This window comes from Orcinus orca, chromosome 20, assembly GCF_937001465.1.
Source record: "Orcinus orca chromosome 20, mOrcOrc1.1, whole genome shotgun sequence".
Classification (NCBI taxonomy): Eukaryota; Metazoa; Chordata; class Mammalia; order Artiodactyla; family Delphinidae; genus Orcinus; species Orcinus orca.
The window spans coordinates 26,770,967-26,843,055 of NC_064578.1; the positions used below are offsets into that span (position 1 = coordinate 26,770,967).

The 72,089-nt window shown below is 42.8% G+C and overlaps 2 protein-coding genes across 4 annotated transcripts; one reads left to right on the plus strand and one right to left on the minus strand.

The window, feature by feature from the left end:
* Positions 1-13,325: 13,325 nt before the first annotated feature.
* Positions 13,326-25,245, plus strand: PRSS54 (serine protease 54). Its single transcript, XM_004265069.4, is given in 6 exon segments — positions 13,326-13,361; positions 13,363-13,411; positions 15,767-15,938; positions 20,356-20,614; positions 21,203-21,334; positions 24,700-25,245. Coding segments are annotated over 6 exon segments (1,194 nt in total).
* Positions 20,607-55,901, minus strand: CCDC113 (coiled-coil domain containing 113). Of its 3 annotated transcripts, XR_007474285.1 has the most exons (10): positions 55,702-55,901; positions 53,413-53,539; positions 52,269-52,430; positions 49,516-49,671; positions 48,463-48,543; positions 45,930-46,085; positions 41,378-41,485; positions 27,105-27,260; positions 22,774-23,073; positions 20,607-21,267 (listed from the first exon to the last, which is right to left on the minus strand). XR_007474285.1 is itself a non-coding variant. In XM_049703336.1 (9 exons), exons 1-9 carry the CDS (start codon positions 55,800-55,802, stop codon positions 22,933-22,935), a joined length of 1,188 nt encoding a protein of 395 aa, XP_049559293.1. In that variant the 5' UTR covers positions 55,803-55,901; the 3' UTR covers positions 21,692-22,932. The 3 variants fall into 3 exon arrangements, 2 of the variants coding, with proteins under 2 accessions (XP_049559293.1, XP_004264994.1); XM_049703336.1 differs by lacking the exon at positions 20,607-21,267 and having other exon boundaries at positions 21,692-23,073; XM_004264946.4 differs by lacking the exons at positions 20,607-21,267; positions 22,774-23,073 and adding an exon at positions 25,611-25,775.
* Positions 55,902-72,089: the final 16,188 nt, after the last annotated feature.

Genomic DNA, 72,089 nt, shown 5'->3' on the forward strand with positions numbered 1-72,089 from the left:
GCCCCCGCTCGCCACAACTAGAGAAAGCCCGCACACAGCAACGAAGACCCAACGCAGCCAATTAATTAATTAATTTAAAAAAAAAGAGAGAGCTTATTAGGTAATAGTCATTTACCAGACATGTAATAAAAATTCTTAGGCATAAAAGATACTCCAAGCACAAGACCAGTGGATCAGTCAAGTTTTCTTTGGTCAGAAGCAACAGAAACTGCCTCTGATTATTACTCAGTAAAGAAGATTGCTGGTGGGATCTGAGTTAGTTTACAGAAGATCCGGATGTCCGGGAGGAACCCTCAGTGTGGCAGCAGAGCCAGCAGGGCCTGCCTTTGGCCTGGCCCAGTGGCTCCAGCTGTTTTGGTCTTCCTGCCCTTTGGCTCAAGACTTGAGTTCCAGGGAGGGGAAGATCTGATGGGCCTGCGTGCGGTCACAGATCCACCCCGGGCCTGTGAGGATACCAGGTCTGTGCGGTGTTATAGCCCTAATTCACAAAAATGAGGGGATGGCTAAAAGAGGTTCTGTGAAGTATAAAAACAGTGATGAAAAATAGAAGTGTAAATACTGTAATTCAGAAAAGGAGTGGCTGGGACCCAAGTGTGATTCACTTCTGCTGGGATAAATGAATCTGAGAACATGATGAGTTTGAGAAAGCAGCCAAAAATCGAAGTGAAGAAAACCAAACAACAGCAACGAAGAAATCCAAACGCGAAATAGGAAGTACCACGATGACTACCTGGAAGTTACATTTTGCTCTACTAGGAGTCCATGGGTCCAGTTTCTAACGTGTGGTCTGCGGTAAAGCTCAGGCCTTTTCGGTTTTGAGCATCACTGCAGATTGGGTGGTCTGAGGAGCCTCTCATTGCAAAACAGCACAGAGGACACACCCTGTGACTGATCTTTGCTCCTACGAGCTTTAGGAGAAGATTTCAAGAGAAGTGAGCTGAGGCCTGAGCTGTTAACGCGGTTGCTTTAGAGGCAGGTGCTCTCAGCAGCACAGCTGTTAAAATACTTAACTGGCAGAGAGGGTGGGAAGCCAAGTCACAGTCCCTGGTAGTGGCGCCCTCTGGTGGCCAGAGGCAGAAACAAACTCTGGAAGAAAGTGTCTCCAGTTTAGATACAGAGGACACCCATAGATGATGAAGAAACTAACTCTCATCATTAGGAAGGCACTGGGAAGGCAAGCCACTTTGTCCAAGAGTTATCAGATAACACAGAAAACATATTTAGAGTTTCTCCACCTCTCAAGTAGCAGATCCTGGAATTGTCAGACACCAAATATAGAACAGATATATAAGAAATGATTAAAGAAATAAAGGATGCAAATGACAAAGATGAGGACCAACAAAGTACAATGAGAAAAAGAGACCTTAAAAATGGGTATGCACAGAACTAGAACAAAAAATTTCACAATTTGTATGGAAACACAAAAGACCCTGAATAGCCAAAGCAATCTTGAGAAAGAAAAACGGAGCTGGAGGAATCAGGCTCCCTGACTTCAGACTATACTACAAAGCTACAGTAATCAAGACAGTATGGTACTGGCACAAAAACAGAAATATAGATCAATGGAACAGGAAAGCCCAGAGATAAACCCACACACATATGGTCACCTTACCTTTGATAAAGGAGGCAAGAATATACAATGGAGAAAAGACAGCCTCTTCAATAAGTGGTGCTGGGGAAACTGGACAGGTACATGTAAAAGTATGAAATTAGAACACTCCCTAACACCATACACAAAAATAAACTCAAAATGGATTAAAGACCTAAATGTAAGGCCACACACTATCAAACTCTTAGAGGAAAACATAGGCAGAATGCTCTATGACATAAATCACAGCAAGATCCTTTTTAACCCACCTCCTAGAGAAATGGAAATAAAAATAAACAAATGGGACCTAATGAAACTTAAAAGCTTTTGCACAGCAAAGGAAACCATAAACAAGACCAAAAGACAACCCTCAGAATGGGAGAAAATATTTGCAAATGAAGCAACTGACAAAGGATTAATCTTCAAAATTTACAAGCAGCTCATGCAGCTCAATATCAAAAAATCAAACAACCCAATCCAAAAATGGGCAGAAGACCTAAATAGACATTTCTCCAAAGTAGATATAGATTGCCAACAAACACATGAAAGAATGCTCAACATCATTAATCATTAGAGAAATGCAAATCAAAACTACAATGAGATATCATCTCACAGCAGTCAGAATGGCCATCATCAGAAAATCTACAAACAATAAATGCTGGAGAGGGTGTGGAGAAAAGGGAACCGTCTTGCACTGTTGGTGGGAATGCAAATTGATACAGCCACTATGGAGAACAGTATGGAGGTTCCTTAAAAAACTAAAAATAGAGCTACCATATGACCCAGCAATCCCACTGCTGGGCATATGCCCTGAGAAAACCATAATTCAGAAAGAGTCATGTATCAAAATGTTCATTGCTGCTCTATTTACAATAGCCAGGACATGGAAGCAGCCTAAGTGTCCATCAACTGATGAATGGATAAAGAAGATGTGGCACATATATACAATGGAATATTACTCAGCCATAAAAGGAAATGAAACTGAGTTATTTGTAGTGAGGTGGATGGACCTAGAGTCTGTCATACAGAGTGATGTAAGTCAGAAAGAGAAAAACAAATACCGTATGCTAACACATATATGGAATCTAAGAAAAAAAAAAGGTCATGAAGGACCTAGGGGTAAGATGGGAATAAAGACACAGACCTACTAGAGAATGGACTTGAGGATAAGGGGAGGGGGAAGGGTAAGCTGTGACAAGGTGAGAGAGTGGCATGGACATACATACACTACCAAACGTAAAATAGATAGCTAGTGGGAAGCAGCCACATAGCACAGGGAGATCAGCTCGGTGCTTTGCGACCACCTAGAGGGGTGGGATAGGGAGGGTGGGAGGGAGGGAGACACAAGAGGGAAGAGATATGGGAACATATGTATATGTATAACTGATTCACTTTGTTATAAAGCAGAAACTAACACACCATTGTAAAGTAATTATACTCCAATAAAGATGTTTAAAAAAATGGGTATTCAAAAAATAAAAATGTTTCTTTGTTGAACTGCAAAAACCTCAAGAGGATGGTTGAATAGTAAATTAGACACAGGTGAAGAGGGAATTAGTAACTAGGATGTGTATCCACAGTAGTCACCCAGAATGCAGCACAGTGACCAAAAGATACAAATATAAACAAAGTGATAATAAGAGATGTGAAGCACAGAACAAGAAAGTCTAACATATGTCTGTTTGGAGTCCCAGAAGTAAAGTACAGAGAGCCTGAAGAAGAGGCAATATTTGAAAAGATAATAGCTGAGCTCATTCCAGAATCTATAAGAAAACATAAAAACACAAAGCCAGGAAGTACAACATACGTCAAAAAGCATAAATAAAAAGAAATTCATGCTTCAACTCACCTTAGTGAAAGCATAGTACACTCAAAACAAGAAGGTCTTAAAAAGGGCCAGAAAGAAAGGACAGATAATTTATAAAGAAACAACAATTAGGTTGAGGGGATCCTTCTCAAAGCAATGGAATCTAGAAAACAGGGAAAAAACACCTTCTGAGGATCGAGGGAAATAACTCTCAACCTAGAATTGTGTGCCACGAAAACTGTTTTTCAAGAAAACAGATGTTTTCCTGAAATGCGCATTAAGAGACATTTACAGACCAGCAAAACCTGGTAAATTTTTGTCATTAAGAAATCTGTACTAAAGAAACTTCTAAAAGATGTTCTTTGGGGAAGAGATACAAGATGTAGATATAAAGTCTAAGATAGAAAAAGGAATAGTGAGCAAATAATATAATAAATATTACTTAAATGCAAACAATCATTGAATAAAATCACAATCATAATCATAATAATTTAAAAAGTATAATGTATGGGTTAAAGAAAAAACTAAAATATAGAATGAGAATAGCATGTAAATCATAAGGGGGAGATTAAAATGGAAGCATTTTAAGGTGGTAGTATTATCATGGGAGAGCTAATATAAAAATTGTCAGAGGTGATGAAGGTAAATGTGCATGGTGAGATAACTTGAGTGGTACCCTCTACAAGAATAGAAATAGAGTGTAAAAATTTCAAACCAGTAGCAAGGAAATGTGGAATAGACAAAACAAAACATAAGCCAAAAAGGCAAGAAAGAAGGGGGGAAAGCACAGAAAAAGCAGAACAAAAAAATTTTTTAAAAAATGAAGATAGAAGATAGTAAAAAAAATCCAAATATATCAATAATCCCAATCAATATAAAAGGAGTATACATGCCAGTTAAAAAGATAGAGATTGGGGCTTCCCTGGTGGCGCAGTGGTTGAGAGTCCGCCTGCCGATGCAGGGGACACAGGCTCGTGCCCCGGTCCGGGAGGATCCCACATGCCACGGAGCAGCTGGGCCTGTGAGCCATGGCCGCTGGGCCTGCGCGTCCGGAGCCTGCGCTCCGCAATGGCAGAGGCCACAGCAGTGAGAGGCCCGCGTACCGCATAAAAAAAAAAAAGAGATTGCCAGATTGGATTCTTTTTTTAAAAAATTCCAACAATGTACTATTTATAAGGGATATATCTGAAGCATAAGGTTACAGAAAGTTTGAAAGTAAAAAAGTAAAAGCATGGAAAAAGAAACATCAACAGATAAAAAGCAGGCAGTTATACTCATGTCAGATAAAATAAACTTTAAGATTAAAGGTATTATTAGGGATAGAGATCATAAATATAGTCAAACGTATTATTCATGAATTCTATATTTGCAAATTTACCTACTCATTGATCTTTATTTTAACCCTAAAATAAATACTTGCAGTGCTTTGCAGTCATTTTCAGGCAGGCACAGAGTGACAAAAAATTTGAGTCACTCAACACACACTTCCCAGCTGAGGTTGAACAAGGTCATGCTCTGCCCTCCTGTTTTAGCTCATACTGTAAACAAGTATCCTTTTAGTTGTCTATTTAGTGCCGTGGTTTTTGTATTTTTGTGCTTTTTGTTGGTGATTTTGCTGTTTAAAATGGTCCCCAAGCATATGCTGGTGTCTAGTGTTCCTCTGTGCAAGAAGGCTGTGGTGTGCCTTATTGAGAAAATGCATGGATTAGATAAGCTTCATTCAGGCATGAGTTATAGTGCTGTTGGCCACAAGTTCAATGTGGCCACAAGTTCAATGTTAATGAATAAACAATATATATTAAATAAGGTGCCTTTAGACAGAAGCACACATAAAACAAGATTACGTATTGATTAGTTGATGAAAATGTTATAAGGAGAGGTTCGCAGGAACCTAGCCTTATATTTCCCCTAAGAGCAATGGTTCAATATTCATTAATTCAGTGTTTACCGCAACTTTACAGACTATAGCTACAGAGAATAATGATAGAGAACTGTAGTTCAGTTCACCAGGAAAATATGAAAATTCTAAATGTGTATATCTAATAAATAGCCTCAAAACGTATAAAGCAAAAACTGCTATAACTATAGGAAGAAATTGATAAAGTCACCATAACAGGAGGCACCTTTCTTAATTATTGATATAGGTCAAGCAGACAGAAAATCAGAGATACAAGGATTTGAAGAGAACAGTCAACAAGCTGAAGGTGAATTGATGGGTATAGATAGTTTACATTTTCCTCAAACAAACATGGAACAGTTAAAAAGTTTCTTACTATATACTGGGCCACAGAGCAAGCCTCAGAGATTTTGAAGAATTGTTATTACACAGATATTCTCCAACCAATTGGGTTAGAAGTGGATAGTAAAAGTTAAATAAAACTAGAAATTTTTAATTTTTTAATTATTATAAAAAATTTTATTTTTTTATAAAATTATATTTTTATAAATTTTATTAAAAATTTAATTTTTAATTTTTAAAAAATTTTTTAAATTTGGAAATTTAAAAACACACTTGGGTTTCCCTGGTGGTGCAGTGGTTAAGAATCTGCCTGCCAATGCAGGGGACACAGGTTCGAGCCCTGGTCCGGGAAGATCCCACATGCTGCGGAGCAACTGAGCCTGTGCGCCACAGCTACTGAGCCTGTGCTCTAGAGCCCGTGCTCTAGAGCCCGCGAGCCACAACTACTGAAGCCCGTGCACCTAGAGCCCATGCTCTAGCAACAAAAGAAGCCACCACAATGAGAAGTCCATGCACCGCAACAAGGAGTAGCCCCCGCTCACTGCAACTAGAGAAAGCCCACAAGCAGCAACGAAGACCCAACACAGCCAAAAATATATAAATAAAATACATTTTAAAAAAACCCAAAAAACCCCCACATTTCTAAGTAGTTCAAGAGTCAAAAAGAATCATAATGGAAATATAAAAATACTTAGAGATGAATGATAAGGAAAGCACAAGGTATCAAAACTTTAAACTTAAGAAATGCTAAGAAAGTAGAACTTAAAGGGAAACATGAAGTCTTAAGTGCTTATTTTAGAGAAGAGGGCAAAAAATTCATGAGCTGAATGTCCAGCCTGAAATTTTAGAAAAAGAAAACAAAATAAACCTAAAGAAGGTAGAAGAAAACAAATAATAAGTCTAAGGGTAGAGAATAATAAGCTAGAAAACAAAGATACAAAGTAATAAACCAGTGCTAGTACTAAAAAAAGATGTTAGCAATAAGCTAAAAAACAAAGATACCAAAAAAAACCTAAAAAAAATCCAAAAACAAAAGACAAAGAGATCAACAAAGACAAAAATTTAGTCTGAAAACACAGGTAAACTGGAACTCTGGAGAGACTGATAAAGAATAGACAGAGGCATGAATAAACAATATTAGGAATGAAAAAAGAATGTTAACTTTTACAATAGAGATTTTAAAAGACAGTGAGTACTGTAGTCCTTATGCCAATAATTTGAAAACTAACAAGATGGAAAAGTTCCTAGAAAAACATAACTTACCAAAGCACGTCAAGATGTATAGTCCTAGGAGCACTAAAAAAATTAATCAGCTTTAAAAATTTCCCTGCAAACACCAGACCGAGGCAGTTTTCAAACGAGTTCTGCAAAATTTCAGAGAACAGACCATTTCTATCTCCCAACTAATTCCACAGGGCCTTAAAACTGATACAACAACAAGAAAGGAAAATTATAAGCCAATCTAACTCTCAAACACAGATGCCAAAAGTCCTATATAAAACATTGGCAAATAGTAGTGTATAAAAAGATAACGTTAATCCTTGAAATTCAAGAGTGGTTTAATTTGAGAAATTCTGTATGCTTTATTAATCACACTAACCAATTCAAGAAGAAAAACCATATGATTATCTTAACTGGCACCAAAAAATTATTTGACAAAATTCGATCCCAGATTTTGATTAAAACAAAACAAAACCTAGAAATAAAAGGGGAGTTCCTTAACCTAATTAAGTAAATCTATTTAACGATCTATTATCATATATTATACTAAATGAGGAAACCTTCTCATTTAGTATAGAAACCTTCTCATTTAGTGTTAGAAACCTTCCCTTTGACCAAGACAAGGATGCCCGCTATTACTGATTTTATTCAATTTTGTACTGGAGGTCTTAGGCTGTAAGACAAGAAATGAAAGGCATAACAACTGTAAAGGGAGAAACAAAACTGTCATTATTTGCAGGTGATATAATTCTTTACATGGAAAATCCGAAAGAATCTAAAGGTAAATTATTAGAAATAGTGATGGTTTAGAGGGAAATGGTTAAAAAGAATAATAAAAGAAGACATCATTTAATTGCAACCAAAAAGTGTAAGATACCTAGGAAATTCTATCAAAAGATGTGCAAGACCTTTTTGCAGAAAATCATAAAATTGTACCTAAAAATCTTAAAGGAGATCTAATTAGATTGAGTGATACATTGTGCTCATGGATAAGAAGACTCAATATTGTAAAGATGTTATATTAGCCACAGATTGATCTATTGATGGAATGCAATTCTAATCCAAATCTTAGAAAGTGTTTTTTGTTTTCGTTTTTGCTTTTTTGTGTGTGTGGAAGTTGCCAAGTTGATTCTAAAAAGTACATTTGAACATTTACAGTTAGGGCTCTTTGTCTTGTTTAAGAAACCCTTCCGTAGGTCAACATCAGAGATCTGTTCTACTATAACATCTTCTCAAATCTTACAAGTTTTGTCCTTCACACGTAAGTCCTCGGTCTGTCTGGAATTTTTTTGTGCATGGTATAGATTCACTTTTTCTCACATGGATACTCAGTTGTGCCAGCATTAGAGTCAAGAAAAAAAAAAAAGCCAAGAATAGTCAGGGCATTCCTAAAGGAAAAGAATTAGGTGAGAGCACTTGCCTTACTAGATATAGGGCTTGTACAAAGCTATATGTATAGCTTTGTACAAAAATATATAATATATATTTTTTGGCCACGCCACGAGGCTTGCAGGATCTTAGTTCCCTGACCAGTGATCAAACCCAGGTCCTCGGCAGTGAGAGCTCAGAGTCCCAACCACTGAACCGCCAGGGAATTCCCTATAATATTTCAATACTATAATAAAATTGTGTGGAATTGACACAGGGATATAGACAAAACGACCAGTGTAACAAAAGAGAGAGCTCAGAAACAGATCCAGTCACAAATGAAACGCTGATATATGTCTGAGGTCACATTGGAGACCTGTGGAGAAATAATGCTGGCACAACTGAGTATCCACGTGAGAAAAAGTGAATCTATACCATGCACAAAAAAATTCCGGACAGACTGAGGACTTATGTGTGAAGAACAAAACTCGAAAGATTTGAGAAGATGATATGGTAGGATAGATCTCTGATGTTGACCTACGGAAGGGTTTCTTAAACAAGACAAAAGAGCCCTAGCTGTAAATGTTCATACATTTGACTTTATTAAAACTAAAATTGAGACCTCTGCTTTTTCAAAACACCATAAAGAAATCAAAAGTGAAAACAAAGGCCACAACTGGTAGAAGATATTCACCATACCTACAGTGAACAATATTCAGAATGTATTAAGAATTCTTACATAGCAATAAGAACCCAACAGAAAAAAAAGGGCAGAAGACACAAGCATTAACTTGTAGAGGTAATAAACATGTGGGAAAGTATCCTCAACATTATAATTAGGGAAGTGCAAATTAGGAATGAGATATCATTCATACCTATTGGATTGGCCAAAAATTAAGGCTGACGGTGGCAACTGTTGGAAAGGACATGGATCAGCAGGGACCCATATACGCTGCTTGTATGAGTATAAATTGGTACAACCACCCTGGAAAACAGTCTAGCATTGTCTTCTAAAAACAGGTATATCCTAACATATCCTTTGACCTAGCAACCCTACGTCCAGTATACACAGCCTAGAGAAACTCTTGCCCATGTACTCAATATATAGTTTAAGCATATATACACATGGATAAACTTATTATAAAACAAAGAGCAAGAGAATGAGAGAGAGGGCAAATACAAGATAATGGTAATGTCCTAGCTCTTGTGTTGTGTGGTAAGTTTGACTTAAAGAAATATATCTGTTAAATGTTCCTTTTAAATTAAATGACTTAAAATTGAAGGTTTTCATTAGGGAAATTTACACTGACACAGCTACATGTGGTACAAATGTTCATTATCAGCTTGTTTCAAAAATTGTTGATTGGGTAATTTGATTTTCAGGGGCCAGTGGCTAATGAAATGCGTTTCATTTTGATAAGAATTGAAAAAGTCTTGCATACAAGTTCTTTATTTAGGGGTTAAGGACATGGTAAACCTGATATTCTATTTTAAACCTTTCTAGGAAGATTTGAAACATTCTATGGATGATCTCTTTCATGAAAAACTTGCAAATCCAATACAGATATCTGAAAATAAAATTTCCAAATCATGGCATGACACCATTAAAATATTTTTGTCATTTTCAAACAAGCACAATGACCTCTTTGGTATATAAGTAATAGATTTTTTTTTTCTGGAATGAGGGCATTATAATGCTTCTTGAATTTAAAATTCTTGCTTTTTTTTTTTTTCCTAAGCAGAAAAGATATCTAAATGGCAATAGCCTGATTCAAAGTTATGCTCTTCATAGCAGACATCATACCATGATTGGGAAGCCTTCAGTGAGCGACATTAATGAAAAATAACTCAAAAAGAAGGCAGCATGAGCTAGTGACACAATTCCTGTTCAAGAGACTTTGTAGGATGTTGTCTCAGTATAGTAGAAAAGTCACCCCAAGCAGGTGAGCAATGACTATGACATATTTGGGTGAGTAGATATTTTGCTTAACGATTCAACAAACCAGGGATGAGTAGGAAGCAATGCTTGGAAAATAGGTGGTACATAAATGAAGAAATGCTTGATATTTTTGGTCCTGTTAATTTCACAAGAGATTTCTGAAGTGTGGTAAAGCTCTTATTGGCATGTTGAAAAAACATTTTCCAAAGCTGCAATGGGACATGAAGAAATATTTTCCAGAGGGAAAAGAAACCAAACGGACTAGAAATCCGACCATCACTATCTCTCAGAATCAAACTTTCAACTTTCCAGAAGACGATTTCAACTCCCCAGGTTTTGAGCATGGTGGGCAGGCCCCTGAGCATCAGAGAACAGTCATCAGTGAAAAAACTCTCTCCGTGATTTTAGAGTCCACGTTCAATCTGAATACACTGAACTGAATATCTGATGGAGCCCCCAGAACATGCTGCGATTTCAGACGTCCTCTGAGAGTTAGGATTTTCTAACTTAATGTAAATAAAGAGTAAAAATAGAAAGTGACAGGTTGAAAAACTACATATGTTTCATGCTGTCACTGTCCTGGATATGGAGCCCTTGGTGTAAGATGGAAAATGAATTTCCTCTCAAAGATATAAAATAAAAATTTTATTATTATTAACCTTAAAGAATTAATTATTTAAAACATTGTGATGAATTTTTTTTTAATTTACCTAAAGTTGGCAGTCTGTAATAAGTGGCCCAGAGAGGATGAAGATTTGAGGCCCACTGTCTATAAGGTCTGCTGGGCCCCTGCAGGATTCTGAGCCTTTCTTATCGTGGGTTATGCTAGATCCTTCCTGTGAGGAGACAGAGTGTTTCTGGTGGTTTGCGCATGACCTCTTTTCATGAAGAAATTTAAAGAGGAATCTGGAGAGAGTCAGGGTCTTGGGCACTAACCTCAGCATCTCCATTCTTAAAGAGCAGACTTTGACTTTGCCCCAATCACTGTTGCTACTTCCGTCCCCTATAAAGGTAGCATGTGGTCCAGGCTGAGAAATGCAGACTTGGAGATCGTTGACCCTGGAGTTGGAAGGATCTGGGTTGGAATCCTGCCCACGTTTTCCAGGTGTTCGGCTTTAGGGAAGTGACTTTCCCACCCTGAGGCACTCTGTTTCCATCTGGAAACTTGGGTAATTCCCTCATCCTGGCACAGTGATTGTGAATCCTGAATGAGAAAATGTGAAAGCTCTCTGAGACCTGCAATGTGGAGCATACTGAAGTATCAACAGCTCCCATCTCTCCCACTGCCAAAAATCTTACCGATTCCATTCTCCCAGCAGAAGCCAAGCCCTGCTCGGTGCTGGAGGTGATAGAGGCTGGCGAGGCACACATGGGATGGGTGTCAGGGAAACCGTGAGGGGAAGGAGATAGTGGCTCCTCTCTAGTCAGGCTTTGCTCTCTATCCAGCCATCCTTTCCCCATCAGCCATTCATCTGTCTGTCCAATGAGTGCCATTTACGCACCTGCGCCAGCAGCCTGCGAGCCCTCTGGTTCCGTGGAGTTACATCTCACCACAACGTTCTTGACATTTTCCTAAAGTCCTGGCATTTGTGCTGAAGCCAGAGCTGTTCGTAGCGGCCAGAGTGCAGATCCATCTGGCCTGGTGGTCTGGCAGGGCCCTTCTGGTAGCTCCACGTGGACCCACAAGCTGTGGGAGCTAAAGAAAACTGGGCTGAGCCTCCAGGAAACCACAGAGAGAGTGTAAGAAATGTTGTCAGGGATTGGAAAAACCAAACCCACCCAAGTCGTGGGCTTCCTCCATCCAGTCAGACAGACTCATGTAGACACAGGGCAGGTTCTGAGGAGGCAGATAGACCACGGCCACGACTGGACCGGACTCTGTGATCCAGCGAAAGGGATGCCATCTCAGCCAGACTTGGGGAGAGGCAGGCTTCCAGAATAGCCCTGCCAAGTTTAGGAAACAGGCAGGCTTTTCATCCCGGCTCCTCCTGCGTCCCCATGTCCAGACGTTTGCTTGGTGACACCATGGTAACTATGATGCCACAATGGAACATTCTTCCCAATGTGGTAGCAGGAATCCCTCTGTTGAGCTCTGCGGTGTAAGGTCAGGGTGAGTTCATTTCTCCTTTAGCAGGAGCAGTTCACGGAAGAACTCTGAGAACCATTCTGACGACAAGAAACACTTGGTATGAGCAGAACATGGTGACTGAGGACGGCATGCACGGGTTCCTTGGGCTTTTGTGCATTGTCTGAGGTGAGGGTAGGCCTGGTGGTGGGGCTGATGGAGGAGCACGCCTGGGCTTTGAATTCCAGCTCCACCACTTGGCAGCTGTGTGACCTTGGGTGGGATTCTCAATGTCTCTGAGTATCAGTTTCTGAATCTGTAAAATGGGAATGATGATAGTGTCCACCTCACAGGGTGATTGTGTGAATGAACTGAGTGACATGCTGGGGCAGTTACTATGTAAAAGGATGAGCTGTCACCAATTAGAAGAAATTCCAGTAGAGTTTAGTAGGAGGGGCAAAATCAGGGTAGGCTTTCACGGAACACCTGCTTTTCTCTTTCAGCAGCATTTTACAGCTACAGAGTTAAGGCTAGGGTTGAATTCCACACATCAAAAGATGACCCTGGGCTTCCCTGGTGGCGCAGTGGTTGAGAGTCTGCCTGCCAATGCAGGGGACACGGGTTCGTGCCCTGGTCTGGGAGGATCCCACCTGCCGCGGAGCGGCTGGGCCCGTGAGCCATGGCCGCTGAGCCTGCGCGTCCGGAGCCTGTGCTCTGCAACGGGAGAGGCCGCGGCAGTGAGAGGCCCGCGTACCGCAAAACAAAAAAAAAAAGAAAAAAGAAAGATGACCCTTTTCTGAGACCCAGCTCTGTGGGAAAGCCGGAGGCCCTGGATTGTGGATTGTGGAGAAAACTGACCGGCATGGCCACCTTCTCTTGCTGGGCTGTCTTACGCGTCGCCGGCTGAAGAGCGGGGCTGGGCAGCTGGTTCCTGCCTCTTTACGGCACGGACCCAAAAAATAGGATGTTTCCCATGTCTTGGAAGTTTTGTCAGTGGAAAGGAGTAGAGGCAGGGACTCTGACGCTGGGGGAAAATCACCACCTTGGGGAGGAGAGGAAAAGCCCATGCGTTTGGCTGTTCTGTGTTCACAGCTGCCCATGGTGTCTGCTGCGGCTCTCTCTGGGGATGGAAGTGATGAGACGGATGCTCTTGGTGCTGTTCTACGTCTCCCATGCTTCTGCCAGTGAGTGTGCTCCTCTCTTCCTTCCCAACTTTAGCTGATTGTGTGACATGGCAGGGGAATCATCCCGGACGAGAAAATGGTCCTTAATGTCCAGAGAGGGACTCAGGGGGTAGGTGATTCATGGCATTTTGCTCTGGGCAGCTTGCATTGGTGGTGGGAACCAGGGACAGAGGGGGGCGTGTGGCGTGGATGTAGGAAACTGTGGCTTCAGCAGCCTGATGTCAGGCCTAGTCCTTGGTGAGAGTACGGTTAGGGAGACAAGCCTTAGGCTATGGAGAGGCCCCCTGCGCAGAGGGGGTTGGCGTGAGGCCTGCCTCCCCACTCACAGCCCTGCCCTGCTCTTCCGGAGGCACGTTCCCTGCGCTCCGTCAGGTGGCAGACATCCTTCCTGAGCCGGGGTGGGGGCCCGAGGTGCGTCTTATGCACTTGGCAACCGGGCCTTCCCTGTGTTTCTACTTCAGTATTGTTCCGATGAAGCCCTTTATCCTTAAACCTTATTGTTACCTCTAAACTGACTCCCAATTGCAGGGCCCAGGCCGGGAATAGGGAGGTGCCTGAGAGGCTGCCTGGCCTCAGTTGGCAGAAGTGGCAGCTGCAGTCCCCTCCCCGACCCCCAGGTTGTCCAGGACTAAAATTCTGGCCTGGAAAGGGGAGATGGAGTGGGGCACCTGACTAAAGCAGGCTCTGCCCCACCTTCTGCCACCCCAGCTGGCTCTCTCCTGTCTTCCTGGAGTTAGATGGGGGACAGGAGAGGCTGTGCACGCACACACACGCATACACACGCCAAGAGGACCGTCCCACCTTCCAGGCCTCCTCCGTCTCCTTGCAGCCCAAGGAGACAAAACACAGACAGGGCCTCTCTCCTCTCTTAAAAAGCCTCAGGCAAGGGACCCGGGGCAAACGTTTCATCTCTGAGGCAGATTTCCTCATTATATCCTGGCTGTTCAAGAGTTTCATAAGGACGAATGAATCAGCCAGCTAGAGCTTTGAAAAAGCAAAGTCATCACAAACCTGTAGGTTCTTCGTGCGTTAGGAAGAGTTGGTTAGTGCCTCGTTCACTACAGATTGACAATGTCCTGTGGAAAAAAAACAGAATTCTTGTCTCTGGTGATCCTGAAGCACTTGGTGGCCTTACAGACATTATCTTGCTAACAACCAGCTCTTGTCACTGTTTCAGCAAAGACTCCAAGTGTCAACTCATAGAGATGTTTGATCACATGACGCCCTAGAATGGAGGTCTGCTGTGGTCTTTTAATGACTATACTGAATGTTCAGTCAACTTCAGCATCATGGTTTGGAAACTCTCTGTCATTAATGTTCACCTCAGAGGTCACCTCCTGGGGGAAGCCCTCCCAGACTTCATGTTCTGGGCAGAATCCATGCCCCCTCCTCTGTATACTCCGGGCACTGTCCCTTGTGTCACAAGTCTCTCTGAATGCTACCACCCTCCAATGTGTCTGTCTCCCTTGTGCACTGTGACCTCCCCTGGGGCGGGGACAGGATCCCGAAATCCTTCCCTGCCAGCCCAGCCCCTAACTCAGCAGGGCTGCGTGTGCAGTTGGATGAATGGCTGAAAAAGAAGCCACCAATGACCCGACTTTTTCAGCTGGTGCTACCCACCATGTGACACACAGAACCCAGGGCCACCGATTTAGAAAAAAAGCACTGGGTACTCATGCAGTGGCTACCAGAGCAGTGGTTTACATGGGGAAAAGATGGAATTGTCCCCTGGGGTTAGCATTATCAGTCATGGGGACACAACTCTCCTCTTGTGAGAGGCGTGTGTTACCCCACCTCTCATAAAAGGAAACTGAGGCCCAGACAGAGGAGTGGCTCTCCCCAGGTCTCAACACATAGGGGCCAACTGCACTTGGGACACTGTGTCCAGGGACTTCCTGAAACACTAGTGGTTCTCAACCCCAAGTACACATTCGAATATACCCTGGGGAGCTTTTGGAAAACATTAATGCCCAGGCCTCATCTCCAGGGGTCCGGGAGGGGCCGGGCAGCAGGCGGATGAAATGTTCAGTCAGCTTGAGAATCCCTATACTCCACTCTGCATAGGCGAGGATGAGATGGGCACCCCTGGTCCACTAAGGAGGCCAGGCACGGGGACTCATCGGGACAGGGCACATGGACTAGGGAGGGAGACCCACCAAGGGCCTTTTATGGGGAAGAAGACCGACTAGGAAAATAAATGTGGGTGGTAGAGTTAGTGGTGACCAGGACAGAGAGCCAGAAAAAGTGGGGAACCAGCGGAAGTGCGAGCGGGTCCTGGGGTCTGGTGCGGTGGCGGCAGCCCCAGGCCTCCAGCTCTTTGCCCCAGCAGTGAGGCCCCTGCACAACCCCCTGCAGCTTGCGGCATCCAGAAAAGCAACACCGTGGAAACTTCCGAGGAGGGTTTGGTCGAAGACGAGGAGTTCCCATGGGTGGTGTCGCTGCAGGATGTCCAGTACACCCACCTGGCTTTCGGCAGCATCCTCAGTGAGTTCTGGATCCTCAGCATCGCATCCGCCTTTCAAAACAGGCCAGTACCCCTCCTTTGGAGTCTACACAGCCCCGAGGCGGAGTGGGGGGGCTCTGTTTCCTGCTCAGCTTGGGGAGGCCTGGAAGGTGGATGCCCAGTGACAGGGCAACAGGGCTTTTTACCAGCGCAGTGCTCACTGTGAGTTTGGGGCTCCTGAAGTCACCAGTTGCCAAGGTTGGCGCAGTCTGTGTTTCCTCTGCTGTGAGGACTGCCAGCTGCACAAGTGCAAAGTGAAACGATTGTTTCTCCATCTTCTACAGGAAGGATATTTGTTCCCATTTTATTACAATCACAAAGGCACTGACTCTTTTATTTTTAGACACTTAAAAAAAATTTTTTTTAAACATCTTTATTGGAGAGGCACTGACTCTTGATACTAGAGGTTCCTATTGCTTATCTTGTTTAACTGAATTGATAGGAGCCCTTACCTTAACACACTTACCTCAGGCCTTAACAATGTGACTGCCACAAACACATGCACGTAGAGAAAAGACTTGAAGGAAATACGCAAACACCTGAACAGTGCCCATCTCTGGATGCTCAGAATGCATGTGATTTGTTTTCTTCTTTGAACTTCTCTGTATTCTCCAAATTTTTTACAGTAAATGGGCATTCCCTTAAACCAGAAAAAGAAAAAAAGCCTATACATGCTATTAAAGGAATAACTTTTTTTGATAAAACGTCTCACTTTCTGACCCAATGATTTCACTTTTGGGTATCAACATTAAGGAAATAATTTCAACCACTGGAAAAGTTTTATGCACAAGTTGTTCCTAGGATGATTAATTACACACAAAACACTGGAAGTGTAATGTCTGATTATCATGGATAAGTAAATTATGATATAGTTACTATTTTATAGTTTAATATATTATATATGATACATAGTATATAACTTCTATATATAATTACATATAGATCCATCTATTTAATACATTATATAGATATATATTATATGTGATATATACTATATATAGTATATATTATACAGTATATAATATATAGTATACATACTATATTATATTATAATTTATAATTATAATTTATAAATATATAGTATATTATATAATTTATAGTATATATACTATATATTATATACTATTTATACATTATATATTATATATACACATATAGAGTGTGGGGAGAGAGAATATAATTACTATAACTGGCCAAATACATTATAGTGTAAACCCTTGATGAGATATTGTACAATTGCTGAATTTTTTAACATATGATTTGTATTTTTTAATTAAAAATACATGTATTTAAATGAAAATACATGTAATACTGTGATGTTCATGAGGAATCAAAGGGTGTATAATGAAAATCAGCTCCTCCCCTTCCCTGCCCTTCAGTCATCATTTCCCTCCCTTGAGCCATTTCTGTCACCAGTTTCTTGGGTGCTCTTCCTGAAACACTCCATGCACTCATGGATATCTACATACCTATAGGTCTATCTATATTGACTCATATCTATTGACAGAGAGAGAATTTTCTTTCTCCCCTGTATTAATCTGCTGGGGCTGCCACAATGAAATACTACAGACAGGGTGGCTTAGACAATAGAAATTTATTTCTTACCGTTCCAGAGGCCTGGAAGTCCAAGATCAAGGTGTCAGCAGGGTTGGTTTCTCTCAAGGACACTCCTTGGCGTGTGGACGGCCACCTTCTCCTTGTGTTCTCCTATGGCCTTTCCTCTGTGTGCACACATTCTTGCTGTCTCTTCTTCTTATAAGGACACCAGTCCTGTTGGATTAGGGCCCCACCCTATGGACTCATTTAACCTTAATTACCTCCTTAAAGGCCCTATCTCCCAACACATTCACACTGGGGGTTAGGGCTTCACCTATGAATATGGGGGGACACAATTCAGCCCATAACACCCACCAACACAATTAGTAACACACCATATACATTATTCCACTCTTAGCTTTTTTCACTCTGTCATGAAAGTTGGGTGATCCTTTCTTATCGATACATAGAAAGTTACCTCATTATATGCATCAGTTAGCTGCCCAGTATCCCATATGGATGTACCATAACTACACGGTCCTCTAATAATGGAAATTTGGGTTGTTTCCAATCTTTCACTAGTAGCAAAAAATGCTGCAGTAGATATACTCGGACACACATTATTTCACATACATGGAAGTATACTGTTGCACGAATAACCTAGAGTGGAAAAACTGGACTAAATCTTGATAGCTGTTGCCAACCAGCCCTCCAGAGAGGTTCCGTTTTCTATGTAGTGTTTTCATTACTGCTATTTTCTATCTGGTCTGCTGTTTTGGTTTTGATTTCCTCTCTGACTCTGGGTTTTATTAAAGACCATTTAAAAATATCCAGGTAATAGGGTGTTTTGTTTTGTATTTTAACATGATTTAAGTTTGAGTTAGACTGCATGGTGATCTATTAAGGAATTTGTTGATGTTATCTTTGTGGTCTACTATGTGGTCCGTATGAATATTTTCCACAGGTAAATTAAAGAGCTCATTTTCTGTCCTTGGAGTACAATTTAATATATAAAATTAGGGCAGGGAGTCTACTTGATCTATCCTAGGCTGACTGAGGTGAATTACAAATTTCTGGCTTTTCCCCCTCCTATTTCCTGGAATTTAATTCATGAACATTGTATCACTTGCTGCAGATATTTATAAATGAACTCTTCACTGCAGACTGAATTCCTTATCATCATGAAAGGCCTTTCTTTGTCTTGTTGCATGCTCTTCTGCTCTGGTGTTCAGAATGAAGCTCCTGCTTTTTGTTTTTATTTTGGACTCTTCTGTTTTTATTGCTTGCTGTTTTTCTCTTCATTATATGGCTTTGTTTTGTATGTCTCTTCTGACAAATTTGGAAAGTTTGAAGTTGCGTTCTCGTGGTCATCTTAGAATTATAATTTCATGGAAGACACACAAATCTTCTGTTTCTCTCTGGATAGTCCTCTCTAGATTCTACTGTGGCTGATGCCAGAATTCCTGTCTTTTCACTTCTTCCCTCATTCTTCATGACCACACAATTTTAATAGCTTATTTATGTACTTTAATGTTTACCTTGATTCATATATATATATTTGTACACCCCTGTTATTTCATATATTAGCTATAAATAAATAATAGTTTAGACTTCCATAAAAGATGAGAAAATTGGTGTATATACCTACCTCTGCTGGTTTACATCACTACTCCTATCTATAACTTTAAAAGTTTCTCTTTTGTTTTAATTTTAGACCCATATTATAACGAATTCCACACTTACTGACCATCACTTTGCTGGATTTCTTCCATTCAACACTAGAATTGGTTAAAATTTGTCTTCAAGTAGTTTCTTTTTTTTTTTTTTTTGGCCACGTTGCACAGCATGTGGGATCTTAGTTCCCTGACCAGGAATTGAACGTGTGCCCCCTGCAGTGGAAGTGCAGAGTCCTAACTACTGGACTGCCAGGGAAGTCCCTCCAAGTAGTTTCTTAAAGGGCTCCCAAGAACCATATTTCCTCGAGTTTTACATATTCAGAAATGTTGTGCTGCCCTGCTTCCGTTTGAAGGCTTAACAGGCATTCTCACCCCCACCGCACCTCAGCTTCTGGTATTAAATCTTGCTGTGGAGAAGTCTGAAGCCATTCTGATTTTTTCCTCTGTAGGTGGGAGATCACACATCCCAGTATTCCCCGGGAGAGGCCTGGTTTACACCTGTTATCCTATTGTTAGCATCCCCTTTCACTCCCACAAGTCCCCCAGCTTAGACAATAAATCAGAGATGACTTAAGATGACTTAATCTGTTTTGTGTGGATGCCCAAGGATTCCTTCTTTGTCACGGAAGTCCAGCAACTTTACTAGCCATGCTGGATCTCTCCCATTTGCCCCTCCAGACCCACTCTCTACTCTTTTCCATTCTGCTGGGTGCCAGGAGGCTGACCTGTGTGGGTTACACCAATGGGCGCTCTTGCCTTCTGGGCTCCAGTTGGGTTTGGCCAAAGGGAGCACTGGGAAGAGATCAGAGGGAGGAAGGAAGTGAGGTCAGGTATTCCCCTGACAGGTACTGCAGACTGGATGCCTCCTCCAGCCAAGGGACCCACTCCCCATGGCTCTGTCTGACCACTCCCTCCCACCAACACCCTGTTGTTACCTCAGCAGAAGGCTGCATATGCCACCCGGAACCCAGCATACTGCACTAGTCTCTGTGATTTCCCTACGTCCTGCGAGACCTTTGTAAAGAGTTCCTTTATTAAACTTTCCTCAGTTTACCTTATTTGAGTGTGTCATCTGTTTCCGGCTGGGAGCTGACAAGGGTATGTCTCAGTGTTGAGCATTCTGTATTGAGTTTTCCCTAGGATATGGAGTACGCTTCCACACTGTAGACACAAGTCTTATTTCTGGAAAACTTTCTTGGCTTCTCAAGATTACCTTGCTCTCTCTCCAGGAAGGACGCTGTTGCTATAGTTGGTATAGCTAAGATGGATGCAAAACTGATCGCTCACAAAGAATATCCAGTGAACACCATCATCGTCCATGAGGACTTTGATAATAAAACAATGAAAAATAACATAGCCCTCCTGAAGACAGACACGGCGATGCAGTTCAACAACCTGGTCCAGCCCATCTGCTTCCTCGGCAGAAAGTTGCATATGCTACCAGCCTTGCAGAACTGCTGGGTGGCAGGATGGAATCCCACATCTGCAGTTAATGCCTTTCTTCTCCTAGAGGAGGCTGTGTGTGTGCTAGCAGTGGGGGTGACTGGGATGAACCATTCTAGGGCTTAGCTCAATAACTCAGGTGGCCTGAGGTTCTAGAGTTGGGCTGGAACCCTCACTTAATCCGTCAAGATTGCCAGCGCTTGCCCTCTTGAGGCCATTCTTACGTCTGGTCCTTTTTCTTCTATTCCTACACCAAAATTGGAAGTACTTGGGCAGCAAGCAGCCTGAAATGAGTGCAAGGTTACCGAAGGGCCAGGGGACATTATTCCCTGAACCAGAGCTGACAGTCCTCTTGTATGAGCCATCCTTGTTTTCTTTTATTTTTGGGAAACAAACAAGGAAATGCATTCATTCTCTGTAGATGTAGATGTGAACATTTTCTCTATTTTCACATTCAAGTTCAAAGCAAAGGTAGTTTTCAGTAAAAACTGAGACACAGGTTCGGATTTCTGTGAGGAAAAGGGGGTTTATCAGAACATTTCCTACTCACTCCCATCTGGATATGTGAGTTGTAGTTGCGTTGACTCGGGGGATGTCTCCTTGTGAATAATTCTCGGGCTCTCTGTTGTCCAGACAGGAAATCACATGACGATGAGTATCCTGAGGAAAATCTCCGTGAAGGACATCGACTTGTGTCCCTTAAACAAAATCGAGAAAACAGGATGTGGCAATCACATAGAGATGGAAACTGATGCCGTCTGCTTGGTAAGAACGTGGTGGAACAGAAGCTACAGGCTGAGAGTAAGCAGTGGTCACTTCATGGGGAGCCTCAGGACTCCCCCTCGCTGGATTGTGAGCTCCGTGAGGGCAGGGACCATCATCTGGGATTCATGGACGTCTCCAGGGTGAACAGCACTTGGCAGGTAGCAAGTGCTCAATAACAATCTGCCGAATGGACTAACCAGTCACCGCTTTTCAGTGTGACATGACAAAGCATGGCTAAGTCACATGTTTTTTCATTAGCTAAAAGTTTGAAAGAGTGAGTCCAAACCACACGTGCAGATACACGCTGAGCACGCCTACAGCGCGGGCTCGCTGTATTCGGCTTCTTTGGAACCCAGCCTGATGCTATTGTTCATCAATTACTGGGTTTCTTTTTCCCTGTAAGAAGCCCTGCCCTCTAGCTGAATGTGGGCTGTCCAGGTGTGGCTGTCCTACTGCCTCAGGAAATTGTGCAGAATTCACAAACACCTGTCCAGGCCCCCTCATATCTGTATCTGGAAAAAGTGTGGCTTACCAGGGCCACAGAGTTAATAAATCTTAAAGGCAAGAACTCAGGTCTGCCAGATTTCCAGGCAGAGTTTCCCTCCTCTACTCTAAAATTGTCCAAGACACTGATCAACCACTTTTCTCGAAGTAACCTTCAGGATTCCCTGATGGGGAAATTTTTTTTCCAGAGGATCTAGGGAAAGTTTTTTAGAGAAAAAGGAAAAAATACATATGTGCGGACAATTCTTTCTCAAAGTCATTTTATTGCAAAAGCATGAGGGACTGCCTTTCATCAGGAAATAAGTTTGCCCTTCTAAAGTTGGCTCAACATTTATCAAGTGCCTACATTGTCCTGGGCTCTCTTCCAGGCGGAGGATTGTAGAAGCTTCTTAAATTAGAGAATGTGTTAAAATACAGTAGAAGACGTAGCTACTTAACAAAATCCTGCCATCAGCCACTCCATCAACCTAGTACCACACTTCATCAAATCCAGGATGCTGTCAGGTGCAGAATGCACCATTATTTTATGTAACACTGAGAAAGTAAAAACGCTGCCACTGAAACTCTGGAATCTACTGATTAAAAGACACATCCCATTTCAAAGATGCTAACTTTTAAGGGCATCTTAAATTCACTGGAATATGGTAAGCTGCTTACCCTCTAAATGATCACCTCTTTAAACCACCCACAAAGGTCAGATTGGTTTTTAACTGTAGCACACCTGTAGACAGTCCTTTGTTTTTTAAGAGAATTGTGCTTGCAAAAAAAAAAAAAAAGTTGCCTTGTCTACCTAGGATCCTTCCTAGGAAATGTGTTCTAGTGTCCAGAGGTCCTCAAAGCCACACTTCTCACATGTAGAATAAGTTACCCAGGTTCAGTGTCTGCCCTAACGGGTCCTCAGAAACCCAGCAAAAGTAGAATAGCTCTGAACTCACCCCTCCTTTGTTCCCACAACTGTTAGGGCTTTTGCTGGATGTCAAGGTTGAGGATCACGCAATGAAAGGGGGTCGCTCCCCTGGGAGATGAGGTGGGGCTGGAGCGCCTGGTGCTTTTTGTCTCCGTTGCTTGAGCTTCAGAAGTCTCGGCCTTACACGTCACGGGGAATAGAAACAGCAGCTTATTCTACACCCGAGTGGAACAGCAACTTGCAAAACCACACAATAGCCAGGGATGTTGACCGCACAGTCATTTGTCAAAACTATTTGTCCTGAATGGCATTCTTTTTCTTCCTCAAGCTGTAAAAGCACAGTTAAAGCAAATTGGGAGTGGGACTGGTGAACGGCGGGGAGACCACTCCATCCTTGGCCAGAGAGCCTCTGGGCCCCAGGAAGACACAATGAGGGGCAGATGAGAGCCAGTTCACCAGTCCTAGGAGGACCAGCCAGAGCTCAGGGATGAAATCTCCGCCCTCTGCTGTTTGGCAGCATGGGATACAAACAGTAGAATGTGAGAAACTGAAAAAATCAAAGAGTTCCACACTCAAGCACCCCCTTCCATCTAATGAGAAGCACAGAGCGAAGTCTGGAATGTCATCCTCGTGTGTGTGCAGCTGTGGGACAACCAGGGCATTATGGCAGCCTTGCAGAGCATGCCTCCCATGGCCCTGCTTGCAGAAGTGTTCTTTGCTTCTCCCATTTGCCTGCATTTCTGTTCTGGTGTGGCCTCCTCAGAAAAAGGAGGGTTTAGTGAAAGAGGCTGCATGTGTGTAGGAACCCAAGAAAGCTCCAACATCCAGGCCTGGGAATGGGCAGGGGCTGAGGTGACCACTGTTTTGCCTGTTGAATTCTCACTGTTGAGTCTGTTCAGATTGTTTCCCATTGTCAGCTGCAAGCCCCCTCCCTCCGTGCCTCAGTCCACACAGTGAGAGCAAACTGTGATCACCCAGCCTGTCTCGCCTGGCAGGTCACATAGGTCAAAGGTGGCTGGCCAGCCTTTGATGATAAACTCCCTCTTGGATCAAGATGGACCACAGGCTGGTGCTGGGGGGCAGGTATTCCTTTAAGAGGAGGCCTGGGGGCGGGGGGTAGGGTGGAGGACAGGTAAGGTAAATTATACCTAGTAGCTGTCCTGTTGCTTTTCCCACATTTCTCAGTTTTTCACATTAAAAATGATGGCCTTTTCTGCACAGCAGGGTAATAGCAGCTAATTGTTAACTGAGTGCATCCCGTATGTCAGGCACTGTGCCAGGAGCTCTGCCGGTGTCACAGGCACTAACCGTGTCCCCACTTTAGCTCAGAGAATTAGCTAACCTGTTAGGGTCACATGTCCAGCCAAGTGTGCTGGGCTTCTACCCACTCACCTGAAGGGAGATAAGGTCTGTGTGGCAGAACTCCCGGGGCCCAGAGGACTGCTCCTGAGAGGTGCACTGGCAGGCAGCTGCCAGGTTGGAAAAGCTGTGAACCCAGCCCGGCAGCGTGTGCTTCCTGCAAGTCTGACTGACCCTAGCAGGACTATGGGTAGGTGCAAGCAGCTTAAACGAAGGATGGAAACAAAATAGGGAAGAGAAGGAAAAACGGGAGCATTCCAGGCCAGAAAGGAACAAAATAACATTTGAGGAGTGAGAAACCAAAAGAGAGGGAGGATTTATTCAAAGTACTGGAAAGGGGCAAGAAAATGAAATGGGATCCAGGAAGCTACAGGCAAACTGCAGGAGCCTACAGATAATTTGTATAATGAAAGGAAAGGTCATCTTGTTGGAATTTGTGGTGGAGGTGGCCTAGATTGGAAATATTATCCTATAACTTACCCCATTTCCAGTGAGAACCAGTGTAAAACTTTTCTAGAAGATAGTAAATTGCACAGGGACATATTAAAAAAGAAAAGTTTTTCTAAGACCTGAAGCTTTCTGTCCTTTGTCACAGGGGGACCCAGGAAACCCAATGATGTGTGAGCTGAAGGAATTGAATCTGTGGGTGCTGAGAGGAATCCTGTCTCAAGGTGGTGAGAAATGCCCTGGCCTGTTCCTGTACATCAAGGTGGAAGACTACAGCAACTGGATCACATCCAAGACCAAGAAGACCAGCCCTCCCCTGTCTTCCTTCCACCACTGGAAAAACCTGATTCCTTTCCCCAGCCACTCATCATGTGATGCTGTGACACAGAAAAAACATGCTGGGCTGAGCCAGGTTGGACAGTCCCAACCACACTTCCAAGGACAAAAAAGGGCCACTATGCATTCATGGTCACAAATGGCAAATGGCACTCCAGTGAGTCTAGACTTTAGGGAAAAGGGTCTGAGGGAGTCAGACAAGTCTGAGGTGGTCATCCAACCCACGTACTATGATGACAACGGTGGGGAGGTTGGGGAGGGCAGGTCTCTATTGGGCCAGAACAGGTTACATCAGCCCCAAGAAATTATCTTATTTTCCTTTGTGCTTGTTTTCTTTGGTAATGGTATCTTAGTCTAGGAGCTAACCTTCCAAATGGAAGAGTAAGCTCAGAATGCTGAGTGCCAGGCATTCACCACGCTGCTTTGGTGTCTCTTTTTGAGAGTTGCACAGCTGGGCTGCCACGGACAGGCCCACAGTACAGACTGGGGGGGGGGTCTCCCTCCTCTGTCCCACTCTCACATGCAGGAAGGTCATTTTCATGTGTGCTTGTGAACTAAACGTGGGCTAACAAGTGTCAAACCATTAGAGTGCCCTGTGGTTCTTTCAGTGTTTATGGTTCCCGGAGTCAGGCTGTGAAAACACTCCCCGGGGACCGATGTGGCCTGGGAGGTGACCAGCAGCCTGGCTGGAGAATTGGGGACACCAGCCAGCACAGGAAACAGTGAGAGGACCCCATGACTAGAGAGGAGCTGATTACTTTAATGGATCACTTTTTGGTCGGCAGCCGTCGCCTCCCTCTGGCTATTTCCCAGGGGGCAAATTGCCTGCAACTGCTCATTGGTGATTTTCATTTTATTCCAAGCCTTGCGGTAGCCTTTTAAGGACATCTGCAAAAGGGAGAAAGGGGGAGGAGGAAGAAGGTCATTTGGGACAAACGGATTGTGCCTATTCTACCGCATCTAGCCCTGTGATGGTATGGATGACCTCGTATGTGGGGCGGTGTCTGCATGCGTACGGTGGACGCAGGCCACCTTGGGGCATCCAGAAGACTCTTCTAGAGCTTGTCTCTGTTCCATAAAGTGAGAAGTTGCAGGTTCCTTCTGTACTTCTTTGCTACTTCTTAGCCCCAGATGTGATGGGCCCAAGTATGGATCCTAATTTACTTTCCTGCTGCCAAGTGACCACTGGAAGGGCAGGTAAACGCACTGTGGAAAATGGAGCTGGGGTCTAGATGTGAGAATGCCAAGTTTCCCAAGTGACCTGACTGGGTTTTTAAGCTACCCTAAGGATGTCTTAAGTGCCCTCAGTGTGCAACCTGGTCTGTGGCAGTCTTGGTGCTTTCCTTTTTTTTGATGCCAGCATATCATTTGCACTTTTCCTTTTTCTCTTCCATGGCTTACAAGGGGCAAGGGTGCTTCTGTGCACACTGTACCATATGAAAAGGCTATGGGGTTAGTCAACATCAAAAACCCATGGCAAATATGTAAATGCATGGAATCGGGTTCTGAGTGATATTAAAATCCATTATTGGGCTTCCCTGGTGGCGCAGTGGTTGAGAATCTGCCTGCTAATGCAGGGGACACGGGTTCGAGCCCTGGTCTGGGAGGATCCCACATGCCATGGAGCAACTAAGGCCCATGAGCCACAACTACTGAGCCTGCGCGTCCGGAGCCTGTGCTCCGCAACAAGAGAGGCCGCGATAGTGAGAGGCCCGTGCACCGCGATGAAGAGTGGCCCCTGCTTGCCACAACTAGAGAAAGCCCTCGCACAGAAACCAAGACCCAACACAGCAAAAATAAATTAATTAATTAATAAACTCCTACCCCCAACATCTTTAAAAAAATCCATTATTATCTCAATTTTTAAAAACTGGCTTCTCCGTGTATAAAATAGCAATCACTAAATTATCAATGGTTGGGAGAGGGATTCAGAAGCTTCCAGAGATCAATAAGAAAACAAGCAACTAAAAACACACCATTACTAGAGTCTCTTCCTGATAACCTGAAAAGACTGTCCCTAACAAGAAAAAGGAACTTTAAGGAAGAAAAAAAAAAAGAAGCCGTCTTTATTTTGGTGTAAGAGTCGAAGCAACGGCTGAGATTTCTCACAGGTATTACGTGTCTAAAATCCTGTATTCTTACCTCAGCAAACAAAATCCTAAACAAAAATGTGAGGGCCATAAGATATCGTGGGTCTTGGGACTTCCTGTAACTCACCTCTGCAATCTCCACTTTCCTCTCCCACATCCCGATGGCCTTCTCCAGGTCACTGTTTCGGATCTTCTCCCGGACGTACATCATCACCTGTGGCACTCGGAACTCAGACAGCTGCTTCCGGAGCTGTTTGTTCAGAGCCATGGCCTTGGCCTGGTCCTGGGTTGGGAAGGACCAATTAAACGTGGGGCTCCCTGGCAGTTCTAGCCTCCTGGGACTTACTGGCCCTGGCATCTCTCCCCAGTTTCAATGTAGTTCTAAAAATAATGTTTACATTTTCAAAGGAGTGGGTGAAATCACAAGATTCTTTTTCTTTACAGATCGTGACATTTTCGTCCAGTTTAGAAACATTAAGTAAAGTCTAAAACAGTCTTTTACCCTCCCTTCCTTCCTTTCTTCCTTCCTCCCTTCCTTCCTCTATTAAGGAATATGCTTTACTTTTGATTGTTTAGGGGCTTTTTTTGCTTTGGAAAAATTATATATTTAAGTATACTTTGATTAGATCAATTTCAATTCATTTTCCTGCCTTTTTTTTTTTGGCAGAATACACATAACATAAATTTTCCCATTTTAACCGTTTTTAAGTGTACAGTTCTGTGGCATTCACAGAACAATTCACATTGTTTTGCAACCTTTATCACCAGCCATCTCCAGAATTTTTTCATCTGCCCCAACTGAACCTCTGTACCCATTAAACACTAACTCCCCAAACCCCCTCCCCATAGGCCCTGGCAACTACCATTCTATTTTCTGTCTCCATGAATGTGACTACTCTAGGTACCTCATATAAGTGGAATCATACAATATTTGTCCTTTTGTGACTGGCTAATTTCAATTAGCATAAATGTCTTCAGGGTTCATCCATGTTGTAGCATGTCAAAATTTCTTTCCTTTTTAAGGATGAATAATATTCATCCTTAAAATAATATAAATAAAACAATATATTCTATTATATGCATATACAACTCACTTTGGTTATTCACTCATCTGGCGATGGACACTTGAGTTGCTTCTACATTTTGGCTATTGTAAATAATGCTGCTACAAACATGGGTATACAAATACCTGTTGTTCAAGTTCATGCTTTCAATTATTTTGGGTATATACCTGGAAGACAACTTGCTGGATCATATGATTATTCAATTTTTTGAGGACTCTGTCTTTTTACATTTCATTTTCAAAAATCATTATACAGTAAAATTAACTAGTCTTTTTCTTCTGAGTGGCTTTTTGAATTAGCATTGTCCTTTTAACAATTGTTTTGAATAGGCAATACATTCAATTCAAATGGTATAGAAGTACACAGTGACAAGCTCCCAACCCACCCCTGTCCCCAGCCACACAGGTCCCCTTCCAAGAAGGATACACTATTTTTAGGTTTCATGCATCCTTCTAGAAATCTATATCCATACAAACATATATGTTTACCTTTCTGACCCAAAGAGTAGCCAATTCTATTCACTTTCATTCATCCAACTTTTTCTTTCCACTCAATACATATTGAAGATTCTTCTGTATCAACACATAAAGAATTTATTCATTCTTTTTAACAGCTTCATAATTTTCCATTGTATGGATGTACTATACTTTAACAGGTCCCCACCAACAGTCACTGAGCTTCTCCATCTCTTGCTATTACAACAAGCAGTGCTGTGCTTACAAATTTTCTGGGTATACATCATTTTGTAAAAATGCAAGTACAATATATCAGTAGGATAAGCTACTGAAAGTGAAATTGCTTATTCTAAGGCAGTGGTTCTCAACCAGAAGCTATTTTGCCCCCAGGAGACATCTGGCAATGTCTGGAGACATTTTTGTGTGTCACAATTAGGGGAGTGCTACTGGCATAGGGTAGGTGGAGGCCAGGGATGCTGCTAAACACCCTGCAAAGCACAGGATGGCCCCCACAACGAAGAATTATCTGACCCGAAACGTCAGTAGGGTCTAGGTTGAGAAACCCTGCCCTAAGCATATGTGTATGTACGGTAAATGGTGCTAACTTGCCTTCTCTTATAATGATGAAGCCCATTATACTTCTGCAGCAATGTTTGAGACTGCCTGTTTTCTCCATTCTCGCAACACAATCTTACTTTTTCATCTTTGTCAATCTAACAGAGGGAAAATGGTACCTCATTATAGCTTTTATTTTCTGTTCCTTATGAGCAAAGAGGAACATTTTTCATATGTTTGAGATTTTTTAGCTTTTCTGTTTAAATCTTTGGCCCAGTTTTTTCCTATTTTTTGTTAGATTTTTCTTGTTAATTTATAAGACATTTATCTTTTAAGAAAATTAGCTCCTTCTGATATTAAATACAATATTTTTCCAGTTACTTATTTTTGGGCTTCGCTTATGATGGTTTTTGCCATGCAGAAAATTTTTTATTTTTATATAGCTGACTTTATTGATTTCATGGTTTATAGCTTTCACATTTTAAAAGTCTTCCATATTCCAAGATTACAATAAAAATGTTCCCACTATATAAGTTCAGGACTTTAATGGTTTTATTGTTAACATTTAAATCTCTGATACGCCTGGATTAATTTTGCTATTACATATAGTTCCAAATTAATTTTTTCCTAAATGGCTACCCAGTCATTGCAAATCATTTATTGAATAATCTGTTGTCTCTCATTGCAATGCCACCTTTATCACAAACTAAATGTATCAATATCAAAACTATCAGAAACTTGATCATATACATATCATATATGGTCTGTATTAGAGTTCATCATATGGCTTACGTTTTTTTCTTTTATCTTCCCATCTATTCATGGACTTGTTTTAAATACTGTAACTTCATAACACGTTTCAGTATCTAGTAAGCCTAGTCTCCTCCTTATTAAGAATTTTGTGGATATTCTTATTTATTCTTCCAAAAGAATTTTTGAGTCAGTTTACTTAAGCCTTTAAAAAAATCTCCTTGTGGGACTTCCCTGTTGGTCCAGTGGGTAGGACTCCACGCTCCCAATGCAGGAGGCCTGGGTTCAATCCCTGGTCAGGGAACTAGATCCTGCGTGCATTCTGCAACTAGGTGTTTGCGTGCCGCAACTGAGAGTCCACGTGCCGCAACCAAGAAGTCTGCATGCCGCAGCTAAGAAGCCCGTGTGCCATGACTTAAAAAGATCCCGCATGCCATGACTGAGGATCTGGAATGCTGCAATTAAGACCCAGTGCAGCCAAAATAAATAAATAAAATTTTAAAAAAATCTCCTTGTTATTTTAATTGGAATACTATTATTTCACAGATCAACTTAAACAGAACTTTTTTATGATGTTGAATCTTCCTAATCTAGTATTGTATTTTGATTCCTTGCTGTGACACTGGCATCACCTGGGAATTGGGTGAACATGCAAAGCCTCAGGCCACCCATACCTATCCAATCAGAATCTGCTTTTAACAAGATCCCCAGGTGACTGGTTGTCACCTTCTGGTTTGAGAAATGCTGTTTTAACCCAATAAAATTATTTTTTTATCAACTTGTTTTCAGAATGCAACAAAAATTTGTCAGGAAGTGTTCAGTGCATATCTATTATCGGTCTAGCATGACATACAACAGTGGGGAGACCTAAAAATGTACCCAGAACCATCAGTGGACACTCTTGTGAGAATGATGATTACAGAATACCTAAGATAAAATATAATGAAGTAGCAAGAATTAAAGCATTAAAAAATAGGTACTAGCTATGAGGGATATGCTGAGAAGACCCAGGACTGCAGTTCCTATGCAGCACCCCACTTGTAGAGCAGGGGTGAAACTATAGGAAAGACAGGCCACTGTTCCCACACCCAGCTCCAGTGCAATGGTGCAGAAATTTTGCCCAAGGAGAGAGGCTGTAAAATATAAGGCTCTGGAATGCTGCCTAAGAAGGTGAACCTTATTTGGATCAGAGTGTGGGGAGTTCATGCTAAAGACTTTGTGGAAAACAATGGAGATCTTTGGGGTGAGCAATTAAGATCAATCTGATAGTTCCATATTAGTAGCAACAAGCAAAAAGCAGATTAGCTAGATGTTTAACTTAACCAGAGAAAGAGACAATTAAGAGCCTTATGGGGTTAGAGCAAGCCTCAATAACTGGCAACACTTTGCCCCTGTGACAGGGTCTGACTGTAATTAGATCAGAATGTGGAACAATTCACGTCTCAGGGTGTTAAAGCAATAGAGCAATTAGCTAGTAATTAATAGAGGCTAACAGCTAGGTGTGACACCAATAGAGGTAGACTGGCAAGAAGTTAAGCTGGAAGATGGAGGAGTCAAAGAGAACTAAGCTGAAATCACCCTGGTTGTCAGGGAGATTGTATCCATGATCAAGGCTGTACCCTCTGGGGAGCCACATCAGAGGCTACTAACAGCAGGAGAAATAGACTTTACTGAATTAGTCCAGCCAAATTAGTACACAACAAGCAAAAACAATGACAAGACCAAGATCAGTATCTGGTGATGCTAAAGTATATTATCTAAAAAGTCCAGTATTCAACAAAAATTATGAAATAGGAAAGAAACAAGGAAGTGTGACCCACACAGGGAAAAAAGCAGGCAACATAAACTACCTTTCGGAGAATCCAGATGGCGGACTTAGCAAAGTCTTCGAAGCAACTATTAAAAAGATGTTCAAAAAACGAAAGGAAACCATGTTTAAAGAATTAAAAGAATATATGATGATAGTGTCTTATCAGAGAATATCAATAAAGAGGTAGAAATTATTTAAATTATTTAAAAAATAAAAAGAAGAACCAAATAGAAAATCTGGAGTCTTTCCAAATAGAATGAAAAATTCACTAGAGGGGATCAACAGTACATTTAAGCCAAGAGAAGAAATAATTAGTTAACTTAAGGTAAGTTGATAGAGATTATGCAATATGAAGAACACAGAGAAAAAAGAAGAAAGAAGTCTTGGAGAAATGTGGAACACCCCTAAGTGCACCAACACACATGAAAACTTCCCACATCCACAAACTTCAACGAACTCCAAGTAGGATTAGTGCAAAGAAATCCATGCCCAGATACTTTGTACCCAAAATGTTGACTGACAAGGCAAAGAGAATATATTGAAAGCAGCAAGAGAAAATAATTCATCACATACAAGGGAAGCCCAATAAGATTAATAGCTGACTTCTCATCAGAAACAAAATGGAGGCCCAAAGGCAGTGGGATGACATATTCTAAGTGCTGAAAAGGAAAAAAAAAAAAACTGTCAACAAAGAATCTTACACCCAGCAAAACTATCTTTCAAAAATGCAAGAAAGCAATGAGCAAGCACACCCAGACCTTGGTTTCCAATATTAATCAAATAAAAAGACCCAAGACTCCTTGGGGAAATGGCTAATTCTAGGACTGGGGCAGGAAATATACAAGAAGAGCCTGGAGCATCTTCTAGTTCCAGAAAGGAAAGAGGTGCTCAAAACAAAACACATACAACAACAATAACCACCCACAAAAATGGGGATATACCAGAGGAACACAGAACCTGACTGAAAGAGCTCTCAACATCCAACTGGAACAATGGGAGCAACAAAATAAATAACGTTAGATTATAAACCAATATAAAAAATTAATATTCATGAATTGATGCTGATATAAATAAATATTTTTTAAAATAAACAAATGGGGTAGAATTGACAAATCTCTCACAGAGAAGAATTCCAAAAAATTTATAACCCTGACTTCTTAAGCGTGGCCTGCACACAGGACCTTCCTTCTAAAGAGTAAAGTCTGAAAAGTGGGAAAGAGTAACTTTGCAGTGGAGAAACCTGTGGAACACCATCTCAGCCAGGTGATCAAAGTTAACATCAGCTATGAAAAGTCTTGTGGACAGGATGCTCCCTTGATATGATGTGATGAAAATAGCACTTTACTTCTGTAGAACAAGGCTACATCCAAGAAAACAAATAGCACAAACACAGGTAATTATGTAGATAATTATAAAAAAAACAGCATAATTGCATACTTTCCTTCTTTTAACTGATTTAAAAAGCATTTTCATAAAACAATATGTATATAATTTTATATTGGACCTATAACATATAAAATGTAATATATTTGACAATAATAGCACAAAAGCAGGCTGAAATGAATCTGTATTTGAGTAGGAAAATAACACCAGATGGTAACTCAAATCTACAGGAAGAAGTGAAGAGAACCACACAAGTGGTAAAGGAAGGTTAATGTAACAAATTCTATGAACATACTGCATCTCCTTTCTTCTTTCAGCTTTTGGATCCCTTCCTCACACCATTTACAAAGTAACTCACAATGGATCGTAACCTAAATTTAAGACCTATAAAAGTCTTAAGAAAAGACATAGGAGGGACTTCCCTGGTGGCACAGTGGTTAAGAATCCACCTGCCAATGGAGGGGACACGGGTTTGAGCCCTGGGCTGGGAAGATCCCACATGCTGTGGAGCAACTAAGCCCGTGTGCCACAGCTACTGAGCCTGTGCTCTACAGCCTGTGAGCCACAACTACTGAGCCTGTGCACCACAATACTGAAGCCTGTGTACCTAGAGTCTGTGCTCCTCAACAAGGGAAGCCACTGCAACAAGAAGCCCGCACACCACAACGAACAGTATCCCCCGCTCGCCACAACTAGAGAAAACCCTCACGCAGCAACAAAAACCCAACTCAGCCAAAAATAAATAAATAAAATAAATAAATTTATTTTAAAAAAAAACTGGGCAAAGGCCTTGAATAGACATTTCTGCAAAAAAGATAGACATGTGGCCAAAAAGCATATGAAAAGATGCTTCATGTCATCAGTAATTACGGAAATTCAAATCAAAACCACAATGAAATACCACTTCACACCCACTAGGACAGCATTAAAAAAAACACCTGAAAATAACAAGTGTTGGTGAACATGAACAGAAATTGGAACACTCACACGTACATTTTCTTTTTTCTTTTTTTTTTTTGCAGTACACAGGCCTCTCATTGTTCTGGACTCTCCCGTTGCGGAGCACAGGCTCCGGACGTGCAGGCTCAGCGGCCATGGCTCACGGGCCCAGCCGCTCCGCGGCATGTGGTATCTTCCCGGACCAGGGCACGAACCCGTGTTCCCTGCATCGGCAGGTGGACTCTAAACCACTGCGCTATCAGGGAAGCCCCATTTTCTTTTTTTAAGTTCTAGGAATTTTCTTTATATTTCCACTCAGCTTTCATGTATTTCTTTTTCTTATTAGTCATCCATTTTCTACACATCAGTGTATACATGTCAATCCCAATTGCCCAATTCATCACACCACAACCCCCAACCCCTGCCACTTTCCCCCCTTGGTGTCCATACATTTTTTCTCTACTTCTGTGTCTCAATTTCTGCTCTGCAAACCAGTTCATCTGTACCATTTTCTATGCTCCACATATATGCATAAATATACGATATTTGTTTTTCCCTTTCTGACTTACTTCACTCTGTATGACAGTCTCTAGATCCAACCACGTCTCAACAAATGACCCAATTTTGTTCCTTTTTATGGCTGAGTAATATTCCATTGTATATATGTACCACATCTTCTTTATCCATTCGTCTGTCAATGGGATTTAGGTTGATTCCATGACCTGGCTATTGTAAATAGTGCTGCAATGAACATTGGGGTGCATGTGTCTTTTTGAATTATGGTTTTCTCTGGGTATATGCCCAATAGTGGGATTGCTGGGTCATATGGTAATTCTATGTTTAGTTCTTTAAGGAACCACCATACTGTTCTCCATAGTGGCTGTATCAATTTACACTCCCACCAACAATGCAAGACACTTCCCTTTTTTCCACACCCTCTCCAGCATTTGTTGTTTGTAGATTTTCTAATGCCCATTCTGACTGGTGTGAGGTGATACCTTACTGTAGTTTTGATTTGCATTTCTCTAATGATTAGTGATGTTGAGCATCCTTTCATGTGTTTGCTGGCAATCTGTATATCTTCTTTAGAGAAATGTCTATTTAGGTCTTCTGCCCATTTTTGGATTGGGTTGTTTGATTTTTTGATATTGAGCTGCATGAGCTGCTTGTATATTTTGGAGATTAATCCTTTGTCAGTTGCCTCATTTGCAAATATTTTCTCCCATTCTGAGGGTTGTCTTTTCATCTAGTTTATGGTTTCCTTTGCTGTACAAAAGCTTTTAAGTTTCATTAGGTCCCATTTGTTTATTTTTGGTTTTATTTCCATTACTCAAGGAGGTGGATCAAAAATATCTTGCTGTGATTTATGTCAAAGACTGTTCTTCCTATGTTTTCCTCTAAGAGTTTTATAGTGCCCGGTCTTACATTTACGTCTCTAATCCATTTTGAGTTTATTTCTGTGTATGGTGTTAGGGAGTGTTCTAATTTCAATCTTTTACATGGAGCTAACCAGTTTTCCCAGCACCACTTATTGAAGAGACTGTCTTTTCTCCATTGTATATCCTTGCCTCCTTTGACATAGATTAGTTGACCATAGATGCGTGGGTTTATCTCTGGGCTTTCTATCGTGTTCCATTGATCTATATTTTTGTTTTTGTGCCAGTACCATATTGTCTTGATTACTGTAGCTTTGTAGTATAGTCTGAAGTCAGGGAGCCTGATTCCTCCAGCTCCGTTTTTTTCCCTCAAGACTGCTTTGGCTATTCAGGGTCTTTTTTGTCTCCATATAAATTTTAAGATTTCTTGTTCTAGCTCTGTAAAAAATGCCCTTGGTAATTTGATAGGGATTGCATTGAATTTGTAGATTGCTTTGGGTAGTACAGTCATTTGCACAATATTGATTCTTCCAATCCAAGAATATGGTATATCTCTCCATCTGTTGGTATCATCTTTAATTTCTTTCATCAGTGTCTTATAGTTGTCTGCATATAGGTCTTTTGTCTCCCTAGGTAGGTTTATTCCTAGGTATTTTATTCTTTTTGTTGCAATGGTAAATGGGAGTGTTTCGTTAATTTCTCTTTCAGATTTTTCATCATTAGTGTATAGGAATGCAAGAGATTTCTGTGCATTAATTTTGTATCCTGCAACTTTACCAAATTCATTGATCAGCTCTAGTAGTTTTCTGGTGGCATTTTTAGGATTCTCTATGTATAGTGCCATGTCATCTGCAAACAGGGAGAGTTTTACTTCTTCTTTTCCAATTTGGTTTCCTTTTATTTCTTTTTCTTCTCTGATTGCCGTGGCTAGGACTTCCAAATCTATGTTGAATAATAGTGGTGAGAGTGGACATCCTTGTCTTGTTCGTGATCTTAGAGGAAATACTTTCAGTTTTTCACCATTGAGAATGATGTTTGCTGTGGGTTTGTTGTATATGGACTTTATTATGTTGAGGTAGGTTCCCTCTATGCCCACTTTCTGGAGAGTTTTTATCATAAATGGGTGTTGAATTTTGTCAAATGCTTTTTCTGCACCCATTGAGATGACCATATAGTTTTTCTTTTTCAATCTGTTAATAAGGTGTATCACATTGATTGATTTGCATATATTGAAGAATTCTTGCATCCCTAGGATAAATCCCACTTGATCATGGTGTATGATCCTTTTAATGTGTTGTTGGTTTCTGTTTGTTAGTATTTTGTTGAGGATTTTTGCATCTATATTCATCAGTGATATTGGTCTCTAATTTTCTTTTTCTGTAGTATCTTTGTCTGGTTTTGGTAACAGGGTGATGGTGGCCTCATAGAATGAGTTTGGGAGTTTTCCTTCCTCTGCAATTTTTTGGAGGAGTTTGAGAAGGATGGGTGTTAGCTCTTTAAATGTTTGATAGAATTCACCCGTGAAGCCATCTGGCCCTGGACTTTTGTTTGGTGGAAGATTTTTAATCACAGTTTCAATTTCATTACTTCTGATTCATCTGTTCATATTTTCTATTTCTTCCTGGTTCAGTCTTGGAAGGTTATACCTTTCTAAGAATTTGCCCATTTCTTCCAGGTTGTCCATTTTATTGGCACAGAGTTGCTTGTAGTAGTCTCTTAGGATGCTTTGTATTTCTGCAGTGTCTGTTGTAACTTCTCCTTTTTCATTACTAATTTTATTGATTTGAGTCCTCTCCCTCTTTTTCTTGATGAGTCTGGCTAATGGTTTATCAATTTTGTTTATCTTCTCAAAGAACCAGCTTTTAGTTTTATTGATCTTTGCTATTGTTTTCTTTGTTTCTATTTCATTTATTTCTGCTCTGATCTTTATGATTTCTTTCCTTCTGCTAACTTTGGGTTTTGTTTGTTCTTCTTTCTCTAGTTCCTTTAGGTGTAAGGTTAGATTGTTTATTTGAGATTTTTTTTGTTTCTTGAGGTAGGCTCGTATAGCTATAAACTTCCCTCTTAGAACTGCTTTTGCTGCATCCCATAGGTTTTGGATCATCATGTTTCATTGTCATTTGTGTCTAGGTATTTTTTGATTTCCTCTTTGATTTCTTTGTGATATCTTGGTTATTTAGTAATGTATTGTTTAGCCTCCATGCGTTTGTGTTTTTTAAGTTTTTTTCCCTGTAATTGATTTCTAATCTCAGAGCGTTTTGGTCAGAAAAGATGCTTGATATGATTTCAATTTTCTTAAATTTACTGAGGCTTGATTTGTGACCCAAGATGTGATCTATCCTGGAGAAAGTTCCGTGCACACTTGATAAGAAAGTGTAATCTATCTGGTTTTGGATGGAATGTCCTATAAATACCAATTAAATCTATCTGGTCTATTGTGTCATTTAAAGCTTCTGTTTTCTTATTAATTTTCTGTTTGGATGATCTGTCCATTGGTGTAAGTGAGGTGTTAAAGTCCCCCACTATTATTGTGTTACTGTCGATTTCCTCTTTTAGAGCTGTTTGCAGTTGCCTTATGTATTGAGGTTCTCCTATGTTGGGTTCATATATATTTATAATTGTTATATCTTCTTCTTGGATTGATCCCTTGATCATTATGTAGTGTCTTTCCTTTTCTCTTGTAACATTCTTTATTTTAAAGTCTATTTTATCTGATATGAGTATTGCTACTCCAGCTTTCTTTTGATTTCATTTGCATGGAATATCTTTTTCCATCCCCTCACTTTCAGTCTGTATGTGTCCCTAGGTCTGAAGTGGGTCTCTTGTAGACAGCATATATATGGGTCTTGTTTTTGTATCCATTCAGCAAGCCTGTGTCTTTTGGTTGGAGCATTTAATCCATTCACATTTAGGGTAATTATCAATATGTATGTTCCTATGACCATTGTCTTAATTGTTTTGGGTTTGTTTTTGTAGGTCCTTTTCTTCTCTTGTGTTTCCCACTTAGAGAAGTTCCTTTAGTATTTGTTGTAGAGCTGGTTTGGTGGGGATGAATTCTCTTAGCTTTTGCTTGTCTGTAAAGCTTTTGATTTCTCCATCGAATCTGAATGAGATCCTTGCCAGGTAGAGTAATCTGGTTTGTACGTTCTTCCCTTTCCTCTCTTTAAGTATATCATGCCACTCCCTTCTGGCTTGTAGAGTTTCTTCTGAGAAATCAGCTGTTAACCTTATGGGAGGTCCCTTGTATGTTATTTGTCATTTTTCCCTTACTGCTTTCAATAATTTTTCTTTGTCTTTAATTTTTGCCAATTTGATTTCTATTTGTCTTGGCATGTTTCTCCTTGGGTTTATCCTGTATGGGACTCTCTTCTTCCTGGACTTGGGTGGCTATTTCCTTTCTGATGTTAGGGAAGTTTTCAACTATAATCTCTTCAAATATTTTCTAGGGTCCTTTCTCTCTCTCTTCTCCTTCTGGGACCCCTATAATGCGAATGTTGTTGCATTTAATGTTGTCCCAGAGGTCTCTTAGGCTGTCTTCATTTCTTTTCATTCTTTTTTCTTTATTCTGTTCTGCAGCAGTGAATTCCACCACTCTGTCTTCCAGGTCACTTATCCATTCTTCTGCCTCAGTTATTCTGCTACTGATTCCTTCTAGTGTATTTTTCATTTCAGTTATTGTATTGTTCATCTCTGTTTGTTTGTTCTTTAATTCTTCTAGATCTTCGTTAAACATTTCTTGCATCTTCTCTTTCTTTGCCTCTGTTCTTTTTCCAAGGTCCTGGATCATCTTCACTATCATTATTCTGAGTTCTTTTTCTGGAAGATTGCCTATCTCCATTTCATTTAGTTGTTTTTCTGGGGTTCTATCTTGTTCCTTCATCTGGTATGTAACCTTCTGCCTTTTCATCTTGTCTATCTTTCTGTGAATGTCACATGCATACATTTTTTTAATGTTAATCATTTTATTCATAGCAATTCTTGGCACATAAGTATTGTTGAAGGGATGCATGTGTGACTGCAGGATAGCAGCTTCATGGCTGTGAATAAATCAAGTGGTTAAGATCTAAGAGTCTGAGCCTGGGTTTGAATTGCTGATCTGCACGTAACAGAGGTGAGACTTGGAACAAGTAAACTTAAGATTTCTGTGTCTGAAGTTATATATACAATGAAATGGGGATAAAAATGTTACTTGCCTCAAGTTTATTATAAGGATTAAATAAAATAAATAACTTTGTGACACATGTACATTTTTGATGGGAATGTAAAATGGTGTGGCCACTTTGCAAAAGAGTTTGGCAGTTCTGTAAATGTTAAACCTAGAGGTACCATATATATAACCCACAGTTCCACTGTTAGCTATATGTCCAAGAGAAAAGAAAACATATAATCACACAAAAACTTGTACATGAATGTTCACAGCAGCATTATTCAAAATAGCCAAAAAACAAAAACAACACAACTATCGATCAAACTGATGAATGGATTAAACAAAATGTGGTACATGCAAGGAAACATTATTCAGCCATAAAAAGAAACAAGTACTGATACATGCTATAACATGAATCTTGAAAATATTATTAAAGTTAAAGGGTCACACTGTATGATTCCTTTTATATGAAAGGTTGACAAATAGCAAATTCACAGAGACAGAAAGCTGATTAGTAGTCACCTATGGCTGGAGGGTGGGAATGAGGTGAGGTGAAATGGAGGATTTCTAATTGGTCCGGGGTTTCTTTCTGAGGTGACGAAAATGTTCTAAAATAATTATGCTGATTGTTACACAACTCTGAATATACTATAAACCACTCAAATGTACACTTTAAATTGGTAAATTATTTCATATATGAATTATATCCCAACAGAGCTGTTTTTTAAAAAGTTAAGAAAATGAAAATATACTAAGTAGTGAATGCTGGGCTTTTAAAAATTGATTTCATGTTTTACTTGTAATCTAATAAATATCATCCCAAACAAAGAAATACCACAGGAATTCTTCATGGAGAGAGCACACAGACTTTTGCTTCACCTTTGTTACCGGCCACTCTGCAGTGAGACCGACTTTTTTGCAAAGGGTACTGGTTCTCCTTCAAAGATATGATGTGGATGCCATGGCAAAACTGAGTCAGATGTAGTAATCCTGTGGCTTTTTGGCCATTGTAGGCAGGTTTGGGGCCACACATGCTGCTGGGGACACTTCAGGCTCATTCAAGGCAATGATAGTAATAACTGAAATAATGGCTTTAAGAGGTTGACAAAGCATCGTCCTTTCTGATTACTGCAACAAGGGCTGTGACGTCTTTTTCACAGACGTGGAAACAGTTCTGTCTAATTCAAAGGCTTGCTCAAGGCTAGAGACTGGCAACACAAACCTGATACCAGGCCTTCTGAATACAAGTCCAGGGTTCATTTTCCGTCACCTTGCCCCCAAAGTCTCCTTTAAGTCATATCCTAGGTGCGTGTAACTGGTGGAAATTCAACTCTATGTGTTCAACAAAATAATGAGAGCACTCAATCCCAATGCAGATATCGGGAGCTCAGATGACACCACACATTTTCACATGGTGACCACAGGCCCTGGAGTGGGCCTGGGACAGAGGTCACAGGTCTGCCATCTGAGCATCTGCCGTACCGAGTGAGAGCTCCATGTTTAAAGAGCTTTCTCTCCTTTACACAGAAAGTTATATTTTGCCATGTGTTCTTTTTCTCATATCAGTTACATTATTACATGCATCATACATTTTTTTGGCCAGATTGAATACACTACACTTTGAATGTGGTACCTTATGGGTCACTTAAGGAATTCTTGAGAGTCATCTGGACTCTGTAGTTTCTAGATGATTTCATGATTTCTGACACTAGATTCTAACCCGGCAGTAAAATGCAACACCATGGACTGGAGCCTCCAGGGGCCACTTTCTCATTTGATGGCCCAGAGCTATATTGGTTTTTATTATCTAGGCTTTTCTACACAAAAACCAAGGTGGCCTAGATCGTGGTGAACGCTGACCCGAGCCCTTGCAGACAGAAGGAGAAAAACACCAGAAACAGTATGTTTTACCCTCTCCTACCTCCTCTACTTGCAGGGTTTCTTTTTCAACTTTTTCGAGTAACTCTTTTCTCAACAAGAACTCTTTGTCCAGATTGACGGACATTTCCATGGCTCGGTGTAGCTTGCTCTGAAATATAACAACACAGCAAGTCTTGAGCAAAGATGATTGCTTAGAACTATAGGAAGGATAGACAGACAAACGGCTCTTTATTAAGCAGGAGACTAGAAGGACCAACCAGGAACTTGGGCCTGCCCGTCTCATGGCTGCCCAGATTTTCAGAATCCTGGTGTCTATGTGGCAGGGGAGGAGAGGACCTCGGGAGGCTTGTCCTCACCTGCAAGGTAGCCAGATACATCTGGGCCCAAATCCCACCCCACCACTTACTAAGAGAACCTCTCTTAACTAGGGCTAGTTGCCTTGTAGGGTTGTAGAAAGGCTTAAGGGAGACAAACCTGGTAAAGTGTTGAGCACAGTGCCTAACACATGGAGAACCCACGGCAGACGGCCGCCATCACTACCTCACTTGGATGAAGAGGTGGATGCTACTGTGAGCCCACTGTACAGGTGAGGGAGCTGACTTTTAGGGAGGTGAAACAACTTCCCCAGGGTCACAGAGACGAGGGGGAGCCAGGTTTGATCCCAGGCAGCGTGACTTCACAGCCTATGGACTCCACCACTGTCTCCAAAGCCTATGAGGACTGGGCATGCTGGTGCTGGAGAGTTTCTGCAGGAGCTGCTCCACAGCTTCCTGTTGCATCTTTTGCTGCTGCCCCTCACCAGCTCCTCCCTGGCCCCTGCTTCTTAGGTTTGCCCCCTTTGGACCTCCATCTACTAATGGTGAAGAGTCAACCTGGGGGAGTTGGGATGTGCTGTGCTTGGCTGAGGAGGAGGGGGCCGAGGGACAGAAGCCAGTGACTCCAGGGGGCTGGCCAACAAACCCTGAGAACCTACCCAGGCACTGGTCGGCAAAACAACCTAGGCCCGGCCACCAAGAGGCCGGCTCACAGCCCTGACGGAGGTACAAGAAGAAATGCCAAACTGCAACTGTGCCAAGCACCAAGAGTGCATGGGCACTGGTCCCGAAGGTTTCCCTGTGGGAAGGGATGCTGGAAAAAGAGAGGTGAAGTCAAGTATGTCTAGGTAAGAGGGGTGGGAAGAACGTTTCAAGCTAAGGAAAGAGCCTTGGGAGAGGAGGGTCCAAAAGGAGCCGGGGAAAGGAGGGTACTGGGGCAATGCCCGAAGGTATCAAATCTTAGACCTGGCAGAAAAGCCTGGAGCCACCTGCCTGGGGGAACTTAGAGCACCTGGGGCCACCTCCCTCCCCATTCCTCTCCTCTCCAATCCCTTCTTTAAGGCTCATTTCCTGTTCCACATCTCGCATGAAGTTGCTCTTCTGAGGAAAGCAAAAGTGGATAAGAGGCCAGGCAGAGGGGGTCAGCTGTGGGGAAGGGAAGGCAGGACAGGTCTTCACTGCACACCAGCCAGTCAGGTGGGAGAAAAGGAGAGCAGAGGGAAAACAGTCATTCACCCAACAACTTAGAGAGACAGTTAGAGACACAGGGCAGGAAAGAACGGAAGCTCGAGGCAGCCCCTGGCTCTGCTGGGGCGGGGCCTTCAAGGAGGTGTAATGGAGTAATTTGGGATCCTGAGCCGGATGATGGTCATTGAGGCAGCTACTTCTGAAAAGGCATGTTAGCTTTCTGTTGCTGTGGAACGAATTATCACAAATTTTGTGGCTTAAGGTAACACACATTTATTATCTCACAGTTTCTATAGATCAGAAGTCCAAGCACAGTGTGGCTGGATTCTCTGCCCAGGGAGCGACCCACCGTGCGGGCCAGGGCTGGGTCTTATCTGGACCTGGGGTCCTTGCCAAGCTCACAGGTTGTTGGTGGGAAGCATTTCCTTGAAGTTGTAAGACCGAGCTCTCCATTTTCTTTCTGGCTGTCAGCAGGAGGTGGCCCTCGGCTCCTGGAGGCCGCCCTCAGACCCCTTCCATGTGGTCCCTCTATCTTCGAGCCGGCAATGGAGAAGTTTTCATCCAGAGAATCCCCTTCATGCTTCAAATCTCTGCCTTCCTCATCCAGAGAAAACTCTCTACTTTCAAAGGGCTCATGTGATTAGGTCAGACCCACTGGGATAATATCCTCATCTCAAGGTCAAGGGTGCCCTCTAATCTAACCTAATCATAGAGCAGAATGGAACCTAATAACAGAATCCGTCGTATCCAGAGCCCTGGGCATTGCGCAGGGTGAATACACCAGGGGGCGGGGAGTCTTGGGGGACATCTTGGAATTCTATCTAACACAAGGCATCACTAGTTTATACACGGATCACTAGTTTACAGTCAGTTAAGAGCGACACCTCAAGGCTGTAGTCACGTGCTTATATTCTATCAGCCTCCATCAGGCAGGGCCTGAAGGCATAGCAGAGAAAAAGGGTTGACTGAGACCCACTCATAAAACTCATAGAAGAGAAGAGACCATGTCTGTCTCCTTCACAGCTGTACCCTCAGCACTTAGCCGTGTGCCTGGCATACCGTAAGTACTCAGTACATTTGGCAATAGAGGAAAATTATTCTATATATTTTTAATGAGGTCTTATACTTGGGTGTTTGACATTTATATGAAAGTGATCCCTCCTGCCACCCTTCCATCCCCTAAACATACACCTGAATTTTTAGCAGTTTTTGACAATACATGCTGAGCACCTGCTTTGGCCAGGCCCTGTCCTCAGTGCCAGGGACACATCACAGACCAGCCAGAGGTCTGTCCTGGTGGTAAGTCACAAAAACTTGCTTCTGAGAGGCGACGCATCGACCCATAGTCCCCAGTAGAGTCCCCATTCAAACCCAGGTGAGGCCGGACTCTACAACCCACAGTTGTTGGGCCCCGTTTCCCCCAGGAGGCCTGAGAACTGAGACACGGAAAAGTGAGCCTGCTTCTCTCTCAGCCCCTCGCTGTGTCACCTTAGGACTCCAGCAGGCATCTCGTCCCAGCTCCACCATCTGCTTGCTATTATTCTAAACAGGCCTACAGGCATGCTGGCCCCTGGGATTCTGACCGGAATGGCTCCCATTCTGCCCACCGTGGCCTGTGTTGCCGCTGCTTGGGTGTCACAATCAACAGGCACTGTGCATTTAGATGTCCTAAGCAGCGCAAGCCCTGGACCTAGCTGTTGCATTTTATAAACCAGTAGCTCCACTCCAAAGCCCTAGCTTTCCCCCACAAGACCAGACTGGCCCTGTGCCACTCAGTTGATTTCTCAGAATAAGATCAAGGTCCAATGTACCTCGAGGTACATACCACGTACCTCGAGGCTCTCCAGTTGGACACATGAATTTCAGAATGTGAGCATGGCCTTGTGTACACACGTTATGCCAGGGGAAGGCAGTTGGGTGAGGTGGGACACGCACTGGACTAGGAGTCCAAGCTCAGTCACAAACATGTTGCTTGAATCCAGCAACTACTCTGCCTCTTTCGGCCTTTGGTTTTTCATTTGTAAAAGGAAAATGCTGGACAAACATAAACCTAGTCTAAACACATTCGAATTCACATTTTTAAATGACACTGTGTGGGCCAAATGAAGCTTACCTATGAGCTACCTAAGCCCGTGGCCGCTCTTGCCACCTAGACACTAGGCCAGGGGTCAGCAACCTTGCTCTGTAAAAGGCCAGATAGTAAATATTTTAGGCTTTGCAGGCCAAGGGGCAAAATTGAGCATGTTGTGTAATTACCTACACTAACAAGAGAGAAAACAAATTTCCACAAATGTTTTATTGATAAAATTCAAAATAAAATAATCAAGTATAATATTTTGGAATGCAGGTCTACTATTGAGGAGAATGAAATTTCTCAGGGAGAAATCAATTTTGCTTAATTGGGTTTCAAAGGGAGTGTCCTCTATCAAATCAGTTGCAAATGTTCTTCTGTAAAAACCATCCTTAGCTCCCAGACCAGTGGGCAGGATACACGGGCCCACAGTTAGCTATTGCATCAGACAGCTGCCAGCACGGTCACCAGGCAGCCTGGTCTGCCGAGGACAGGCCATGCTCATACCCACAGTTTCTGCTTAATTATCAATAGTGCCTCTTTCTCTACAAAAAGGGTTCTGTGTGGATGAGGAATTATTTAGTAGATTTCTGCTTTATAGCTAAGATGATTTCCTTTGCAGGGTTTTAAGCAAGGAAGTGCTTTCACACACTAAATTAAACAGGGCCCTAAATGTGGCTGGTTATCAAAACTCACTGTGCATAAAAATCATCTGGGAGTTAAGGAAAAAAAAAAAGATGCATGGCCCTCACCCCCTAATTCAATTGGTCAGGGTTGGACTAGAGAGTCTGTCTAACCTTTAAATAAACAAAAGGCTCCTTGGATGGTTCTAATGCGCAGCCAGGATTGTGGGGACATCCGGAGTATTTTAGGAGACATGGCTTCGTCGGGAGAAATCAAAGAGCAACAGGGGAATGAAGGACGCCTAGGCTCTCAGTGAAACCACAGTGGTGCCCTAGTACCTCTCTGTGGCTGGAAAGGTAGGCACAGGAAGCCCCGAGGACCAGCGCGGACCTTACTTTGTACGCGTTAAGGATCCGCAGGGTGTTTCTGGATACCAGCTTCAGCTGGATCAGTTCTTGATTCCTTGCTTCAATTGTCTTTAAAAACTGAGCATTCTCGATCTTCAGCTGCTGAAAGTCAACATCGTGGAGAGCCTCTCCCACCTCTTCCTTCTACAGCTCAGAGAGAGGAAACGATGTGAGGTTGTGACTTCTGAATGTATGGCTCGCACCTTGCAATTCCTAGTGAGCTTTTGGAAGTCAGTCATCATTCAGTCATTCAACAAACTTGGATTGGGGATCTGCTTGGTGCCAGGCATGGTGTTAGGTCCAGGGATAGAGATCTGAGTAAATATGATACTCCCATACTCAATGACAGTTCACAGACAGGTCATAGCGTGGTGTAGTGGGACACACAGGGGCAGAGGGCAAACAGAAGCCCCTCAGCCAGCCCAGAAGAGAATGGAAGGCTGGGTCAGGGAGGCTTTCCCCAGGAAGTGGTGCCTAAACAGGGCTGTGTAGGAAGAAAGGCCATTTAAAAGTTGTTTTTAACCTGGAAAACCCAGGACAAGCAGCCCATAAACGTCCTTCCTTTGATCCCATGACATTTCTGCATGGGGGGTGTATCAGTGCACTGGGTTCACTCCCCAGCCCTGGTCCCACCTTACCTGCCCCACCAGGTCTGTGCCATCTTACATTTGTGGTACACAAGAGCCAAACTCAGGTCTGTTCCCCATCCTCATGTGCTACTCATGCTGTACTACCTCCTAGAAGGCATCTTCTTCCCTTTCCCCCGAAACAACAGAACAATTTCCTTAAGCCCCAACTGACCCACCCTCTAGCTCAAATGCTCCCAGCCCATCTTCCACACCAGAGGGCAACCCCTCCCTCCATGCAGCCTCCTGAGGCTGCGGCTCCTGGTCCCTGCCACTGCTTCCTCTGTATGGCAGTTATGCATCCATGCCTTTTCTCACCATCACCACTCCCTGCTAGCCTGCGAGCCTGCGAGGGCAGGACCACATCAGTGTCATCTCTGTGTAGCAATGGCTTTCAGGTTAAAGGTCATCCATCTGCTTCCCCTCTCACGCTTCAGGATGCCTGAGCTTGCATGAAGTCCAGAGAACTAGGAACTCAGTATCAGGAGGCAGCTCAGCTGGGGCCACGTTCTTTCTTACGCTGAACTCAACTCTCCTTGGCTGACACTTTCACCCCAAGCCAGCTCCACCCTGGGGGCCCTCCCAAGCAGTATGTTCTCTTCCCCGCAGCGACCAGAGCACTCGGAGACAGCAGCCATGGCTCTTGTGGGCTCCTCCTCCTTGGCCCCATCAGTTGCAGGTCCTTTGACGTGTTTTCTCTCCCCTTGCTCTCCATTCCCTCTCCTACGTGGACTCTAGTTTACAGATTCTTTCACGTGTGGCACTCTCCCTGAGACACAGTGCTCCAGGTGGGCTACTCAGAACAGAGTGCAGTGAGACCACTCTTTTCTGGAGGGCACTGTGGAGTGCAGCCTAGGCTGCAGCACTGCCCCCAGCTGAGCGGACTTTATCAGCTTCTCCATGACTAAGCCACCCAGCACCTGTGCAGATATTTGGGAGGATCAAAGTGGAGGACCTTACGTTTGTCCTTAGTCACCTCGTGTGTTAAAGTTGTCCCAGCCTGTTGAGCCTTTGGGATCCCAAGTCAATCAAGCAGTAACTCCCAGACATCTTAATTCTCCTGCCCAACTCTGTGTCACTGACAGTGGCCACCTCTGATGCACATGCCATCAGCACCCATATAATGAATTAATAACAAAAATATTGAGCTAAAAGAGGATGGAGCTATGTAACCACTTTCTAGAGGCCCTGTGCCATGTCTGCCTTACCGCCTTTAATCAGGAGCCTTTAAGGTCAGCTGTTCAAAGACTTACCAAGGCATACTACTAACTGTGCCACCCGGCCACATTCCCCAAAAGGGTCAATAAGTATGTCATGAGGGTCTTTTAAATTCAAGCCAACTCCATCTACAGATTTGCCAGCACAGAAACTGTATTAATTTCCTGTTGCTGCTGTAACAAATGACCACAAATTCAAGGGTTTAAAACAACATAAATGTATTATCTTATAGCTCATGAGGTCAGAAGTCTGAAATGGTTCTTTGGACTAAAATCAAGGTGTTGGCAGGGCTGCATTTCTTCTGGAGGCTCAAGAGGGGAATCTGTTTCCTTGCCCTTTCCAGCTTCTGCAGGTAGCCTGCATCCTTTGTTCACAATCCCTTCCTCTGTCTTAAAAGTGCATCACTCTGACCTCTGCTTCCATTACCAAATCTTCTCTGACTCTCATTCTCCTGCCTCCCTCTCATCAGGACCCTTGTGATTACATTGGACCCACTCAGATAATCTACAATAAACTCCCCATCTCAAGATCCTTGACTTAATCACACCTGCACCATCTTTATGCCACGTAAGGTAACATACTCACAGACTCCAGGAATTAGGACGTGGACATCTTTGGGAAGACGTTGTTCTACCCACCACAGTAACCTTAAAAAAAAGAAAGACAAAGCCACATACCTGCCTCAATTGTAAAAGCATCTTTTTCCTCTGGACTTTGAGAGAGGCATTTTTCAAACATAATTTATCCTTCATATTATCCTGAAAAATAAAAGCAAATTTTAATCCATTGCTCTTCTTCTTCCCTGTTGGCTTGAAAAGTTGGCAGGTCTGGGGCTGCAAAACTAAACCTTGAGCCCTAACATTCAGTCACCTTTTTTTAAGTCTTTTATGGCTACTCAACCTGGTGTTGCTATGGTATTTTACTCATGACCAAAAAGCAGAGGAAACTGGGTCTGCTCCATACAAATTTTCTATTGATTTTAAATTCAAGATAACTTGGGTATATCTTTAGGTATAGGGGCCTTTACTGACAAAATGATTTATGATTCTTTGGTCTATTATTCTCTTGGTAATTTACATAATTTTTATTACATATAGCATGTTACAGTTAGTGACTCTACCTATCTCCAGGATCCAAAGTTTGATATGCTACAAAACCTTTGGAAAAGAAGGAGCATTTTATGTCTCATTCTTACAATAATGGAACTCAAAGAAATTAAGATTTACTTGTCGCATGCCATGTAGTCACCTGACTAGATAGACTCACACCTTTCTCAAGATAACATCAGATCTTGAAACAAACAGCAAAATACAGTAAGTCGCCTACATACGAACGAGTTCCATTCCGAGAGCGTGGTCGTAAGTCCAATCTGCTTGTACGTCCAACAAAGTTAGCCTAGGTACCCAACCAACACAATCAGCTGTATAGTACTGTACTGTAGGTTTATAACGCACGTTCACATCTTTGACAGGTCGCAACTTGAAGGTTCCTATGTAGGGGACTTACATACGGTCTGAGATACTATGAATATTCATCCTGCCTGACTGATTTTAGACTTGATAAACTTGCATTTTAAGACACACATGCTGTGAGGGACACAAAAAATCTGCATATGTGGGCAGCGTTTACAGTGGACCAAATGGAGTGGGGCTGCCTCACGTGGGCCACTTCTGTGTCATCGTTCTATGAATCTATTTCCCCTTCTAAGCTCTAACCTCCTGCCCACTCACCCTCCGGCGGTTCATGTCCTCAATGTACTTCATCACTTTCTGAGTGGCCAAAATACTCCCTTTCTTCTTGGATATGGTCTTTAGAATATCTTTTTCAAACTCATGCACTTCTCTCTGAACTTCGGTCCACCGAATTTCAGCTTCCTCAATGATAGCCTGGGGGAGCCAGCACAAAGAGAGAACAGTTTACAAAATTTCTCAAGGATATAGCCGTCTAAGGAAACCTACACATATTGGGTGACCTATTTGTGTCCCAATGCATAACGTTTCTTCTTAGTCTTAGAAATATATCCTTAAGATACAAATTGGACAATACGAATATTATTATTTAAAAGCATGCCTCAAAAAAGTTATAGTCTCGATATAAAGGGGAAGAACAAACAAAAACAGGGCCTTGGGACTTCCCTGCTGGTGCAGTGGTTAAGAATCTGCCTGACAATGCAGGGGACATGGGTTCGAGCCCTGGCTCGGGAAGATCCCACATGCCGCGGAGCGACTAAGCCCATGTGCCACAACTACTGAGCCTGGGCTCTAGAGCCTGCGAGCCACAACTACTGAGCCCTCGTGCCACAACTACTGAAGCCCGCACACCTAGAGCCCATGCTCCGCAACAGGAGAAGCCACTGCAATGAGAAGCCCACGCACCACAACGAAGAGTAGCTCCCGCTCACCGCAACTAGAGAAAGCCCACGAGCAGCAACGAAGACCCAACGCAGCCAAACATAAATAAATTAAAAAAAAAAAAAAAAAAGAGGTGATGAGGGTAGATTTAAAAAAACAAAAAACAAAAAAAACAGGGCCTTGAGTATCTCCAGAAATATGTATTTCCATATCTGAAACATTATTTATCCATTAAAAATTATAACATTAATATAATACCATATATATATAAAATATCTGGAAGGCTATATGCCAAAACATTAACCACAGTCATATCTGGAAAGATGGATTAGTGGGGAGGCAAAGAAGCACTCTGTAATTTTAAAAAAGATGCTATAAATGAATCTATGTATTGATATGGAAAGATATTATTAAGTGAAAAGTATGGTTTATAAAATAATATGATACCTTTTTATAAAGAAATTCATACACACATAGAAAATAATATAAATTCTAGGAGAAAAATACAAGAGCCAAATACAAGTCTTAGGTGGTAAGACTGTGGATGTTTTCAAATGTTCCTCTTTTAGCTTACCTGTATGTTTAAATTTTGCTACAACAGAGATTGTCTTTAAATAAGAAAACACAAACACACATACATTATTTTAAAGAATGAAATGAGTAGCTGCAGAGCAAATCATCTTTGTTCAGGCTTTTTCACTGGGCACCAAGAAGCAAAAGCATCTTCCTTCTCCGGCTGGCGTCTGGCCCCAGCCTCCTCCCTTCCCATCATCTTCACAGGCCAGAACATCCATCCACATTAAATGCTACTTCCTATGCATCGCTCTTCTGCTCAGTTATCCTCACTGGGGTCCTGATTTCTAAGACATCAGAGAGAAGCCCCTCTGCTTGGCTTTCAAGGTCTCACAGCCCTACTCGACCTGATTTCCTATCATAGCCCCCAAAGCACCCTCTTCTCTAATCACACCAGCCTCCTCAAGGTCCTAACTTGCCATGTTCATTCCTACCTCCACTTCCTTGTTCATGTCATTCACCTTACCTAGGGTGCCCTTGTCTTCCTATTCCTTAAACAAATGCCACCATTCTTCAAGGCCATGCCAAGTCCTATGTCCAGCCCCACCTCCTCAACACAGTCTTCTTTGACCACTCTAGCCCACATCGTGATGTTTAATCACACAGTCTAGCATGGCAGGACAAAGCTACCACATCCTGACCTCCTTTAACATGTTAGAATTCAACGATGCATGTTTGGAAAGAGAAAGAAGAAGAGAGGGGAAAGGGCAGGAGGGAGGGAGAGAGGGAGAGAGGGAAAGAAGGATAGGTTTATGCAGTACAGATGATTCTATCAATGGAGACATGAGTCCACTGATCCATCTCTTTCAAGGAAATGAGAGTGATTCTGTGCGTGCCTCCATTTAGAAATGGAAAAAGTTAGAAATAGAACAGAAATATCTATTTTTCATACAACATGGCTACCAAATGCAAGCCAACAACTTCATCCCATGGGCAATGAAGTTAACAGCGATGTTTCTTCTCTGGAGGAAAACTGATTGCAGTGGCCTCCAACAAGACATGAACCATGGTCATGGATGCTTCATATGGAGGGTGACAAGGGATTTTTCACCCAACTCACTGACTTAAACCTCCAGCCCATTTTATTATTAAGAAATTATTATAAATTTTAAGGGCATTTATGGTAATTATGGTTATGGGGTTTTTTTTAAAAGAATCCATATCTTAGAGACATATATTGAAATATTTACAGATAAATATATGTTTAAGATTCACTTCATAATAGCCCAGTGGCCTATTACGAGGGGGAAGTTGGTAGGGATATGGAGGGAACAAGAGTGGCCATGCATTTATGACTGTTACGTGTGGGTGTTGAATACATAAGGGTTCACTGTGCTAGCTTCTCTACATTTGTGTATTTTGAAATTTTTCATCTTAAAGAGTTTAAAATTTGATATCTCCTCAAGCAGGTGGTAAGTTCCTTAAAGGTAGGTCCTCAATTTATCTTACCCTACTTGTGTTTCTCTCAAAGCACCAACAGTTGTATGAACATACTATAGGTACTTCTTGCTGAGGTGGAAACGGGGAGCCCAGGGAGGACAGCCTATAGGAAGGTATACCTCGTGATGCTGCAGGTCCCTCTCGGCATTTGCCCTTATGTGCCTTATTTCACTCTTTGTGTCGTCCAGCTCTTTTTGCACAAGCTTCAATTTTTGGTCCACGCTGAGGCCTGTTACACGTTCCAGACTTACGCGGGATTTGGATCTACGCCTGCCTCGTAACTGTAACACAAGAAAAACAAAGCCATTGTCAAATAGGAATTGGCAATAAAGCAGCCTAAGGTGGGCATCGAAACGACCACTCAGGCCTGCTAGAAATCGCTCTGAATGACATCCAGAGAGAACCAATTCAATGTGAAAGGATTCTGGATATTAGGCCTGAGGTGATGTTCATTTCACAAGTCAACCTAAGGCACCGTGCCAAATACTTCAAAGGCCTATGCTTGACAATGAACTGAAAATAAATAAGGGAAAGTGTCTTGAGGGTGGGAAAACCATGAACCTGCTATAGACTAGCACTCAAGTCAGTGTCAGAGAAAACCTGGAGCTCAGTGCTGCCCAAACTGAACACAGAAGAGAAACTGCATCGGGGGCCACGGTGTTCAGCAAAAACCAAAAAGACAAGAATTTTGGATTTCCTAGGCATTGAAGCCAAAGGGCAAAAGCAGGTGGCCCAGGGAATGTGTGGACCTGAAGATGACATTGTTTGGCCCTCAAAAAAATAGACCTATACACAGTTTTAAATTAAAAAGAAATTAATTACCCACATTTGAAAACCAGAGGTTTCTACCAAAATAATCCAGATTTCCAGCTTCTCTTGAAAAATCAGCTGCTCTGGCAATACCAGGTTGTCTGGCTGGCCCTTTTAGATGAGGGAGGAACTCTCCAGTGCCCACACCAGGCCCATCTTCACTCCTGTATGTGGCTGGCCAGGCCTTGTACACGTTTGGGTCCCCAGAATGAAGGGAGTTATTTCAAATTAACTAAGATATTCTGTGAGGGTCAATCCACTGTGAGTTGAACCTGATTCCCTTCATACTCATTTGAAAGAGAAACCTTGAAGGGGAAGGAAGAATCAAAAGTAGAACAGTGAGAAAGTCATATGCCACTTGGCCAAGAGGGAATACCAAAAATGGACAACAAACACCACTTGCATCTAAAGGGACAAACAGAATAAAAGAATTCTTAGATCTCTCTTGTGTACCTGTGCAATTTCTGCTCCTGACATTCTAATTTCTGATAATTGTGAAGGTTGCTGGTCCCTGGGCTCCAATTTATTGTAATATTTTTCAAACATCTCTGTCTCAGTTTTGAGAGCAGAGTTTCCGTGGCTGCAAGACAGAAGGTGCCTAAGTAAGTTCCACCAATAGGAGTTTAAACCCCAGATAACTAGTATTTAACACTTACTAGCTTTGTATGACCTTTTGCAAGATATTTAACCTCTTGGTGCCTCACTTTCCTCATCTGTAAAATGGGAATAATAACAGCACCTATCATCGAGGGTTGTGATAAGAAATGCAAAGACTTTGGGTCAGTGTCTGGCACACAGTAAATGCAATTTAAGTATTCTATATATTTTTAAAATACATCTAATGAGCCACAAAATTCAGAGCACTGGGATTACAGGCATACTTTAGGGATATTCCAGGTTCAGTTCCAGACCACCTCAACAAAGCACATATTGCAATAAAGTGAGTCATATAAATTTTTTGGTTTTCCAGTGCATATAAAGTTATGTTTATATTATACTGTAGTCTACTAAGTGTGCAATAGCATTATGTCTAAAAATATATATATACCTTACTTTGAGAACTTTATTGCTAAAAAAATGCTAACCATCATCTGAGCCTTCAGTGAGTCATAATCGTTTTGCAATAGTAACATCAAAAATCACTGATCACAAATCACCATAGCAAATATAATAATAATGAAAAAGTTTGAAATATTGCAAGAATTACCAAAATGTGACAGAGACACGAAGTGAGCAAATGCTGTTGGAAAAAGCGGCATCAATAGACTTGCTCAATGCAGGGATGCCACAAACCTTCATTTTGTAAAAAACACAATATCTGCAAAGTGCAGTAAAGCAAAATGCAATAAAGTGAGACATGCCTATATATTTTAAATTGCTACAAGTTTCTTCTTCAAGTATCTTCTAACCCATTTGTGAGTTTCCTTCTGAATTACTACTGAATTCTTGAAATTACACACATCCACAATCTTCAGAGGTTTTTCCTTTAGTTTATATTTCTTGCCTCTTTCATTTCCAGCACGCAATGGATGAAGCATCCACTAGAAGTCTATTATAAATGGTGGAAAAGCTTTGAATAGATGGTTTTTAAACAACTAGAGATAATAAACCTAGCTTATTCTGTATATGCCAAGATTATGACCCTTTTAATTTATGTAACGTACATGTATGCTCTAATATGAGTGTGTATAATACACACATATGTATGTAAATGTATATATGAGAGAGAACAGCTCTGATATTTGCATACATTATTGAGCTGAATATCTGTTTATTGAGCTGAAAACTCTGTTTGGCTGAATTTTAAGATTAGTGGGAAAGGATCAACAGAAAAGCCCAATATATCAAAGCATCTTTCTTTTTCAGCATATGTCATGTTCCCAATGTAGGCTGGGGAGTTACACCTGAGTCTTAATCTTAGCACTACCACTGACTAGTTGTGTGACTGTAGGAAAGTGACTTAACTTTTGTGTCTGTTTCCTCACCAACTTTCTAGGGTTATGGGCCATTCTATAAGGTAATATATGCAAAATACTTGGCACATAATAAGCACTCAAAAGATTGTAGCTATTTTAGCAATAAGACCTCAATTCTGACCTAAACTATTTATAAATATATTGAAGTAACACCTATTCAGCTGCCAGGCCAGGATATTCTGTGTGAGACCAGTAAGTTGTACAATTAACCTCAACTACATCATGGAATCTTGACATCCAATTTACTTGCTATAGTAGATACTAAAACAGACTGCTAAAAATACAGAATATTGAGCTAGTCCTTCTTTGCTGTCCACCTCCATGCTTATACTCAGGTTCAGATATAAGTTGTTTCATACTAAAAACATCTCAATAGCCTCCTTTCTATCTGCTGCCACATTAATTTTAGCATAGAATCTTAGCATTGGAAAGGGGCTTAGAGGTCACCTGGTCCAAGCTGCCGCCGCACAGTAGAGGAGCGGCTAAGCACACAGTGTGGCACCAGACAGACCCACCAGGCTGAAGCTCTGGCTTCACCAATTACCCTCTGCGCTTCGCACCACCTTCTTTTTTTGGCTCCATCAGTGGCTTGATAGCGCCATGGCAGTGGAAACACGGGAATAAAGAGCAAAGGTAAGCGCCTTCCCCACTTTGGGGGTCTCAGTTTCCTCAATGTTCAATGCGGGCTAGGAGCATTCGGTGCTGGACCACGCTCCGGGCCCACACGCTGAGGAGGAACCGCCCCCAGAAGCCGACAGGCTGGTACCTGAGCTCTTCCACCAGCCCACACAGCTGGGTAACAGGCAGCTCGCTCTCATCCTGGGCTTGCGCCTCGCTGGCAGTAGTCTGAGAGTCCTCGTCCGTCATCACTGCCGAAGCCACCCTCGTCAAAGCCCCTTGTTAATGCCGAGTGTGGCCGAGAGCGCCGTGGAGCGAGCGGCTACGCGTCACTCTGGCTGCGACCTAGCAGTGCGTTGCCACGGCGACCCGACGCGTGCGTGGAGGGGCGGGGCTTCGGAGGCCCCGCCCAGCGCTCCCGCCCAGCGCTCCCGCCCAGCGCTCCCGCCCAGCGCCGCGCTGACCAGCGCGAGGTTACCGGCCTTGGCTAGACACGTAAGTGCATTCACTGTTCACTTTTTCAACAATAATTCTTAAAATGATGATAATAACAGCTACTGTTTGCTCAGCACTTACTATGCCCTTGGCACCGTGTTAAGCATGGTTTATGAAAATCCTTGCAGCAACCTTGTAATAGTATATATTCTTCTCTTTTTCCAAACTGGGAAACTAAGACCCAGAAAGTTCATTTGATTTGTCGGAGTGTCCTGCTTCTTGCACCTCACTGTGAGGCCTCTACTCTGTTCGCCACCTGGCACCTCATACATACTCACTGTAGTTTCTCTCGGATACTAATAACCTGCATTCCTGGAAGGAAAAAACTTGGCTGATTATTAAATGGGTATAAATTCAAGAGACATTTCTAAGTAGTGATAATGTATTATGTCCTGAGTATCCTGGGGTAATGTATGGAGCAGACCATTCTGACCCTCAAGGGGCTTCTAGTTAAATGAGGAGATAGCCCCTAAACCAGCTGTTGCAACCTGGAGTAATGATGGTGGCAAGCGTTGTGCCTCACACCGTTTTATAGTCATTAACTCATTTAATTCTCAAAACAGTCTTATGAAATCGGTACCGTTGTCTTCCTCTTACAGATCAGGAAACTGAGGAATATGGTAGCTTAGATGAGTGGCCACCCAGGAATGGAGTCACCCTCCAGCTAAACTCAAGTCCATGCTGTTGACTCCTACACCCATGTGCCTCCAGACAAGGATCTGCCAGGCAGCAGGGTTGCAGTCTGTCTGCTCCCAACAGGATGGAAGAGGACAGAGGGCAGGATGGGCAGACTTCTTTGAGGGAGGGTGGGCCTGGATGTGATTAGAAAGCAAGCTGTGATAAAATGCTTAGAATGAGGGTCAGCCACTCCCTGACCCCCACCACCCCACAAGAGATATGTGTTAGCATCAACACATAGTCACTGAAGTCCAAAGAAGGACTTTCATTTTGCTGCTTAGGACGCACAATTTTAGGGCCAGAGTGGACTTACTAGGGAGGATAGCAGAGAGACTGAGCCCTGCCACCACCTTCTCTCTGCTGGTAGGCCTCTTGGGATGGGCTTAGGGAGCAATGCTTAATATGCTCATATACCACGTGGTACAAATGGGTGCCGGCCCCAAGAGGGCTCAGAGCAAGAAAGGGCTCTGCAGCAGGTCTGGCTATGGGGCCAACAGCCCTGTCAGTTGGGCTATGTGATACAGCAGGCCTTACGGTGTTGGAGCTATTAGTGGTGGGAAAAGCGTGAAGCTTAAAGCAAGATCCAGTGGGAGAATAACTGTGCAGGACCTGAGATTTTGGAACAAGACCGACCATGCAATCCACGGCAGGAATTTTCACACCTTCTAAGAAACAGCTTCTGGCCTGTTACTAGACCCTGGTAGAGACAGAATACTTGACTATGTATCCAGTCCTGCCCACCATGAGCTGGGTTCTGCTGGAACTACCAAGTCATAAAATTGGATAGGCCCAGGGAGGTAGTGCCAGGTATCTAAAAGAAGTGGGGGAAAGGGTGCCTTAGAGGTGGGAGAGCAAGGAGCAGAGTGTTTTAGTGGCCCAGAGTTCCAGCCCTGACTTGGCTACTGGCCTCTTGACTTGGATAAGTCACTCAATGCTTTTGCCCCTCAATTTCTACCTCTGTGAAATGAGGATGACACATCTTAAGTGACTGCCCTGTGCATCTTGCAAGCTTCCTCTCGGGCTCAAGTGGGGTAGAGCAAGAGAAAGAAGGAGTTTGGAAACTAGGATGCCAAGTTGGGAAACCCAGCACCTCCTCCATCTTTAAGAGCCACTGCCTGGGTTTCTCATCAGTCCATAGTAGATTTTGATGAGAAAAACTGACTCAGCTTGCAAATGGTAAATAATAATGATAATGATCATTGCCATTGTTATTTCTTAATATATTTATTACCCATTAGGTAATATTAGTATTGCTTAATAAAAACACAACAATTACTCTTTCAGTCACTGTTTATTGAGCGTTCGCTAAGGGCTGGACGCTGTGCTAAGCACGTTCGACATATTCCCTCATTTCCTCAGCATGACCCCGTGCCCCCTGCAGTGGAAGCAAGGAGCCCTAAACACTGGACCACCAGGGAATTCCCGAGAGAAGAGAAATTAAATAAAGCAGCTATCACGATTATAAAGCAACAAGAGAATGCTTTGAAAAATGAAAAAAATGAAAACTAGCCACTGGACCGCCAAGGAAGTCCCCCAAGTACCTTTTTAACTCCCATTTTACTCATGCGGAGACTGAGGTTCAGACATGTTTAGCAACTTTCCCAAGGTCACGTAGCTCTTCTGGGTGGGGCTGAAATTTAAACCCAGGTTCATCCCACTTTGCTCAGTCCTCTCATCATTTTTGCCCCATTAGAACAGTGGTTCTCAACAAGGGGTAGAGAGGGGACTATTTTGTTCCCTCAACCAGGCGACATTCTGCAATGTCTGGAGACATTTTTGTTTGTTATAACTGAGCAGGGTACTCTTGACTTCTAGAGGATAGAAGCCAGAGACAGTGCTTGTATGCAATATTAGTTTCCCAAGGCTGCCATAACAAGACACCACAAACAAATGGCTTAAGACAACAGAAATTTGTTGTCTCACAATTTTGGAAGCTAGAAGTCAAAAATCAAGGTGTTGGCAAGGCTACACTCCCTCCAAAGGCTCTAGGGAAGAATCCTTCCTAGCTTCTGATGGCTCCCAGCAATCCTTGGCATTCCTTGCCATGTAGCTCTATCACGCCAATCTCCTTCTCCATCTTCACATGGCCTTCTTCCCTGGGTCTTGTGTGACCTCTCCTCTTTCTATAAGGACACTAGTCATTAGATTCAGGGTCAACCCTAAATCGAAGATGATTTCATCACAAGATCCTTAACTATTTACATCTACAAAGATCCTTATTTCAAACAAGGTCACATTCTGAGGTTCCAGATGGACCTGAATTTTCAGGGATGCTTTTCAACCCACTACACTGTTAAACACCCTTCAAGGCACAGGACAATTTCCCACAACAAATATTTATATCAAAATATCAATAGTGGTGAGGTTGGGAAACCCTGCTTCTGAGGGAGGCATTTCTTCTCTGGGAAGCAAGGAGAATGTGTCTCTGCTAATCCAGACAGCTACAAACAAAAAGGGTCTCAGAGCAGCTTAAAGTCCAGAGGCCACCCTCACCCTCCATTCTTCTGGGACCACTTCTTCTGACAGCCTCCAGTATCTCCATGTGGATGCTGCCCCCTGCCTGGCATTTTTGTAGCACTCTGCATTTTGACTTAAGAATCACATGATCAGATCCACCCAAAGTATAAGCTTCAACCATAAATGAAAAGTGTCTGGCCTCTTCTTCCCCAAAAAGAAAGCGGCTCAAAAAGCAAACAAAGGAACTCGGGCTCACAGGCAAGTGATATTTGCACGTTATGGGAAAGGGACCAGCCCTTCAAGGTGGACCATCATCCGATGACTGCCAGAGCAGTCTTTCAACATTCTTTCAACAAATATTTGTCAAGCGCCGACTGTGAGCTTGGCCCTGGGGATGCAGCAGCAAGCAGCAAGGCTGGTGCTTTGATCATGTGGAGCTGCCAGTCTGATGTAAACAATTACAGTCCAGTGGGGGAGTGCTATAACAGGGAAGTACAAGGTGCCCAGGTTGCAAGGGGTCATGGAAGGCTTCCTGGAACAAGGGAGGCTTAATCTGAGATTTGAAGACTGAGTAGGATTCAAATCCAGGTGAGTCAGACTCGTAAGTCCAAACTCAAGCACAACTTTAGCCCCTAAGTGAAGACCAAAAGCAGAGTAGTTTTGGGAGAATCGAAAGCTTGTGCAAAGGCCCAAAGAGGAGAGCGAGCACATTTGGGGAATTGAAAGATGGTCATCTATGCTTCACCCCTTTAGAAGAAAGCAGGGAAGATTATTACTAACATCCACCTTCTGGTTTTCCTCCAGAAAATCAGAATCAGAGGTGTAGTTAAGGGCTAGGAGCCATAGTCAACATCACTTGTGTGTCCTGCTTCCTCTGGATCATAGAGGAGCAAAGGGGTTAAGATCCTGGGCTCTGGGGCCAACACAACCTGAGTTCCAATCTTGCCCCAACCAGTTACTAGTTGTATGGCTTGGAGCCGTTCAGCTCACTGAGCCTTGTTCCTCATAACCATAGTGCTACCCCCTAGAGGTGTGTGTGTGTGCACGCACGCGTGCAACCGAGGGGGCCGTGAGACCACTCCTGTAAGAGCTTAGCACATGGCTTGGCACCCAAAAAGACCCCAGGCCTTGGGGCTTATTTCTTTCTCATCTTTGGCTGTGAACCCAGGCCCAGGATCCTCCTGCATCCAGTTGCCAGGGAAGCTCTCTGGACTGAGATGAGGGATGCAGGAAGTGGGATAAGTAAGCAGGCCCTCTCTTAGGGTATTCTTTTTTTTAAGGTAAACATAATTAAAGAATAACATAGAAAAATGTGTACAAATCATAAATGTATAGCTTAACAAAATTTCAAAGACTGAGCACACTCATGTAACCAGCACGTGGCTGAAGAAACAGAACATTACCCAGAAGCCCCCTCCCAAATACTCCTTTACTGTCACCATCACCACCAAGGGCGACCACGACTCTGACTTCTGAAGCAGGCATTAGTATTGCTTGTTTTTCTATTTATACAAATGGAATCATGCAGCACATACTCCTTTGTGTCTGGCTTCCTTCCCTTGCCATCCTGTTGACAAGAGTCATCCACGTTGATGTGAGTAGTTATAGATCACTCATTACTGTGGCTGTACAGTATTCCATTGTGTTTATCCATTTCACTGTTGATGAGCTTTTGGGGAGTTTCCAGTCTGAGGCTATTGTAATAAGCACCACTACAAACATTCTAGTAAATGTCTTCTGGTGAACATATGTACACCTTTATGTTAGGTACACGCTTAGCAGTGCAATTGCTAGGTCATAGTGTGTTCAACATTAGTGAATATTACCAGTTTTCCAGAGTGATTATACCAGGTGTTTACTTTTTAAAACAATCAGTGACATAGGGCACTGTGCCTTCCTGCCCCAGCAGTCAGTCATTTGTTCACACATGTTTATGAAGCCTGGGTCTGTGCCAGGCACTGGATGAGCTATTGGAATGCCAAGGTGGAAAGGCCACGGGCTACTCTTAGCCCCTGTGCCCTGAGAGCTATTCCTTCCCCTTCTTCATCCGTGTGTGTGTGGGGCGGGGGGGTAGGGGGTGGCAATGAGCCTTTCAGGCTGCACCCCCCAGGCTCCTGGGTCAGCTGGAGGGCACTGGCTGGAGCCCAGGGGGCAGGTGAAAGGAAGAAGCTTGTGGCACCGGAGGAGGGCATGGGGGTGGGAGGATGGGGTTCTCCTCTCTCTCTGCCTTGGGCAACACTTCTGGTTGTGGCCGCATCTTTTCCACGGCTCCCAGAGTACAGGCCAGTCATGGTTACAGCTTCTGCAGGTGACCCTGGCCCCGGGCTCCAGTGACATCATCTGCCCCCTTGCCCCTCCAGCTGAGGGGTGACAGTAACTTTCCCAGTGGCTCTTTGGCTTCCCCACTCTTCTACCACATGTGTATCTAATTCTCTGCAATCAGGCCCTCTTCAGATGCTTGGAGAGGTTTCTCTTTTTCTGATTGGATCCTGACTGATCCTGACAGGGACCTCCAGGGCCAGTGGGGAGATCTCCAGGCAAAAGGACAAGTCTCATTCACCCAGACCTTGTACTGATGGTGACAGATGAGACCTCTTGTGGGTTGGGGGGTTCTGTTAGACATATGCTAACTTGCCTGGGGAGTCACCACGAGGACTACTGCCAAATAAAGGCAGTTGCTTCTCCCAGACCAAGTAGCGATGTTGGGAGGCCTATCTCAGTGTCTTGCTGGCTGAGCCTGCTCCCTCCAAGGCATCCGTCTGTCTGGTTCTCTGGACCAGAGATCCACAGGTTGGTCCTCAACGTGAGTTGCCTGCAGTGGCTGTTTATCTTTGTGGAGAGTAGCGCGGAGTGGAGAATAGCATCTTAGATCTCATGGTGATCTCAGTGCCTTAATGCACAGTAGGTAATAATAACAATTCACACATGAGCATTTACTGTGTGTAGGAGTTGTTCTGAGCACTTGACGTGTCTTAACTCGATAAACGTGTTACTATGATCCCATTTTACAGATGAGGAAACTGAGGCGTGGGGAGCTAAAGTAGCTGGTACTCAATTGATGTTTGTTGATGACAATAGCATCAATAATTTCTGTATCAGAGTGCTTAAAAACACTGGCTTTGGAATTCAAAAGACAGTGCTTTGAATCTGGATCCTGCCCCTTGCTAGTGTGTGACCTTCCTCAGTTTCCTTCTCTGTAAACTGAAGGTAATGATGCCCACCTGGCCAGGGTCCTGAGATGATTAAATAATGGGTGAGCATCAGTGGTAGTAGAACGTGCAAAATTTACATGTATATATAAAATGTAAAATTGTACTTAACTGCATGTATACTACATCTCAATTTTTTTGATCATGTACTTCTTTATTTATGATTATTAATGGCCTGAAAATAAATTATAACCTTCAGATTTAACAAACCAGCAATTATTTTATTTAATAAAATAATATTTTTGATGAATTTGCCTATGTTATCCCAGACACTAGCCTCAAATCATGTTACCCATTTGGGGATCACATTAAGAATCCCACTCTATGAGGTATATTTTTAACACGGCACTATTTTTAATTTTTAATTTTGAAATAATTTCAGTTGCAATATATAATAAAAAATTGTCATACAACTTTTACCCAGAGTTTCCACATTACCCAAATATTAACTTTTTACTACATTTTCTTTACCATTCTCCCTCTCTCTCTCTCTCTCTCTCTCTCTCTCTCTCTCTCTCTCTCTATATATATATATATGACAAAGTAGATGTTCATCTATATTTTCCTTACCCAAACATTTCTTCTTCTTGAAACATTTGAGAGTGGTTGCAGACCTGATGTGCCCCTTCATCCCTAAATATTTCAGTGTGTGTTTCCTAAAAGCAAGGACATTATCTTATAAGATAATGTTAATCAAGACATTAACATTGATTTCATATTGTTATCTAATATATAGATCTTATTTAAATCTTGTCAGTTTTCTCACTAATGTTTTATTTATTTATGTATTTATTTATTTATTTATTTTTGGCTGTGTTGCTGTGTGTGGGCTTTCATTGCTGTGCCTGGGCTTTCTCTAGTTGCAGCGAGCGCAGGCTACTCTTTGATGCAGTGCGAGGGCTTCTCATTGCAGTGGCTTCTCTTGTTGCAGAGCACGGGCTCTACGTTGCACGGGCTTCAGTAGTTGTAGCACTCAGGCTCAGTAATTGTGGCTCATGGGCCCTAGAGCGCAGCCTCAGTAGTTGTGGCACACGGGCTTAGTTGCTCTGCGGCATGTGGGGTCTTCCCGGACCAGGGCTCGAACCTGTGTCCCCTGCATTGGCAGGCAGATTCTTAACCACTGCGCCACCAGGGAAGCCCCACTAATGTCTTTTTTAGTAAAATAAATACATGAATTCTTCTGGTCCAGCACTGCATTTAGTGGTCATGTGCCTTCAGTTTCCTTTGATCTGAAACAGTTCCTTCGTGTTTGTGTTTGAGACCTTGACATTTGTAAAGAGTCAAGGCCAGTTGTTTTGAACTGTGCTCCTCAATTTGGGCTTGTCTGCTGTTTCCCCATGATTAGATTCAGGTTCTATATCTTGGGCAGGAAAACCACAGAAATGATATGTCATTCTCAGTGCAACGTGTCCGGAGGCGTTTGATATCATGTGATTTTAACTTTGATCACTTGGTTAAGGTGGTGCCTGCCAGGTTTCTCTGCTGTAAGGTTACTGGTTTTCTCTTTGCCCTTTATAAGTATCTTGTGGAGAGATACTTTAAGTCTGTAAATATTCTGTTTCTCATCATACTCTCACCCACCATCACTGGTGATTCTTGCTTGAATAAATTATTATGGGGACAGCTGCCAAATGGTGATTTTTCTCATTTCAGGATTCCTTTTACATTTATTAGTCGAGATTTGTTTATATCTGTATGGACTCATGAATTCTTAGTTTATTCTATGATTTGTAATCCCTAACTATCATTATTTAATTTAATGCTCAAATTATCCCAAATTTGGCCAGTGGGAGCCCCTTCAAGCTGGTTCCTTCACCCTTTTGACGTGTCCCCGCCATTTTCTGTGTGTGCTTGCTTCTGTGTGTGCATCTAGTTTCTGGCAAACTAGATGTTCATCTACATTTCCCTTACCCAAATCTAGAATTAGCCATTTCTCCAAACAGCCCTAGTTTCCTTTAGAAGAGAATTTATCCTTCAGTTTTTAAAAAGAGGAAGGAGAAGAACAAGGAAAAGGGGGAGGAGGGGAAATGCCCAAGAAGTGGGGGATAGGGGCTTGCACATATTGTAGTATGTGTTTGTTTACATTTAACAAATCAATAGTTTTTCAAAAAAAGATATGATACAAATATAATTGTACTCCACATAAGACGGTTACACCAAAAGTCTACATTTGAGGTCCTTCCTGAATATGGGTCCAAATCTGCTCCCCAGCGCACTCCCTCATAGCCCTCTACTGTGGTGCTCAAATGAGAAGGAAAAGGGAATTCCACAGTGCGATGATGAATCTCAGAGAGCTCAGCTCTGGCTTCTCTGAACCCTGACCTTGACCCCCACCCTCAGAGCAGCTCTGCTAATATCTGTTTATATCTTGATTTTACTCAGTTTTATTTGAGGAAGTTTTAGGAAAGTGGAGGGGGGAAGGTGGTTAAGAAGAGCCAGAAGAGCCAGACTGGACCAGTGGTTAGGACTCTGTGCTCCCAATGCAGGGGGCATGGGTTCGAGATCTGATCAGGGAACTAAGATCCCAGATGCCGCACCAGCACAGCCAAAAAAAAAGAAAAAAGAAAAAAGACCCAGACTACCTGATTTCAAATCCTGGCTCTGCAAGTCACTTGATAGCTCTATGCCTCGGTTTCCTCATCTGTAAAATGGGCATGTACCACCCCCAGAAGATTTTGGAGAGGGTGGCACCATTTGATGTATGTCAAGCACAGGGAGATGCAGCTGGCAGATGAGAGTATTATTACACATGATGTTGGTGGTTGTCATGACTTCACACAGAGGCTTCTGCCTTTAGAGACACCTTCCCATTTTTATACTCCCTGCCCTCAAGGATTGGTGCTCACAAACTATCCCTCATGGCCCAGGACTGGAAGATCTCCACTCTGACCTATCTTCATCCCTGGACACCTGCAGGCAGCTGTGCATCAGTCTGGACCCTTTCCGGTGCAAGTGACAGAATCCCAGCTCCTACCAGGTTACACTAAACAAAATCCATTGGCTCTGAGGGTGTTTCCTCAACCTTCAGGCATGGCTGGATCCAGGGACACAATTATGCCATCAGGATACCAACCCCCTCCATCTCTTCTGGCCTCACTTTTTCTCTATGTTGGCTTTACTCTGAAGCTTCACTCTTCTTATGTGCAGCAAGATGATCAGTGGCATCAGGTTCATGTCCTACCAGCTGAGCCATCCCAGCAGAGAGAGCGAGAGCCTTTACCCAGTAGCTCCATCTAAGGTAGTCAGGCTGATGGCTATTGATCCGTTTGCATCACATGCTGTGCTAGATCTTTTCTATTTGCCCCTCCATAGCTACTCCCCACCCTTTCCACCCCACTCTGTGCCTCGGGGGGCTGACCCATGTAGCCTGTAGAATCAGGCTCCCCTGCCTTCTGCGTTTGGGTTGGGCTCAGCAAATCGAAAGCACAGGCAGGAGACTGGAGGGCATGGAGAGGGTACAGTCGGGGTGTGTATTTTCCAGCTCCTTCCCTTCCAGATCAGCATGGGCTGTCTGTGTGTCTCCACTGAAGGTCCCAGCTCCTGCCGGGGTGCCTTCTTCATAGGACCACCAGGAGCACCATTCCTCCTGGGTCCAGTAATCACTCCCTCTCCTTGCCCCTCAAGCTAGGGGAGATGATGGCTCCCTGCCGATGCAGGTCCGGCACTAGGTCTTGTTGGTTTCCTTACATCCTGACTTCACCTTCATAAAGAACTTTGATTACACTCTCCTCAGTGACCCAGTTGAAAGTGTCACCTGTGTTCTGCTGATGCACACGTGAAGTCTGTCCTAATCAACCATAAAAGAAGGGACAGACAGTGTAACAAAGATGTGAGTGTCATAATGCTTTGTAAACCTCACAGCCTCAGGCCACGTTGGGGGTGTCAATCTGTAAGTCAGGACCCTCTTAGTCTTGGTTTCACCCTCCATCTTCTGAGTTCCACTGAGCAATGGGATGAGGAGGGGAACTGAATTTGGAGTCCAAAGCCAACCACCCCCCTCCCTCTTATATCTCCCACTAGCTGTGTGACCTGAACCATTTACTCAGTTTCTCTGAGCCTCACTTGAAGTGAAGAGACATTGCCTGCCTCCCCCAAGCGTTGCTAGTAGAACTGTTGGCTGTGGGAAGGGATGGCTGACGTCTGGAGTTCTCCACTCTGTGTGTTGTGACACCTCAGGACTTCTGGGGTACCCACAGCAGCCTCCTTCCTTCTCGCTTGTGGTTCTATTTGTTTCCATTTTGGCCACAGAGGATCTCAGTCCTCTGCCAGCTACCCTCTGCATGACCTCAGAGGTAACCTCCTGTACCATTCGTCCCCTCCCCTACCCTGTGGCCAGGATGCTATGAGGATCAAAGTGATAACATCCTTTTATGGTCTCTCTGTGCCACTCCCACCACAGGAGACCATAAGCTTCTTGAGGGCAGGGATACCATCTCTTCTGTCCACTGTTGTATGCTCGTGTCTATGAGAGACCAGCACAGACCAAGTGCTCAACAAACATGCGTTCCATGAACAGAGGCAAACAGGAATCGAGGATGTGTTAAAAACAAAATGAAGAATTGTAACACAACGTTACCCAAATTGCCCACATGGCCAGCCTGGTAATAATAATGCCTCCTACATTCTAGGCTTGTTGTGAGACTGACATGAGATCATGTATGTGAAGCACTCAGCACAGTGCCCGGCCAGGAGCAAGTACCCCGTCAACGTTGGGTGGATTCATGAGCAACAACCTGCTCAGAGACCAGCATTGTCTGATGGTCCCTCTGCTCCTGCCAGCCTGGCATCATTGGATTCCAAGGAGGTGGACCATTGTCTTGGGGACAGAGATGTCTTTCTGTTTCCTTCTCAAGGAGGGACACAGTGGCAGATAAAAAGGCAAAGAGAAGCTATGGGCCAGGCTGAGAGGACACTGCACTCAGCTATTAACCTGCCCCTCAGATAAGTGGTCTAATCTCTCCAGGCCTCAGTCTCCTCATCTGGAAAATGGGCATATTTCCGCCAGTTCCTTCTACCTCACAGGTGGTCCTGAAGGCCAAATGAGAAAATGACCGTACTTAAAAGCTCTTTTAAATTAAAAGTCACTAATGAAGCTCAATGGATGACAAAAACCTTTCACTATCCCAAACTCACCTCTCACAGCCCCAAGGTGTCCCCAGATCCCCATTCTAAGGCTCTTTCCCAGCTCCCCCCCATCCTTTGCTCTAATCAATGAACCTTTGCTCTAATCAATGAACCTTGGACAACCCCTACCCGCCCTCCCCAGGCTGGCTCCAAAAGAGCTTTGTGCAAAGGCCCAGATTGAAATGGTCCCTTGTTTCTATTGATTTGGAAAGGACTCCTCCTTTAGGATGGCTGAAACAGGGAGCTCTGTAGGTTCTAGCCCTGGGGGAAGCTCACAGGGAAGGAGAGGAGGGAGTCATCTCCACCCCTCCTGAAAAGTGAGTCACTCTGTCAACATCCCCGTCTGATGTCACAGCTGGTTCTACCAGACATCCCAGGAGCTGGGCCCCGCCCTTGCCAAGCCGAACCCTCACCCTCCTCCTAGGTCCAAAGCCAGAGACACACGCCAGCCAGAACTACCAGGACCCCAGAACCCCGTTCTACTCAAAAGCCTTTCAGACTATCACAGTCAAACTATTAATGCTGAATAACATGGAGGAAAAGGAGAAAGTTTTCTCTCCCTCCCTGCCCTCCACCTTCATCCACACCCCAAAGGAAACCACTATTAATAGCTTGGTATAGAACATCCAAGATGCTATATAAGGCATATTCAATTTTATTCATTAGGATTTTTAAAAAATTTTACAATGCTGTGTTAGTTGCTGATGTAGAGCAAAGTGATTCAGTTATACATATATATTCTTTTTCATATTCTTTTCCATTATAGTTTATTACAAGATATTGAATATAGTTCCGTGTGCTATATAGTAGGACCTTATTGTTTATCTATTTTATATCATTAGGACTTTATTTTTTGGAGCAGTTTGAGGTTCACAGCAAAATTGAGGGGAAGGTATAGAGATTTCCCACACGCCCCCGGCCCTTACCTGCGCATATCCTCACCCCCTACCAACATCCCCTACCTGATGGTACATTTGTTACAATGGACGAACCTACACTGACGCATCATAATCACTCAAAGTCTGTAGTTTACGTTATGGTTTACTTTTGGTGCTGTACGTTCTATGAGTTTGGACAAAATGTACAATGACTTGTATCCATCATGATAGTATCATACAGAGTATTTTCACAGCCCTGAAAGTCCTCTGTGCTCTGCTTATTCACCCATCTCTCCACCTCCAACCCCTGGCAACCACTCCTTTTCCTGTCTCCATAGTTTTGCCTCTTCCAGAACGTCTTATAGGTGGAATCCTATCGTATGCAGCCTTTTCAGATTGGTTTCTTTCACTTAGTAACCTACATTTGTAGTTCCTACATATCTTTTCATGGCTTGATAGCTCACTTCTTTTTAACACTGAATAATATTCCATTGTCTAGATGTACCACAGTTTATTTCTCCATTCACCCACTGAAGGACATCTTGGTTGCTTCCAAGTTTTGTTAATTATGGATAAAGCTGCTAGAAACATCTGCGTGCGGGTTTTGGTGTGTGATTGCTGGATCATACGGTAAGAGTATGTTCAGTTTTGTAAGAAACCACCAAACTGTATTCCAAAGTGGCTGGATCAGTTTGCAATCCCATCAGCAATGAATGAGAGTTTCCTATTGCCCCACATTTTCTCCAGCATTTGGTGTTGTCAGTGTTCCCGATTTGGGCCATTCCAATAGGTGTGTAATGGTATCTAAGTGTTGTTTTAATTTGCATTTCCCTGATGACATATGATGTGGAGCAGTTTTTCATATGTTTGCTTGTCATCTGTATGTCTCCTTTGGTGAGATTCCTGTTAAGGTCTTTGGCCCATTTTTCAATTGCATTGTTTGTTTTCTTATTGTTGAGTTTTAAGAGTTCTTTGCAGATTTTGGATAACAGTGCTTTATCAGATGTGTCGTTTGTAAATATTTTCTCCCAATCTGTGGCTTGTCTTCTCAGTCTCTCGGTGTATATTCAACTTTTAAGATTTAATTTAATTTTAAAAGTAATACAAAATCTTACCTTCTTTGGGGGAAAAAAAAAGACACAGAACAAAATCTGCCTTGACTTTTACCCCCCATCTGAGTCCACTCTCGCCATGACCCATGTGTTATGCCTGTTACCTCTCCCAAGTGTATTCTTCCCCACTTTTCTCTTTGTGCTTTTATTTGTACATATTTCTATTCCTATGGGAAATATATAACTCTATTTTGTGTGCATGTGGTTTACTGCACCAATGCCACCAATAAATGCTGGCATATCATACTTATTCTTTGCCCGTCACAGCCATGCTGTGTCTTGAAGATCCAGCCATGTCAGGACCTACACAGCTATCTTGTTCTAAGCATAGCATTGTACTCCGTTAAATGGTATATCACAATTCATTTAGCCTTTTCTTGTTGATGGATACTTGGGTTGCTCCCAATTTTTTCTTTCGTCCCTTTATAAAAATTATTTTTTAAAATTTTGATCAAATTCATGTACATTCATGATATTAAAAATTAAATAATATTATGATATTTATAGCAAAAGTCAGTGATGCATTCCCCCACCCCACTCCCTCACATGCATATATACACACACCCATCCCTCCAGAGTCCTGCTCCTTCAAGAAAATGACTTACTACTCTTTCAGCTGTTTCTTCTGATATTTACCTCCATATTTCTGAATAAGATGCTTATGTGCTAGTTCTTGATTTATCAACCTGAGGCATGATCTGCTGCCTTCCTCTTGTAGTAGATGCAAATTTCTTGCCACCCACTTACTTGCCTCCTCTCTTTTTTCCTTCTTATATAGTTACATGACAACTTTCTGGTTAAATCATATTCTCTGTTTACATTATTGTGACTGTGGAAGTATTTTTTTCCTGCTGAGCTGTGGTTCTCAATGCTAACTGTACTCAGGGAGCTTTAAAATCACCCAGGGAGATTTAAATAATCCTGAAGCCCAACCTGCACCCCAGATCGATTAAGTCAGGCTACCTTCAGCTTTTTCCTTCTCAACCTTCCATCAAATGTTTTATTTCTGCTCTTATGTTTTCGTTTTTTAAATTTATTTATTTATTTATGGCTGCATTGTGTCTTTGTTGCTGCGCGTGGGCTTTCTCTAGTTGCAGCGAGCGGAAGCTACTCAGGGGCTACTCTTCATTGCGGCGCGTGGGGTTTCTCATTGAGCCTGGAGCACAGGCTCTAGGTACACAGCCTTCAGTAGTTGTGGCACACCGGCTCAGTAGTTGTGGCTCACAGGCTCTAGAGTGCAGGCTCAGTAGTTGTGGCGCATGGGCTTAGTTGCTCCCCGGCATGTGGAATCTTCCCGGACCAGGGCTCGAACCCCTGTCCCCTGCACTGGCAGGAGGATTCTTAACCACTGCGCCACCAGGGAAGTCCTGCTCTCATGCTTTTAATTTTCAAGAACTCTTTCTTGTTTTCTGATTGCTTCTTGTAGCAGACACTGCTGCCATAAGCCCTTGGCATTCAACCCTATATGCTGCCCAAAGCTGTTTGCTGCAAATATCTATGACGCCTGCCCAAGGGCTGTTTTTTCTTCCAAGTAGCATCCTCAGCCTGAGTGCAGGACAAGTTAGAAGAAATGAAGATCACTTCCCTCGGAAGCAGTGTGTTCTTATGCACTTGTTGGGTTATTTCTGAGGGATGTTCTACACCATCTCCAATAGGTCCCCAGCAAGATAGATGCCCACAGTAGTAACTGGCTGGAATAACACACCTTTTATTGTCTTCCTTTCTCCTCCTGTCTCACTTCCCAACTCCTCAACCAGTTTTTCTGGGATTACCTGCCAAAAATCACTTGCATTGGAATCATTGTCTCAGATTCTGCTTCTAGGGAAATCCAAGCAAGACACTCCTTCTTCTCAATTTAATAGAATCTTATTCATGTTTCATGGATGCAATACCTTATTGTCTCTCTGAGGATATTAATTATAAGTGAGATATAACATTTGTTTAAAAAATTTCACTCTTGCTGCTACATAGAGACTTAGCTTGGCCCGTAATATCTGCAGGTTGATTTTCTTGGGTTTCTCCAGAGATAACACTCCAGTTTCCCACTGTGATGAGGATATGTGCCCTGCTAGCAGCATCATTAGAGCCGAGTGGAAGGAGGGACCAGGGTTCTTCCTAGTCAGCATCTGGACTTTCCTATTACATTCCTGTTTGTAGTATAGTGATTCTGCCTACCTTCCGCTGTGTCTGGTGTCCTTAGGTCTGGAGCTCCCTGGTTCCATTTTTCTGTAGAATGAACTTCTGTCAAGGATGGGAAGGGGTAGTTGCCTGGCTGTATCAGATCTGAAAGGGGCCCTAGGTGGTTATTATTCCAGTTACAATTGCTAAGTAAAAAGTCACCCAAAACTAATCAAAACAATAGGTATTTTAACCTCTGTCATAGTTTCTGTGACTAAAAAATTTGGGAAAGGCCTTCTGGCTTGAGATCTCTCACGAGGTTACAACCAGAAGGTGATTGAGGCTGGAATAGCAGGGGGCCAGGCATCTCTCTCTCTCTGTCTCTCTCTGTCTCTGTCTCTGTCTGTTTTTCCTTCTCTCTCTCCTTAGTCTCAGGTCCACTCCATGGGGTTTGGAGGCTACTTT

What these genes read in the sequence shown, in the direction of transcription:
- CCDC113 (XM_049703336.1), bottom strand. Translation starts at nt 55,802, where the DNA reads ATGACGGACGAGGACTCTCAGACTACTGCCAGCGAGGCGCAAGCCCAG. An exon ending in GGGCTGGTGGAAGAGCTCAG is followed by an intron (nt 53,540 to 55,701) that starts GTACCAGCCTGT and finishes TCTGTCTTGCAG; the next exon opens with CCACGGAAACTCTGCTCTCA. An exon ending in CAGGAGCAGAAATTGCACAG is followed by an intron (nt 52,431 to 53,412) that starts GTACACAAGAGA and finishes CTTGTGTTACAG; the next exon opens with TTACGAGGCAGGCGTAGATC.